At 38.8% G+C, this 72089-nt stretch overlaps 1 pseudogene; it reads right to left on the reverse strand.

Moving 5' to 3' along the window:
• Window positions 1-21153: 21153 nt before the first annotated feature.
• Window positions 21154-34196, reverse strand: LOC149265224 (GTP-binding nuclear protein Ran1B-like; annotated as a pseudogene).
• Between the last annotated feature and the right edge of the window lie 37893 nt (window positions 34197-72089).

The raw sequence follows: 72089 nt of genomic DNA on the forward strand, positions 1-72089 counted from the left end.
AATAAATGTCCATAATTGTCTCTCTAGAGACAATATAAAAAATTATTTAAAAAAATAAATGTCCATAATTCAAACTATTGTCTCTCTAGAGACAATATAAAAAATTATTTAAAAAATAAATAAATGTCCATAATTGTCTCTCTAGAGACAATATAAAAAAACTATTTAAAAAAAATAAATGACCATAATTCAAACTATTGTCTCTCTAGAGACAATATAAAAAATTATTTAAAAAAAAAAAAAATCATTTTGAATGTTCTTTCAAAGTAGTTTCACATTCAAAGTTCACAAATAGTACTCGTGTATGAGAGAAACCACCACAGAAATTGTTGTCTGATAGAAACCAACGCATATGGGTTATTACTAGCAATTGTCCCAAAAGGTACAAAGAGAGGCCGATAGGATTATTAAATTGGAATTGTTGAATTTTTCTAGAAGAGTTAATTGGTTTGTGAAAATTATGGGGAGTGTTATGGACAAAACAAGTAGTAGAATTAGCATTGAGAAAAATATAATATTCATAGATTGGAGTTTACTTTTGAATAAAATATAATTAATTACATTAATATTAGGGTCTCTAGGGTCATCCTAGATAAGAGTGCATTCATCTTAGAAGCTCCAGAGTTTAGGGGAACCCTATTTATCTAACCCAAGAATATCAGTCCTAAATACTGGGGAGATTAGAGCTAAGAAGAAGTCTAGTGATTCCATTAACAAGATTTGTGAAGCCTTTGGCCTAACAATATTGTGGGGGAGTAAATAAATATAAAATAAAACTTTGTTTCTATGATTGGAAAAGTATGTAAACCATTTAGATAACATGTAAAGTAATTGCAAATGTGAAATGAAGAAAAAAAAACAACTATAAAAATATCATAGAATACAATAGAAATATCATAGATTAAGGAAAAAAATGAGCTATAAAATATAAGCTACAAAATATTATTTTCCATGTGGAGGAAATATAAAATCAATGCTTCTTCATTATCAAATAAATATTTCAAAATACCTTCCTATTTAGACTAAGATCATGAACATACCATGAACATACCTTGTAATTATACATAGCATTAAAATAAACAAAGAAAATGCATAGTTGGGCTTTATCAAATATTAACCATAAATAACCATAAAGGGTTCGATTTGAATTCAGTATATAGTTTTCTCATAGACCCGAAGTGTATATATATATAAACATAAAGATTTTATATAATCCGACCATGCAAGACTAACCACATACAGAGAAATGCAAATACAACAAACCCAAATAAAGCTATAAAAAAACAATATTTATAAATAAATAAACATAGTTCCAAGTGGTGAGATGAATAATTATAGTGAACCGACTGATGCTAGCAATATACAATTATGGTTCTTAAGGTATTATGGGAAAATTTGCATAAAGCTGGCTAGTGCAAAGACCTCTTGAATGCATCTAAACCCTGAGCTTGGAATCCTAGAGTGGTCTCGGCCATCAAGTTTGAGAACCTGTACAATTTTATAGAAAATAAAACGTTTGTAAGAACCTGCAAATGGCATAGCTGAGATGAAAAGATTGTGTATAATTTGTCTAGAACAAGGGGGTCTCCTAGGATACCCGTGTTCATAACACACCTGCAAATAAAAAGATATGTGGACATCAATTATGGCATACAAGAAGGCCTTCGAAAAAATTATTATGAGCACTATAATGAGTTTAGACAGAGAAAGTAAGAGTTATACATGTTCATATAGCACGAAGACAAAGACATAGAACCCTGTTCCAAATGAAATTATATATATATATATATAAGCGGTGAGTGTTGCCGACAAAGAAATCCCTCTGTGCAAAGAGAAAACTAGAACTCAAACAAAATTTGCCCGGCGGGAGTCAAACGAAACCACATACGCCTTGAAGTTAGAGGCATTATTTATAGAAAACCAGTCTAGGGCTTCCCCTTTGAAACCCTAACCAAATATATAATTAGAGGCAAAAGTAACGATGGAAAAGGAATTATCACCGGAAAGAAGAATAATAAAATAGCCGAGAACCACAGTTGACAAAAGAATATTCGAGTAATTTAGACCAGAGAGTAATTACCTTGACATGTGCACTAGCAAGTTCCCTGTGGGTGAATTCGAACGAAAAACTAAGTTGAACGATACCCGTGTTCATAACACACCTGCAAACAAAAAGATACGCGGACATCAGTTAGGGTATACGAGAAGGCCTTCGAAAAAATTATTATGAGCACTATAATGAGTTTAGACAAAGAAAGTAAGAGTTATACATGTTCATATAGCACGAAGACAAAGACACAGAACCCTGTTCCAAATGAAATTATATATATATATATATATATATATATATATATATATATATATATAAGCGGTGAGTGTTGCCGACAAAGAAATCCCTCTGTGCAAAGAGAAAACTAGAACTCAAACAAAATTTGCCCGGTGAGAGTCAAACGAAACCACATACGCCTTGAAGTTAGAGGCATTATTTATAGAAAACCGGTCTAGGGATTCGCCTTTGAAACCCTAACCAAATATATAATTAGAGGCAAAAGTAACAATGGAAAATGAATTATCACCAGAAAGAAGAATAATAAAATAGCTGAGAACCACAGTTGACAAAAGAATATTCGAGTAATTTAGACCAGAGAGTAATTACCTTGACATGTGCACTAGCAAGTTCCCTATGGGTGAATTCAAATGAAAAACTAAGCTGAACGATACCCGTGTTCATAACACACCTGCAAACAAAAAGATACGCGGACATCAGTTAGGGTATACGAGAAGGCCTTCGAAAAAATTATTATGAGCACTATAATGAGTTTAGACACAGAAAGTAAGAGTTATACATGTTCATATAACACGAAGACAAAGACACAGAACCCTGTTCCAAATGAAATTATATATATATATATATATATATATATATATATATATATATATATATATATATATATATATATATATATATATATATATATATATATATATAAGCGGTGAGTGTTGCTGACAAAGAAATCCCTCTGTGCAAAGAGAAAACAAGAACTCAAACGAAATTTTCCTGGTGGTAGTCAAACGAAACCAAATACGCCTTGAAGTTAGAGGCATTATTTATAGAAAACCAGTCTAGGGCTTCCCCTTTGAAACCTTAACAAAATATATAATTAGAGGCAAAATTAATGATGGAAAAGGAATTATCACTGGAAAGACGAATAATAAAATAGCCGAGAACCACAGTTGACAAAAGAATATTCGAGTAATTTAGACCAGAGAGTAATTACCTTGACATGTGTGTTACACTAAAATTTGTCACCATGAATATTTGCAGTTAGTATGACTCCATCAATTGTCATACTGTCCTCCTTGGCAAGTCTTATACCTCTGCTCCTCATGTCAAACTCCAAGAAAGAGAGAAAGTCCTTAAAAAGTCAATTAACTCTGGTTACGCAGTTTCTCTTACCCTTACCTGCGTGTACGCACCTCAAGTTCACAATACCTGCGTACTTGTACGCTCTGTCTGTAGAGGGGTGGGTGCGTACTCCTGTAAAGGTCAAAAGGCGCGAGTTTTACTTCAAAAAAGTTACTTGTGGTCAATTATAGATTATTCTAGAAGATGGTTTGACGTGTATTGAGCGCCTCCAGATGGTTCATGCATCCCAAAGAAAGAGGAACTTATCCCATCAAGAGGGGAGCTATCCCATTGAAAGAAGGGATTATCCCATTGATGGTGGACCTGATTAACTTCCTCCAAAGAATTATAAATACAGGCATTGGGCCAGAGGGAGAGGAGGTTGAAAGCTGAACATTCCTAAGGGTAGATGCTGCTGAAATTAGGACTCCCTTATGGAGCTTAAGAGGAGAGATTCCCATCATTTCTTAGCTTCATTTGGAAGTGGGTGAGCTTATCAAAGTAAAGGAGAACTCTTGCTGGACCCTGGGAGGGACCTGCACAACACCAAGGCACTGGTTGTAATGGTTTCTTTTGTTTCCAATTAATACAATTAAGTTCATTTTTCTCAACAAGTTGTTATATATAATTTGCTTCATATACTCCTTGGTCTTTATGATGAATATGTTTTATTATATGAGTTATTCAGGTGCTATGTAATCGTTTGCTTGTTAGTGAATGTAGGTTTCAAAGAGAAGGAGGAACTCATCTGGATCGGAGAGGCTTGGCTGCTACAAACATCGTTGGACTAAAGGTATGCTTTAAACACCTGGTTGCTTTTATTTTAAATGCATATTTAGGGAAAGATAGTGCTTGATTATCTTGTTTGTCACTAGAAAGCCTTAGCTTCTAGGGAGGTCAGTTTTGTCCGCAAAATTGACTCTTTCCGGATGACAAAATGGCGACCATACTGGGGAATCCATGGATTTGATTGACTTCTATTTTGATTGATACTTTGATTTGAGAAAAGTCGATTTCTTTCAGGTTTTTGACTGATTGACTGTGCATTTGGGTGGAATAGCTTAGGGTTGAGTTAGTTTTTATTTTTCTTGGTTTTGAGAGTAGTACGCACCCTCTGCGTTAAGCACAGTGCGTACCTGTATGCACTGCAACTTTGTAAACAGAGCGTGGCCGCACCTGTGCAAAAAGGCTGCCTGCGTACCCTGTCAAAAGTTGAGGAAATTCCAATTTTTTCCTTTTTGCCTCTTAGATTTTGTTTATAGTTTGTTTTTTGCTGCCCAAATCCACTCGTTACCTGTCAAAAGTTTTCATCTAAGCTCGTTTCATTAGCATCAAGGGTTTTATTGAAGTTCATAGAAGTTCTAGCCCTAGGTTTGATTTTTGCATTGGTCTTGTAGTGACTTTGGCTTTAGAAGTTGTAAAAACCTTGGATATCCTTGGTATTTTCAGTCTTCTTAGGAGTCGAACCTTTCGTAAAATCCACCTTTGTGAGAAACCTACCTTTGTGTTGTCTCTTTGCGGAATTTCGAGAAAGCTTGTTGGTTAAGCTGTGAATTTCATTCTTAAGAAAAAGAACAAAAGATTTTTATTTTTGTTTTTGACTGGTTTATGATTCTGCATGAACTAGTCCTTGGTTGAATTGTAACTGAGTAAAACATCCTGGAATTATATTTTGTAGGCTTTTACCTCATTAGATTTGCTTTTAGGAAAATTTCTCTTAGATTTTCATAGATTTTAAAATTGATTTTGGTTAAGTAGTTTTACATGCTTTGTTAAAATAGGGAAAAATACAAAAATCTCTTTTGGGAAAAAGTTTGTTTTAGTAGCATTTGAAGTCTTTGAAAAGAGAAAGGAAGTTTTCGTGAAATAATTAGTGGTCATGTGTTGTATGCTTTGGAAAAGATAAAGAGATTGTTTCTTTGATTTTCATTGCCAAGAAAGTTGTCTTTATAAATTTTGCATTCTCCAACTCTCTTAGCTAGGGAATTCATTGAAAATGAAAAATAGTTTAAATCATCTTAGGTGCATCTTTTTAGTGGATTTGAGTCGAGTCTACACACCATCAGTTTCATCTCCACTACCTTTTGTCTTAAAGAAAAGCCATAAAAATTATCGCTTAAAGTAAAATTAACTTAGTAACTTTTTATTTACTAGGGCTCTGAAACACCAACATAGATCATGCTAGTGTCTTGGAGTAGGAGAGTAATTAACTCTCCTAGACAGCAAAACCAAACAAGTAGCTCATCTTGTGGTAGGATAAATCCAATAGTTACATTTATGCTCTGGAAAGCTCCTCTTAAAGGAGAAGCACGAGATCGTGTCCGAACCAGTGAGGGGATCAATCCTCCTTCATTGGGAACGACGCCAGATACGCACGTACTACAAACGGTAAACCTCAGATTGACCATTGTCGAGGAGCCTGGGGTCACTTGTCGGTAAACCTTGGATTATTGTCAAGGAGCCAGCAAGGGGATTGAGCTTGTTACTCTGCCCTTGCGTGCTATCGGATCGTAGACTGTTCCCCCAGGTATATTTGTTGTTGTTGGTGACCTTAGTGACCATTATATTTAGGGTTCTACCCAAGGTGACGGTGGAGGGAAGATCCCACTGTACCTGGAGCAGACGTCGGCTAGACTCACTTGGATTTTCTGGGGTGTTCACTTCACTCGAGACGGTTAAAGTGGAGGAACTTGTGCCAGTCTATTCATTAAGCAGGTTGCCGGGGTAACTGTGCCACCGCCACTTCTGTACTGAATTCTGTGATGTTGGATTTCATCACCAACTAGTGTTTTCGGTTCGGAAGGTTACTGTTTCTGTATGGTTTGACGCCCTAGATTCTTTAGGCGTGTGATTCGAATTTGTTTGGTTCTTTAGAGACTTTAGGCGGTTTGCTTTGAGATTTTACTTTATTTGCGTGTGCAGTAGTAAAAAGTTTTAACTGTGGCTGAATTACCGAGACAGTCCCGTAGACTTCGGGGCCAGTCTCCTGAGGTTGTAACCATGGCCGATTTGTTGAGGAAGTCCCGTGGACTTCGGGGCCAACCTCCTGAAGACGTCCCGGGTCATTACGAAGGTTTGAAAGTCCTTGTAACTCCTAGTGGCAATAAAGTAGGTTCACCTGAAGAAGGAGAGTCTTCGTTGGTAGTTCATCCTGATTACCAAACTCTAGAAACAGGTTATAATCCTGAAGCTATTGCAGTTTCCGAGCTTGCTGGTAGTTTTTCATCTACTAGTGATATAGGCGAAGAACCTGAGATATCTGAACCTGTTACTCCAACTTCTAGTGCTCCTGATTCACCTAGGGTAGAAAGAGTCATCACCGAAAATATTCCTTCTGGTTTGATAGCTATTGAAGAACTTGCTCCGGAAGAAGAAATAGGCGTCCCTATCCCTGAAAATCAACCTACTATTGATCTAAGGGAGCGTGAATCCATTTTTTACAGTCCACCTAGAAGTACTACTTGGTATCTTTCTTTAACTAATTATTTGGACAACTCAGGGTTAAGTTTTTCTCCACCTCGTGCTCCTTATCCACCTGGAGGTCTTTATACTCCTGTAAATATGTCTGGTCAGTCGTCCATGTTTACTCAATCGCCTGAACCTTTTTTGTACGGCGTTCCTTCTGTTCCCTCTGGGTATCAGTCACTTTCTAGTACTTTTGCGGGAGCATCTCCTCAACCCATTGAACATGGGTTATTAACTGGAAAAAATGGTAATAAACCGTTGAGCGTAGGAGACATTTACATGATGTCAGGTTCAATTCCCAGTTCTCAACCTCAAGGTGGTCAGTTAGTGCCTGGGGGGCAGCCTCAATTAATGCCTGGGGGGAAACCTCAAGGTACACAAATTGTGTCTGGGGGGCAACCTCAAGGATAGTATGTACTCGTGGTGCATTACATTCCTCAAGGTCAACCCCAGCCTCAATATGTACCCCTAGGTCAAACTCAGTATCAATTTATACCTCAAGGTCAACCCCAGTATCAGTACCTACCTCAAGGGTATCTACCCCAAGGTCAGTACTCAAGTCAAGGTTTCCAGCCACCCCAAGGTCAATCTTATGTTCAAGGTACCAGAAATGTACCTTTCAATTATCAATCCTACCCTCAATCCGGTTATGGATCTCAATATCCTCAACCTGTTATGGGTCAATACCCCGGAATGAACTTAGTGTGGCATCCATCGCAAGTTCAACAGGTATTGCAGCCAAGTGTACAGTTGTCATCTCAAACTGGGCAACCCTTAGTTTCTGGTTCACCCCAGCAACCAGTCCAGTCTAATATTCAAACTTCTGTACCTTCGGTAGTTTCTGAGTCTGGGCCTATTGCACCTAGTACTCCATCTCAAACGACTACTGCAACTACCGCAACATCTGTTCAATCTACCCCACTTACTTCTGGAGTATCGACAACTCCGATTTCTACTGTCTCTGTATCTACTCCTCAGACATCTTTATCATCGTTTGGATCCACGATTCAAACTACGGTTCAGATGCCTGTAGGACAACCTGGTTTAAGTACGGTTGTCACTAGTCAACCACAATTCACTTATCAACCGTACCGGGGACAGTACCAATATGGGCCTGCTGTCCAGCAGCCAGTTTACCAGTATCAACCGTATCCTGGGTACACTTATCAATAATCACAACAACCCCAGTACGGTCCGGTTAATCCTGGTTTTCCAGGAGGATACAATATCCCGAACGCGATTCCTATTCCTAGTTATCCTGGATATCCTCCTCCTAGGACTGGTCTTGTGACCCAGAGTTTTAGGGATCCTAATCGGCAATTACCGTTTATCGCAACTTTGGATTTACCAGACTTGTCGCGCCTAACGAATGATCCAATAAATTATCTTTCGTTTTGGCCGCCAATGCCAAATAAGTTTCCCAATGACATACCCAAGTTCGAAGGTAAGTCTGGAGAGGACCCGTCGAATCATGTGATGACTTACCACCTCTGGTGTGCCTCTAATTCCATCTCGGATGATTCGATCCGCTTACGTCTTTTCCAGTGTACTCTCATTGGTCTCGCGGCCAAGTGGTACATTGAGTTACCACGGGCCTCTTTTTACAATTTTAGCCTGTTAGCTACCTCGTTTTTAACTCATTTTCAGTTGCCGGTCAGATATGATAATGGCATGAAGTTACTAACTTCATTAAAACAATCGACGTCCACTTATATTTCCGATCATATTCATGAATGGAGACATCGAAGGCGGTTAGTGAAAGTTTTTATCCCGGACCAAATCTTAGCTGAATGGTTTTTTAAATCATTGTTACCGAAGATTACTAAAGACGTAGCTAAGGCCGGAGTAGTTACTGAGGAGCAAGTGATTGCTCAAGCGCAGTACCTTGACTTAGTTTATACTCAGTCAGGTACGTTACACGAAAAGATCCCAGATCTTCCTAAGTCAAATCAAATCATTGCTGCTCCTTCGGGGTCTCATGCCACTAATGGTATGATTGGTATGGTGAACACTAAAAGTAAGAAGAAGTCTTCCAAGAACTCTTCTCCTATTATAACCTTACCTGATTCCCCGACAGGAGATTCTTCTGCTGAAGTTTCCGTCGTTATTCACGCTGTAGAGTCATCTATGGCTAAATCAAAATCCAGTGGGAAAAAGAAAGGCAAGAAGAAGAATAAAGCAGACAAAACTCGAAAGGAGAAAACTGAAAAGTCGGAAATCAATGACGAAAAACGCAAACCTCGATATCCTTGTCTTATTTGTGAAGAGAATCATTTTACAAGAGATTGCCCTCATCGGGCAGAGTTTGTGAAAATCGTCAAAGGTTCCCCGACTCCTGCTGTTTTGAAAGATCCATTTCCAAAGCAGGAGAGTAAGATGATAGGTTCTTCCTCAAGTGCTATTGAAGAACCCATATTGATGATGTCTCATGTAAGGATTGTGACTCGATCGCAAGATTATGGTAGTACAAGTCCTGTTGATTACAAAGAAGCAGAATCTTCTCATTCTAATCCATCAACCTCAGCTCCTAGTTCCGATCCACTACAGATCGAGAAACCTAACCTGGACTTAGTAATCAAACCGCCCGCCAAGGGTATACTTCGAAAGTCTACTTTCAATCCACATGCGAGAGCGGCCCAGAATTATAACATTGTTGAGGACTTAGTTGTTTCACCCTCAGAAATGTTGGCTTTGGAAGTGCTGCAATCATGCCCAGCACAACGCAAATTAATTTTGTCAGCTATAGGAGCTGTTGATGTTCAGGACCCGAACCTAATAATATTTGATCTAGAAAATAGTACACCACGTTTGCCTCATCAAATGGCTTTCCAGATCCCAGTGATAGTAAAAAACAGGCCTATTCATCGAACTGTAATTGAAGAGGGAGCTTCCACGTGTATTATGTCGATACAGTGTTGGAGGTCGCTTGGTTCTCCTTCACTAAATCAATCCCCGACAATTCTTAAGGCCTTTGATGGCCGTGGGTTTCATCCTTTTGGAATTCTTCAGGATTTGCCTATAGGGGTTGAAGGAAAAACCGTTAGTCTAGTTGTGGAGGTGGTTGATGCCCCTCTAGACTACAACCTTCTCTTCGGTCGAAGTTGGTCTTACGCTATGACATCGGTCATTTCATCGGTCTTCCGAGTAATAAAGTTTCCACATAATGGTAAGATCGTAACAATAGACCAGCTAGCCTACTTTTCATCCGACCCATCCTCTTTAGAGAGTATTCAGCATGTCAGTAAAATGACTATCCCTTATAAGGATGTTGGAGTAGGATTAGTTAAAGATGCCGGTTTACTGGGAACTTTTCCTTTTCCTCCACTAAACGCATTGTCTTCGTTTGCATCCATTCATATGATTACATCAGACACTATTGTTTATGACGATCCTTCGATCGTTGCTTTTGAATCTGAGATAGACTCATTTGGTGATGCTATGCCTTTGAGTCCATATGAAATTGCCTATGAAGCCGTGCAGTCTTTTACCGATCCGCGTTCAACCAAAATCAACCAAATTAATGTGGTCCGTGAGGAATCACTTTTCACATCAACCTCGGAGATAATAGCGTTTCCCAAAGTTGTGTCATCTGACGAGCAACTTCGTGAAGTCCTATGTGTAGACGATTTACCATGGGAAGATCTCCATCACAAATCTTCGTTTTTACCTGAGGATGATCATTTTGAAAATGATTTCTCATCAATCTTTACAGCTGAATATGTCAAAGAAGCTCATAATCTAATGAAACATCATGATTCAGAGCTGAATTTGGGAAACATTTCTCGAACTATTCCCATTGACATTTCAGTTAAGCCTGGAATTGTTGAGAACATTCATATAGGTGCCTCGTGTATAGATGACGAAATTCAGACATACAAGGCCCTATTTCAAGAATTCCGTGACGTGTTTGCCTGGTCCTATGAGGAAATGCCATGAATTGATCCCGCGATTGTTGTTTATGAGATCAAGACTTACCCAGACGCTAAACCCGTCCGGCAACGTTTGCGTCAGATTCACCCACGAAAAGCGACTGCAATTAAAGTAGAAGTTAAGAAGCTGTTGAAAGCAGGTTTCATTTATCTGATCCCGTTAACGGATTTGGTATCGAATATTGTTCCGGTTAACAAAAAACAGGGAACAATAAGAATATGCATCGACTATAGGGACATTAATCGAGCTTGTCTAAAGGACAACTAACCAACACCCTATATCGATCAAATAATTGATGATTATGCTGACAGTGAAATATTTTCCTTTATGGACGGTTTTTCTGGTTAGAATCAAATCAATATTCTACATGCCGATCAACCAAAAACGGCTTTCATTTGTCCATGGGGGACATTTTCTTACTGCAAATTACCTTTTGGACTTAAGAATTCTGGAGCAACTTTTCAAAGGGCGATGTCTTATGCGTTTCATGACATCAAACACATTGTGCAACCATATCTCGATGATTTGCCTGCTCATTCCTTGCATCGAGCTGACCACCTTGTCCATTTACGAGAAATCTTCATGAGGTGTAGGCATTATCGTATTCGGTTGAACCCACACAAATGTGTCTTCTGTATAGAAGTGGGACAAATGCTAGGATTTGCAGTTTTGAAAGCCGGCATTCGCGTCGATCCCTCGAAGGTAGAAGCTATCATCAAATTGCCTCCTCCTTCGAGTCTTCGCCAACTCCAAAGTTTGCAGGGGAAAGAAAAGTTTTTACGACGATTCATTCCTAACTATGCCGAGGTTACAAAGGGTTTTACATGGTTGTTAAAACAAAACACTCAATTTAGTTGGGATGAGATAGCTCAGAAATCTTTTGATGCACTCAAGCACGCGTTGACCCAGCATCGTTGCTGCATCCTCCCAACTACAACCAGGATTACTTTTTGTACCTCGCCGCCGCTCATTCCACCATTGGGATGGTCTTAGTTCAGGAAGACGAATTCGGAACGGAACATGTGATATATTACCTTAGTCGGATGTTAAATCCAACTGAGCTCAAATATTCACATGTGGAGAAATTGGCATTGGCAGTCATTCAAGCTGTCCAACATTTTCATCACTACATTTTACTCCGTAAAACTACAGTCATTTCAGATTGCAACCCTATGATCTACATTTTAACTAAACAATTGCTAGGGGGCAAGTACTCTAAATGGATCGTTATCCTGCAGGAGTTCGACTTGGAGTTTGAAAAATCTAAGTCTAAGAAATCTTTAGTTTTTGCAGAGTTAATGTGTGACTTCCCGCGTGCTGACACAGAAACTGTGGTAGAGGAGCCCATTGCGGACGAAACTTTGTTTCTAATCAGCACTTTAGATCCGTGGTATGGGGATATCATCGTCTATCTCCAGACCCAATCCTTTCGGCCCAAAGTTTCAAAGTTGGAATGTCGGAAAATTCGATTCCAGTCCCAATAGTACAAAATTATTGGAGATACTCTTTATCGCCGTGGGGCGGACTTGGTTTTTCGACGTTGCTTAACTCACGAGGAAGCTGAAAGGGTTCTGAATGACTGTCACTCTGGAGCATGTGGCGGTCATATGTCTGGGTATGCCACAGCCCAAAATATATTGCACGCTGGCTACTTCTGGCTGTCCTTGTTTAAAGATTGTATTACTGCGGTCCGAAAATGCCACAACTGTCAAGTGTTTGATCGAAAGATGCGCGCTCCACCTGCTCCTCTCCACCCTATAATTGCCATTGGTCCTTTTTCCAAATGGGGTATCGATTTTATTAAATGTAACCCTCACTCGGTTGGGGGGCATGCATATATCATCCTTGCGGTAGAATATTTTACTAAGTGGGCTGAGGCGATGCCTACATTCGAGGCGGACGGCAAGAAAACTGCAATTTTGGTATTCAATCACATAATTTCTAGGTTTGGTGTCCCAAAAGCGATAATCACTGACCATGGACGCCATTTTCGAAACGTTATGACGACAGAACTTACAGGCCAGCTTGGTTTGCATCATGATAACTCAACTCCTTATTATCCACAAGTGAATGGTCTGGTTGAGTCCATCAACAAAGTTTTAGTTATCATGATCCGACGAATCATTGGTATTCATCGGTCGAATTGGCACAACATGTTATTTTCAGTGCTTTGGGCGTATCAAACCTCAGTGAAAACATCAACAGGGTTCGCTCCTTTCCAACTAGTTTATGGTTTGGAAGCTGTGCTACCCATTGAAAGCGAAATCCCGTCACTGCAAATGGCCATCGAATTACTTCCAGCTACTTCCAAAGAGGAGAATCATTTATTATACTTAGCTCAATTAGAGGAGACTCGACGTGATGCTGCATTGGCAATCGAGACTCACGCAAAACGTATGATCAAGCTAATGATAAATTAGGTGTTGGAAAATTCGTTCCTATGTGGCATGGGCACTATATTGTCAAGCGAAAGCTAGCAAAAGGGGCCTATGAGCTGGTAGAATTTGACGGGGACTCTTTGGGTAAACCCAGGAATGGACTTTACCTAAAGAGGCATTATGCTTAAATGATGGGTATGCGAGAATTTATAGTTAGGTTAGGTTTTTCTTTCTAGCTGGTGTGTTTGTTAGTTTAGACAGTGTGCTTAGCTTAGAGAGTGTGTTTTTCGTCGTTATTCTGCTTATCTTGGTTTTACTCTTGATGTTTGCAGATGTCGATGCCTCTCCAAACATACATTGGATTTGCTGATGGTGCTTGTCGTAGTACACGGAATATCTCTTCCGCAGCTTGGGTTATCTATTCGCCCTCTGACGAGTTAGTTTCTATGCATGGGGTGAGCCTCGGTCAAGCAACAAACAAAATTGATGAGTACAGTGCAGTGATTGAGTTATTGTCTGAATCTATTTCATTTGGGATTCGGAGTTTAATAGTGAGGTTAGATTCTGAACTCGTTGTATTACAGCTTAATAGAGTGTATGCCATTAGAAATCCAGTGTTATTAAGGTTATTTTTGAGAGTGCGTCTCTTGGAACGTGAATTTGATTACATTGAATATCAGCATATTCCAAGGTCTTTAAATACATTAGCAGATGCAATTGCTTCTTGAATGTTAAATAGACATTTGCAATAATCATACATGTAAATTTAAAAAAATTTCATCACACATGTTCAACAGATAAGCTGGTAATAATGATATATATAGATAGGAGTGTGTCAAAAAATACATCGTCTTCGATCATAGGTTGAAAAACACCTTATGATCGGCAAAAATGATAAGTACAAAAAACCAAAATGTCGCATGTGTCTACAAAACGACCATCTAATCACTGGTGATGCTCTTTATATGACACCACTGCACGGGCCACCCTACACAAGAACCTTCTAAAAGGTCCTGGGACTGTGACTACATAGCGCTGAAGCCTGATAGGAATATCATCTATAGTAGTCTCTGGTATATCTGCTGTAAGACGCTCTAGGTCTTGTTCCAACTCAGCTAAGGTCTCTTTGGCCTCGTCCTGTGGGGCCGGTGCCACTGCAACTAGTAGTCTCCTCTCGAAACGCCGGAGATTGGCTAGACGGCGTGGGCCTACATCTGCAATTTGAAAATTATTACTATCAATTTTGAGACGATATAAAAACAAACAAAAAAAATAGATAGTTTAAAAAACTTGTGGAAAATGAAGTTACCTGTGTCATCCCATTGTTCTCCCGGTGGAAGAACCATGTCCGGATCTCCACGAAAATCAACTCCGGCATAAGGAAAATCCTGTATAGAAAAGACCTGGTCCTCTAACCAGTGAAAGTACTCCTAAGTAAATTGGAGAACCTCCGTGCCCTCATCAGGATAACGGGCCATAACCGCAACCCATCGCATCAATTTGGGCTCTCGGGGAAGCCCAGCCTCAACAGTGAGCTGTTGTGGGATCAGCATCGGAACCCTCTCTAAGCCAAAACTCACAACTAAAGGCCCATAACAAAAAGTATTTAGCTGTCCGTTTTTGGCTCTAGTCAGTTGGCCCTTTAAATTGGCCAACACAGCATCATGCCAGTTGAAAATGGTACCTCGATAGCAATCAATCGCCATCTGCATCTGGGATCCAGTAGCAATGTGTAAAGCGGCAGCCCCGCAAAGTCTAGTAACTGTAAAAGCAATCACCATAAGTTCAGGGCGGGATATAGTTTTGATCTCTATCCCCTTCTCCTGAGTCTGAGTGTTACACCACTCTAGTCAGAGACTAGCGATGGACTGGCCACCCGGCCTAGTCCCGAACAGAGTCAAGTGTTCGCCTCTCTTAGGCAAACCAGTGAGAAAGTAAATATCTGAGGGCTCTATCTCGAGTTGGTGCCCTCCAATATAAAAACACTGGTCCTGAACGTTCCATCTTTCTACCAGGCACTCTAGAAAGTGCACTTGGGCCCTCATGCCAGGTATGGCTCAGTATTTATAAAGGCCGCATGCCTTCAAAGCATCAATGGATGGTTGATGACTAATGGTGGCCAAATCAACATCTTAGTGCTCTCTCTCGCACCAATCAAGCATGGTGAACAATCTACACACCAGAAAACATCCATTAGAATCCATGAAATCAAAAATTGTTGGTCCAATTTGGAGAATTTGGGGTTTGTAAACCCTTTGCGTGGAGTACGCACCCCGCCTTTAGGAACAGAGCATGCGTACGTAGGTTCCCTTAAGGCAAGGTGCGTACGCCCGACATTTTCCCAACTGAGAAAATGTCGGGGTACGCGGGTCCCTAGTGTGGCACCTGCGTACCCCGAAAAGCGGATCTTGAAACCCCAAAGCCTCCAAAAAATAAAATCTAGGGCCTAAAAACAAATTCTAAATGGATGAAAATGAAGAGGAGGATGTTGTAGAATACCTGAAAGAGACGGCGTTCGATTTCGACGGTCGGATTCTCCGCAATGTCCACGGGAAGTTTCTTGCCAAAAGCCCTTTTTCTCTCCTCAACAGTAAAATGGTAAAAATTAGTTGGTAAAAGCTCTTTTTATAGGTTTTTTGGATAAATAAATGGTAAATTTGTTTATTTTTCACCATGAAAAGGTATTTTTCAAAGTATTTTTATCTATCTTTAAACAGGTATGAGTAATGTGTTGGTTTTTGTGTAGGATAAAGGATTTTCAGGGAAAATTGTCAATTTTTACAAACAAAAACATCAGAGTCATCTTTAAGCCCTTTTCTGACTCCTAAAACATGAGAAGATCGCCGAGCGTTTCTTTTACACTCATTAAAAACGGAATTAAAAGACGGTCCTCTTATAGCCCTTTTCTGACCGTAAAAACATGAAAAGATTGCCAGATTTTTGTCGTTTCAAATTCGATATTGGAAATAAAACGACGTGTCCTTGATCGCTTTTTACTTTTCAGGTCAAAGACACTAATCATGAAAGTACTCCTTGGTCGTAAAGATCAAGCGGTTCTCTCAAGTATTATTTTATACTTTTTCGGGCTTGGGAGACACAAATTTACGAAAAAGGTCAACCTTGGAGTCTTCTTAAGTTTTCTCAGACTCTCTAAATTGAAAAACGCCGAGTTTCTCCTATACTGGACTCATTAAAATTTCACACTAAAGGACCTGTTCGATTACAAACAGGAGCGGACCACTCCTTCTTAGGGTTCGAATCTAAACTAAGTTGGACTCATCCGAAGGATGAGCTTATAATCAAGCATATGTTATCCTCCTCAAGCTTGTAAAAAATAAAGAGGTACTTGCCAGAAATGGTGGGGGAAGAGAGAGAAAAATGAGCCTATTTGTTATCCTTTGTCCCAGAAAAACCTTATCACCACTCTTGAACACGACACTTTTTCATTCACCTAGGCTGGGAAATCCTTTCCCTAATAGTTGATCAAACTAAATTGAAAATCTTCAGCCGGTTTCTGGGTATTAACTTTGGGTCAATTGTCACCAAGCCATCTGTTGTGTCTTTATGTGTTCAAGAGGTCACTGTAAATAAACCATTCATCTGCAAAATACCTGTCATCCATCTTGACCATCCCTGAGTCAGTCCTTACAGCTACATTTATTCAACTTGATTTATGATTTTTTGTTGTGGGCTTGCCTGCAACGGGTCGCTTTCTATCGACATCAGCACATTATCTAGAAAGATGACCTAGAAATCGTTAGTACCTTGAAATCTGCATGCATCAATGACAGGTTTCTCGCCTTTGACGACAGTTTACATCATTGACTTTCGATCGAAGGATTCCGTGACATGTTCGACACCAACACATTCATTCACATCTCATGGATTGTACTGGGTACTTTGAGAACCATTGACATCACTGGTGGTCTCTCTCACACTTGTTAACAGTATACATCATCGACTCGTAATCAAGTGGTTTCTACCATGTTCGACATCAACTCATTTATTCGCATGGATATAATCGTACTATTTCGGGAAGTAGAAATGAAGACCATGGATCTAGTTTCCACCATCCAGGCTACGAGGAGTTTTGTATTCATTATACAATAGACTAATTATAAACAGATGGATGCGTCCATACTGTGTCTACATGAGTCTATGATTATGATGTACTGCGAAATCATTCATATATCAGAGTAGTAGTTAGTTTGTTAGTTAAATTTTTCAATCTGAGTATGGGAATGCCTACCTCAGTGATGATATGATCTCATATATGTATTTTGTGTTGAATATTTGCAGGTTCCAACTGGGCTCTCCACAAGATAATCCTTGAAATGATAAAGTGCTTCACCCTTCCTAGATGATATGAAACCCTAATCTACTACAGGCTTCGCACTTTAGAGGGAAATCTGTTACACTAAAATTTGTCACCATGACTATTTGCAGTTAGTATGACTCCATCAATTGTCATACTATCCTCCTTGGCAAGTCTTATACCTCTGCTCCTCATGTCAAACTCCAAGAAAGAGAGAAAGTCCTTAAAAATTCAATTAACTCTGGTTACGTAGTTTCTCTTACCCTTACCTGCGTGTACGCACCTCAAGTTCACAATACCTGTGTACTTGTACACTCTGTCTGTAAAGGGGTGGGTGCATACTCCTGTAAAGGTCAAAAGGCGCGAGTTTTACTTCAAAAAAGTTACTTGTGGTCGATTCTAGAGCATTCTAGAAGATGGTTTGACGTGTATTGAGCGCCTCCAGATGGTTCATGCATCCCAAAGAAAGAGGAACTTATCCCATCAAGAGGGGAGCTATCCCATTGAAAGAGGGGCTTATCCCATTTATGGTGGACCTAATTAACTTCCTCCAAAGCATTATAAATACAGGCATTGGGCCAGAGGGAGAGGAGGTTGAAAGCTGAACATTCCTAAGGGTAGATGCTGCTGAAATTAGGACTACCTTATAGAGCTTGAGAGGAGAGATTCCCATCCTTTCTTAGCTTCATTTGGAAGTGGGTGAGCTGATCAAAGTAAAAGAGAACTCTTACTGGACCCTGGGAGGGACCTGCACAACACCAAGGCACTGGTTGTAATGGTTTCTTTTGTTTCCAATTAATACAATTAAGTTCATTTTTATCAACAAGTTGTTATATATAATTTGTTTCATATACTCCTTGGTCTTTATGATGAATATGTTTTATTATATGAGTTATCCAGGTGCTATGTAATCGTTTGCTTGTTAGTGAATGCAGGTTTCAAAGAGAAGGAGGAGCTCATCTGGATCGGAGAGGCTTGGCTGCTACAAATAGTGTTGGACTAAAGGTATGCTTTAAACACCTGGTTGCTTTTATTTTAAATGCATATTTAGGGAAAGATAGTGATTGATTGCCTTGTTTGTCACTAGAAAGCCTTAGCTTCTAGGGAGGTCGGTTTTGTCCGCAAAATTGACTCTTTCCGCATGACAATGTGCACTAGCAAGTTCCCTGTGGGTGAATTCGAACGAAAAACTAAGTTGAACGATACATAATTAAGCACTAAGAAGGAAGGTCCACCGATGTTTCCACATCAATAAAAAAAATTGGAGTACCATTTTCTTCGCAGTCTCCTGGCTGTTCAATGGGACGATCTTCTTCTGACCATAAGTAGGAATCCGGTATCTCATCATCCAGTAAACAATCAGAATATCATGCACAGCCAGCGCGGCTCAGAGAAAGCAAACCACAAGGAACAAAGCCTCATATTCATTTAACTAAAACAACAGAAGCCCTCTCGGGGATAACTTCACTAGAACCTGAAACCGGGCCACCTATCCGCGAGCTCTGGCAAGCAGTAGACACAAATCAGGCGCAATAGCCTGTAGACCAGGTCCAAATCCCATTCCTACAAACAAAAGCAAGTGGAATTTCATCATACCGGTGGAAGCCGGGATGGTTATCCGCTCACCACTCCGTCCAATTTCATCCACAACCTAGACAAAAGGAGTAGGGGTACCTGCGAGTGAGCAAGACAATGTGGTTAAAGAATTGTAAATACTTATCCTGTATATGATGGGTCTATCTGCAAATCAAATGATTGTAAATCAACGAACTAGGAAAGGAAACTGTCAAATAATTACCCGGTCGATAAATTCTGGTGGTGGGATTAGGTTCTGAAACCTCGCGCACATGTTCTCTGCAACCAAACCATAGAGCCGAGGTTGTCAAGCCCTCAGCTGAGGCAGGAGGCAGAACAAGTTCCAGGTCTTCCCGTGGAAGAATGGGACTACAACCCGACGCCAAGAGTAGTGTAAGTCGGCAAGCATCCATGGCAGCCGTAGGATCGCCTCTCTCGTCTCGTAGCCATCGATACATGAAGGATCCCGAGGTGGCAGCTAGAGACTGGCCACGCCACGTAGCCGTCGATACATGAAGGATCCCGAGGCGACAGCTGGAGACTGCCCACGCCACGTACCCGGGTTGGGACAGATAAGTTAATTCTCAGTTAATGTTAACCCAAATCAATGTGTATCAAACAACACAAAAACCACAACAATGCTAATTTCATAGCCCTGGGGGATTACACGAATCATCGGGTGGAGATCATGTCAATTGCTAATAGGTTCGAGTCATGGAGAACTACGTAGTCCTGTCCAACCGGTTGGGTAGTTGTACAGCTATAGGACTTGTTTCATGCAAGTTTTAAAGTGAGCCATTATGTGAGCATACATAAGAATAGGAATTGCAGACCTGTCAACCGTATAGAGAATAACTCATGTGTTGACAATTATGTACACATGATACAGGACTGTCAACCTTATAAAGCACGTCTATGTGTTGCTAATTATATAGCTGTAATAATGATTATTTTCTTATTCCAATACTGTAATTTTGCAATAAAATATATAATTTGTTTTGGATAAACTTTATTAGGTTTTCTATCTCAAAAAGGTAAAGTGATAAAAATCGAACTCTTTCTAACATTTCCAAGGGTTCCAAACTTATGGCAAAAGCATAATTTGAAAAACACTTGAAAATTTATAAATACTTGAAATTACTTACTCGTTAGGGAGGACAACAAATATCATAAAGTGTAAAAAAAAAAATATTCCATTGTAAATCAATGTCAATAAGTTATAGATGTGTGTATATGTATATATTAAAAAAAAAAAATTGCAGCGGGATATATGACATGAGCTTAACATGGCCACCCATATATAAATGCAATGTCCAGCCAGCATATTTAATTACTGTCAACTTTTCAACAGTGTGCCATCTTATAAATCTTTAATATCTACTTCAAATGGGAGTCAGAAGTTTCGATTTAAGATGCTACCTTAGCTTTGATAAGCGTTCCATCTCCTAGTTTTACTATAGTTAAAGAAGAATTTGTAGACTGTTGAATGGAAACTACTTTAGATTTAGACAATGGGAATATTTATGCAGAAATCAATCGAGAGCCCAATTAATGAAATGGCGATACCTTTATGTGTTCAACAGACAACATACCCACAAGAATACCCAGGCAGGCTTGATAGCCACAGTTATCAACTATGTAAACCAATTTCAGAGTTAAAATAAATCCTCAGACATAGCTAGAATTTTCAGAGAAAGTTTTAACAAGCCATAATATATTACAAGCAACAAGCATCGGAAGTAGCATTTCCCCCAATAGTACACAATGAAAGGCACTTGAGCATTCTTGAAATATTTGAAGAGTACAAAAATTTCTTGTGCAAAATGTGCAAGAGTGTATAACGGAAAAAACTGTCTTAGCATATAAAATAGACCTGTAATGGAGTTGAACTAAGATAGCTTAGCCAACTCCACCGATGAAAACATCTGCACAGTACCCAAATCACATATAGAGAGATGCGATAATGCTATTCTAAGCCCCAAATACAAATTAGAATTAAATGTCAGAACTCAAGAGCAAACTCCAATGATACAAAACTAATTGAATCCGCCAATCCCTAAATATGAAAAAGCATCTTAACAAAGCTATTCAAAAGAATCATCATCATCATCTGGAAGGGGTTGGGCCATAGCTGCTACAAGTTCTGCCTCGTACCTGACAACAAAAAGGGTTGTAAGCCAAAGTTTCAATCTTTTAGAAATGGAGCAAATTATTTCAATAAAAGTTAACAAAAAATTATAAGAAAATAACATTCTACTTACTGTTGCTGGGTTGCAAGGTCTATCTGAACCATAGGAGGAGCAAGAGCAAGTGACTCCACAAAATGAAGGTTTGGATCCCTATAAAAATAAGCCATTATAGAATCAATGCAAATTTTTTAATACAACATTCATATTAGGGAGCATCAGAAACTAGATTAAAGGCTCACCCTGAGAGCTTCCGTGCCAAGTACAAGAATGGCTTCTCAAAGTTGTAGTTACTTTTTGCAGATATCTCATAGTACTGAAGATTCTTCTTAGTATGAAAAGTAACTTTCTTAGCTGTCACTTGCCTATTCTTCACATCAGCCTTGTTTCCACAAAGAACAATAGGAATGTTCTCACACACCCTGAAATTCACAAAGATATTTAGCTAATCGGTTCAGGAAGTTGTGCCACCACACAATTAAGGAACCTTCATTTCTACTTAGAGATCCAACCCCTCTGTAAAATATATACCTGCAAAGATCTCTGTGCCACGTTGGGACATTCTTGTAAGTCAATCATGCAGTAACATCAAACATGATAACTTCACATTGCCCATGAATACTGCAACAAACAAAATCCCAATCAGTAAATAAGAAGGAAACAAATAAATGCTTAGGCAGACCCAAAATTAGACGAGTGAATGGAATCAACTCAAGACCAGCATTACTCAGTAATGGCTTGCAGCCTTTGGGCCGAGCCCCTTTCTTTAAGAGACATAGGTGTATATAATTAGAAAAAAATAAAATAAAACAACGTCTGCTTGCCGCAAACTGTATCGACCCTAATCTAAGGCAGAGATTATTGCAGGTTGTGTTAAGATGTGGTAGAGCATTTCCTCTGTAATAAGGAAGGCCAGAAAGCGGAGTGGCGCAGCTGGAGACCCGCTCTGTGGACATTATCTAAGCCAAATGGAACACCCAAAAAGGAAAACTGGGTTTGGAATAGAATGGAACAGCAGGTTGGTAGGGTTATTATCTTGTCCGCATTTTAACTCTTTCCAGCATACAAGTATTAATAACCTGGAAGCAATCAGGAATTAATTCAAAAGAACACTGTAATTGAGGGGCAGGGTTCGAACCCTCTCAACAAGGGAGGTTGTAAGCTTAGGGGATAAGACCCTCTTCAGTCAATTACATAAAACATCATATAAACTGTATAGGAATGTGTAGCTAAACGGAAAAAAAAACATGACATAGATAAAAGCTGTGTAATACTATGTACTCATAAAACAAAAACAAGTACAAATTCCTATACAAAAAGGTCTTGGTGCGGTAACCTTTAAACAAGCACAAACGAGGAAAAAATATTCCGTCGTTAAAAGCAGTATACCCTCACAATAAATTATAGTCCAGTAAATAAGGAGCCTAATATGATGTGAGCAAAATAAGCACAGTTGTGCGTTAAAATATATATATAGTTACAATTGTTTGAGCAGAGGAATTACAGTCGGACATCCAAATTCAAGAGTCTAAAATTACATTTATCATGTCCATGGTAACTGGAGCTTGGAGGGAACGAATAACCCTCCCCACCCTGGTTCAATCAAAAATAAAGGTGACCTAGAGGGTTACCCTCCTCTAAACACAAGAAAAACTCTGAAGCAAAACAAACATAGCCGCGGCTGGTAGGATTCCCCATACCTGGAACTCGGAACAGAACGGGGGTGGGGTTTTCCTTAGTCTTTAGGCCGTGTGAGGAACGGGTGCCTAATCTGTACAAGGAGCAACCCGAATAGCACATGTTAGACAACAATAGAAGTAATGCAAACCGCAGTAAAACAAAAACTCAAGGAATTTATCCTCGTGCTTGCCAAGACGCTTACCACTAAAGAAAACTCCGACCAACGAATGAACAACACTCATTCCAGTGTTGTAGGAGGACCCCATTGCCAAATAACCCTGCAGACACATGATGCATGAGCATAATCGATAAGTTTATCAGCAAATCGAAAAGAACGCATAGCCAAAAGGTTACAGAAGGAACAAGACATTGTGTGGCTATCTACTTGAAGGGTTTAGAAACGAATCCTCTGGCATTTGAACAGGGTCTACGAGCTAGGCTCTCTGAGATGGAACACATGTACTGAACCAGAGAAAAGCTGTAGAGAACGTTCCAAAAAAAATGATCCCATCACCCAAGGCAAGCGTTAGTTTAGGCGGAAGCCCGCAGAGACGATCTGCCACCGTTGGATTGCGAAGTGTGCCCTCCACAGTTGATGCAAGGCAAAAAGATTGGACAGCCTGCTGGCCTCGTATAGTACGAAGTAGAGCAGGAGATAATTCTCATAGTAATGGATAAGGGGTGCCACGTGATGGCTAAAGGGAAAACGTAAAGTTACCCCTGAAACCATTGCCGCGTGGTTAACATGCGTCCAAACCATATTACAGAGATTTTTATTAAAGTTAAAAAGCAGTACACCAATCCCTTAAACCATACCCGTATGACAATTGATGTGCATAAAGTGACATAAGGTAAATGAATCATAGGAAATTGTATATATAATTCCAAAGGGTAATCCCAGGTATGTAAAACCTTATGACTATATATATATATATATATATATATATATATATATATATATATATATATATATATATATATATATATATTGTTCTTGAGAAATGGGGTTATGACAGTACATCATGAGATTGTGGTCTTAACGAGATGTCTGGCGAGGCCAGGGCTCATTTGCCTCGTAACCGCTTTAGAGGCCAGAAAGGAAATCCAAATGCCTTGACTGTAGGTTTTCCAAAATCCAATGCGGATAAGGAAATGTCAACATTAAATTCTTTATCCTACTTCTATATGATATTTTCCTGGGGAGCTTACGCTTTCATAATAAATTTTATTGCAATACATGTTTTGCTATGTATCGTCACTCGTTGTTCATGTTGTCGCGTTGGGGAATTACATAATTCATATTGTGCTGACCAAGATTTTCTACATGGAAATAATCCTTATACCCTCTCTTGGAGTGTTGTGTTTATTACATTGGCGAAAACATTGGTTGCATTAGTGGCAAATATTCACTTATGAAGGCAAATCTAGTTAATCCTCCTCCATATGCTTAAAGCAATCAACGGTGAACATTGTCGCATCCTCAAGATCGAAGAAACCTCAGAAGCATCATATGCATGATGTTTATGCTAAGACATGCCCCAAAATGCAATTTAGTCAAAGTCCAGAGTACTTCCAAAAGCCGAACCAAAACCGCGTCAAAAATCCCATGAAAAGCTCGAATAAAATTTGCCAAAATTTTCAAATGAATTTTGTGTCTGAAACTCCTAAGCCTGTAAGTAAATCGAGTTAGCTCCATAAATTAAAAAAACAAATCAATTTTGAAGCTATAAATCAACTTTAAAACCCTCTTAGCCTCCTCAAAATATATTTTGATTCAAGCTTAGGCCCAAAATCCAAACAAAATATTAGACGGGTCTTAATAGAATCTCATTTTAAAATAGAGGTTGATACTTCAAACCCTAGCCATTTGTGTGAAGGAGGAAATGGCTAAAGATGAATTCAATTTTCTTAAAATATGGCTTAGATCTACCTGCAACAAATAGATTAGATGATTGAATTTGAAATCACAGCCTTTCCTCTTTAGATATGTAAAGCGAAACAAAAGATATGATGACCCATGGTGTTCCACAATTTTTTAAGGGTGACAAGGTTTTAATGTTGAGATAAAGGAGTCCTCCCCATGATACTCTCATGCCAAATGTTGATATGCTCATTATTTATTGGAAATAAAGTTAGTTAATATTAAGGAGGGAAAACAACATTGATAATCCTCTAGACTTGTGAACCTTTTCTAACTTTTATGACCTGATCAAGGAAATGACGTCACACTCCTAGATTCTTCTTATGAATGACTCGATTCCACCAATCATACATACTTGAAATAAGCTATCAAAACAATTTATATTCCATTTCTAGATAAGGGATTCTACCATGATGATATACATGAAAGTTGATAAGGGCCAACCCTAAAAAAGTCCTAACACAAAAAAATGCATATAGAACCCATTGCATAAAGGATAAACCAAAAAATTGTTGATACATGTGGATATCCAAGCAATGAATCCTATATTAAACCCAAATTTCTAAAGGAACCCAAACATGAAGCTATGCTTGACACAATTAAAGACATTTTCCATATCCAACTTAAGGATCATCTAGGTTTCCTCATAATTCATACTAAAGGGGATAACTTCATGTATAAGGATGATATTTTCCATAATTTGTCTCTTCCTCACAAAATCACCTCGGGATTCTAAGATAATCTTAGGGAGTATACTTTTTGATATATTAGCAATGATTTTAGACACAAATGGATTATTTTCATGCATAATATTTGTACTCGAGATATCTTGGCTCCTAGTTTCAATATATATGGTGGCATAGGGGTTATATGCTACTTCGTTGATCTTTTCATTTGGACTTAGTGTCTCTCCTTCATGTAGAAATTTTGAATAATATAACACTTATTCACAGAGATTATCCTGATTATACACTATTTGCGAAATGCATGCATAATACATAACCTCCTCTACGTTGATCATCAATTTGCGGAATCAAAAACAATCGCATGCGCACATTGAAACATCAATCACACATATCAACACAGTATGTAATGGGGAAAGCATACAGCTGAAAACCCCGAACTATCTGTATAGTATAATGATAGAGAACATGTAACAATACATAGTACAATACTCCTCACAAGTACTCAGTACTACCTCCACCTGCTACACACAAACTAGCTCAGGTCTGAATCAAGTCACAGGTTCAAATCTCCTCCACTGTTTGCCTACCTCTACTGCGCAATCCAATGTGAGAATAGGAATGATCCAAGCTCATTTTCCCTTGGCTTGTACTGCACAATCCTCATTGGCAATCTCAATCAATGATTGTGCAAATCTCATGCACAACTATAGTCACGACTGATAGTAGTCTCCACCTCTAACACTTGTCTTCACTGAACTGTCCATGCACTGAGTTAACTGATGTATTATTTAGTTGATTTATGAGTTAATCATTAGTGAATTAATTAATAATTAATTCACATCACTCATCACTAGCGTATTTGGCAGTTAGACTAAATACAACTAGTTCAACTAAGTCAAACTGAACACAACTCCATCAAATCCTCAATCAACTCCACCAAACTCAATCATTTGAGTTCTAACTGAAGTCCATCATGCAATAACTCAACTAACCCATAAGAAAAGAGTATTTCCTTCTGGCAGTTACATGTGCCACATCCGTAGCTTGAACTGAAGTGCTCCAAGAGGATAAGATAATTTTTATAGTCCAAATATTATTAAGAGCTAATAATATTCGACTATTCTATTTTTAGACTGGAAGTCTAAAAATAGACTTCGCCCATATGTCTAAAAATAGAAGTCCATCTATTTTTACCAACATGACCAATCATCCATAAATAGCATCCTCCAACTCATAGACCATGATCCATATGTCTAAAAATAGACATAGTCTAAAAATAAACTTTGCGCCAAAAATAGCCTGCGGGCCCACTTAGTGAAGGCGACTTCTTTTCACTAAGCTCCATCATCTTGTTGCATTTTAAACACTCCCTCTCAATAAGATATGGATTATCTGCAACCCCTATCTTGCAACTCTGGAATGTTCTGCATGCAACACATTTTCTCGATCCACTTCCTCCAACAACACTTGGAACAAAAACACTCCCAACTGACCACTCTGTTGGGCTAGGAACATACTCTGATGCTGAAGCTCTACCTCTTGCTGACAAGTGCTCCCTCTCTGACATCTGCGCTACTACAACATCTCCACGCATCTCGCACCATTGCACACCTCTCTGTGCCACCTAGCACTGTGCAAAACACTTGTGCCTCTCGCATTGCTGCAACCTGCTAGCTATGCGCTGTCTTGGGATTCCCTACATTGTCTCTCTCTCTGCTGCTCCATCTGCATCTGTCTCTACCCAATCAGTCAGTTCCTGCTACTCCACATTGGGGCTCCCATAGCAAGGTCTCATCCAAGAGGTTGGGTGCCTCAAGGATCCTGCCCCTCCTCCTTGGGACGATCACTCTATATCGCCCCACCTTCTACCTGGAGGTATGGCTGCATGTGATCCCTCAGCCCACCTGGCTCGAAGTTTTCCCCTACTGGAGGTCTCTGCATGAGTAGATGTCTCTACTCGATCTCCTCTCAGCTTCCCTTGTTGTGGCTACTCCACAACCTCCTGAAGTTGCTGCACCAATCGTGGCTCCTCCACAATCGTCTGAGACTTCTTCTGGCTCTGCATGTTGAGAGGTGATATACGCTCCCTCTCAACCACCAAGTCTCCATCAGTTACCTCGCTGCTCAAGGCTTTGCATGCATCTTGATCCTCAAGAGCATACAGGTTCTTGACCTGTGAACCAATCTGCTTCACCTGTCTAGTGATGATGTGTCTAAGGAAAACCTTTCCCTTACTAAACACTACATCATAGCCTCTGTCTTCTAGCATTGCGATAGACACCAAGTTTCTCTTCAGTCCTGGTATATACCTGACATCAGTCAAGGTAAGGCAAGCTCCATGCTCCCTCTAAAAAATAACCATGCCTACACCTAAGACACTATACTTCTCATCATTACCCATCGCTATGAGTATCTGGAGATCTTTCTCCTCTAAAGTACTGAACAAACTCTTGTCACTAGTCATGTGGAAAGAAGCTCCACTGTCAAGAAACCAACCACTTCCCACCATGGATGAAACCAGGCATGCAAAGAGTGTGAAATCCAACTCAAACTGTGAAGCAAGTGCCTCACCTTCAGATCCTTCCCCGGATCCCTTCTTGGATTTCCTCTGTGGACAATTTTCAACATAATGGCCCACCTCATGACAACGAAAGCATCGCACTTTCGATTTTTCAACCTTCTTCCCATCATTGGAAGAACTGGATTTGGAAAGAGAACCCTTCTCCTTCCCCTTCTTTGCTTTGGCAGCCAAAGCGCAATTTTCTTCATTAGATGCCTTTGATGAAGATCCATCCCTAGTATTCTGCCTGATCTCTTCTTGCACAAGATCTGACCAAAGTCTCTCCCATGTTGGCAATTTCTCCCGACCATTGACAGAGTCCTGATAGGAATGCCAACTCTTCGGAAGACCAAGGAGAGCCAAGCTCACCAAGTCCTCATCATTGACAGTCACCCACACACTTCCTAGCTCATCCCGACATTGGGTGAACTTCGTGAGATACTTGGGCATACTATCTCCTTTCTCACACTTAATGTTTCTGAGTTTATCCTTGAGCTCCAACTTCCTCTGGTTGCTCTTGCTTTCGAATAAATCTGTCAAAGCTTTCTACATCAAGTATGGAGAAGCCTTTCCATGCAGACTGGATACAATGTGATCCTTCACACCCTCCAACAGAATCCTTCGACACTTTGTTGTCTTCTTTTGCCAAGCCTCAACGTGAGCAGCATCAGTAGGCTTTGGGACCTCAACCTATACGAACTCCTTCAACCCATTTCCATCTAACACCACCACCATCCTATCTTTCCATGCAATATAATTCGAGCTGCCTTCAAGGGCATACTCCAATCGCAATCTGTTGAAATATATTTCAACTTCGACACCAAGAAAGCACTGCTACAAATTCGAATTCCACCAGCTCAAAACTCAACCACTTCTGATCTAAAATTTGTGAGAACAAAGTATTTCTCGTACAGATATTGACTGTATGGGCTTTTACCGGATATCTCACCTTCCAAAAGAAGGATGAATCCTGAGGCTACCTGGCCCGATTACAGACTTTGCCTGAAGAAATAAAATGTAATCACTTTCTGAATAATAGATCTGATGATCAACCCTACTCTGATACCATGTAGAAATTTTGAATAATATAACACTTATTCACAGAGATTATCCTGATTATACACTATTTGCAGAATTCATGCATAATACATAAACTCCTCTACGTTGATCATCAATTTGCGGAATCAAAAACAATCGCATGCGCACATTGAACATCAATCACACATATCAACACAGTATGTAATGGTGAAAGCATACAGCTGAAAACCCTGAACTATCTGTATATTATAATGATAGATAACATGTAACAATACATAGTAAAATACTCTTCAAAAGTACTCAGTACTATCTCCACCTGCTACACACAATCTAGCTCAGATCTGAATCAAGTCACAGGTTCAAATCTCCTCCACTATTTGCCTGCCTCTACTACGCAATCCAATGTGAGAATAGGAATGATCCAAGCTCGTTTTCCCTTGGCTTGTACTGCGCAATCCTCATTGGCAATCTCAATCAATGATTGTGCAAATCTCATGCACAGCTATAGTCACAACTGATAGTAGTCTCCACCTCTAACACCTGTCTCCACTGAACTGTCCATGCACTGAGTTAACTGATGTATTCTTTACTTGATTTATGAGTTAATAATTAGTGAATTAATTAATAATTAATTCACATCACTCATCACTAGTGTATTTTGCAGTTAAACTAAATACAACTAGTTCAACTAAGTCAAACTGAACACAACTCCATCAACTCCTCAATCAACTCCACCAAATTCAATCACTTGAGTTCTAACTGAAGTCCATCATGCAATAGCTCAACTAACCCATAAGAAAAGCGTATTTCCTTCTGGCAGTTGCATGTGCCACATCCGTAGCTTGAACTAAAGTTCTCCAAGAGGATAAGATAATGTTTATAGTCCAAATATTATTAAGAGCTAATAATATTCGACTGTTCTATTTTTAGACTGGCAGTCTAAAAATAGAATCCGCCCATATGTCTAAAAATAGAAGTCCATCTATTTTTACCAACATGACCAGTCATCCATAAATAGCATCTTGCAACTCATAGACCATGATCCATATGTCTAAAAATATACATAGTCTAAAAATAGACTTTGCGCCAAAAATAGCCTGCGGGCCCACTTAGTGAAGGCGACTCCTTTTCACTAAGCTCCATCATCTTGTTGCATTTTCAACACTTCATTGGTGCTGATTTCCTAGAGTTTCTTTTTCTTCAATCATTAAAGAAGGAGTGACTTATTCCTTCTCCATGAGAAATTGATTTCCCCATAGTTTATATTTGAGGTAGTTGATCTCTTTACTCACTAATTGATATGAACCAACCAAACCACCAATGAACCAACCACCCACTTGCTCTAAACTGAAGAAACAAGGTGAAGAAGGAGGGATCTTAGAGCTAAAAATTATTGAAATGAATAAAAAAGAAGAGTACCATAACCATATTGTTTAATCATATAAAAAGTGATTTTTTAGTGATCTAATTCAACATAAGAAATAATGATGTCACATACTCATGTGTCTATATGTCATGTCTTGAACCTATTGTATACATATTAAAGGTGGCCATACTGATGTAAAATGATGTCATAAGTATCCACAAGATTCGTAGAACTAGTGGTATAGTGTTTGGTAATGAATGAATAAGCAAGAAAAGGGGGAAAGTATCTAAAAAATATGGTTAGAGTACGCATCAAATTCCCCATCCTTCAATGAAATGGTGGTTTACACAGGGCTCATTAGAGAATATGGGATGGACGGTAGATTGGCATGGTCAGAAAATGAGAGAAGGGTTTTATCTACTAAAGGAATATGGGATGGAGGTTATGTCTAAGTTCAGGGAGGCTTTTAGCTTTTTTGACAAGGATGGAGGTGGATGTATCACAACAAAGGAGCTCAAGACAATAATGCATTCTTTGGGTTGAAACCCCAATGTATATTGGAAGTGGTCCAAATGTTTTATATTCAATAATCCAGTCTCGAATACAATCAACCACAAAAGAGTAGTTATAATCTGCCTATAAATGCAACATATTAAATACACCATTCCAAAATGATTTTTCTGAGGAGAATCAAAGAAATAGATGAGTCTGGCTATCCATCACCTCCATACATAGTAAACAACAACCAGGCCCACTCTGTCCTTTATGACACATTGTCTCATGCCAAGATGAAGCCAAAAATATACATTTACTGATATTCTTAAGCAAAGCGAAAATATGAAGCCAATATACAGAGATTCTCTGAAGGACTGCTTGAACTAGAGTCAACTTTCCTCCTAGGGAGAGCCACCTCTGTGCCCATGATAAAAGTTTACAATGGATTTTCTCTAAGTAAACTCCAATCCTTAATTCCATAACAATTAGGTTGGAGCATAAATCTAATATTTTCAAAATCTGCATCCAATGCAGTGGAGATAACACCAAAATTATGATAAATCTCCAGTACTAATGCATCATCTCGGTAAGAAGAAATCATATGAGATTTATTATTATTCATAAGGAGTGCAAATACTGATCAAAAGAGGTCAATCTACCAAATAGTAACACATCATTGACAAATATCAAAGGAGTAGTTGTGACTTGTCTACTACACAATTACATTTAATCCATCTACCTCCACACTTGCAACCAAAATTATTGCCCTTGTGAATTTTGTGACTAATTCTTCCACAATCCAATATTTTATCCTCAACGTCTTCTTCTCGCAAAAGTTGTCATAGATACTTTTAAGTAGGGATATTGTCTACTAACAAATATTCTGTAATTTGCCTCCACCATCCTTGTAGAAATTATGGTGTAGAGTTGCAACTACTTATGAAGTTTTAATCAAAATCACAAGACACAAACCTACTCTATTTCTCTCTCGAAGTTAATTCACACAAGTTAACATCATCCAAGTTGTTTGTTGATGTGGAAATTTGAATTTTTTCAATTTAATCAAGGAAAAATCAAATTGAGAATTTCTTGCTGCATTTTTCAACACATAGTTCATTGGAATTTATTACTTTCACTATGAACTTGGCATAGTTCACATGTTAAGTTCATAAGGTTTTGGGCTGATGTGGTTCTATGTGTTGTGTATATAGATAATAGGTGTCCAACTCTTTCTATTAGAAACAAGATTCCCTATGAAATGTGGTATGGCCACATTCCTTTGGTGAGGCATCTCAAGTGTTTTGGTTCCTCATATTATGCCTTCATACCTAAGGAACAGATAAAAAAACTTAGTGCAAGGAATCACAAATGTATCTTCTTTGGGTACTCATACCTCCAAAGCATACCATCTCTATGATGAAGTGAATAAGAAGTTTATAATATCTAGAGATGTGATCTTTCTTGAGTCTTCCAAGATTGACAATGTTGTTGAGTGGTAGCTTAATTGTTTGGATATATTCGAACATGCAAAGTATTTTCAAGAGTTTGATAGTGAGATTCCACATCTCCTTCTCTTAGCTCTATAATTTCTATGAAGAGCCTTGAAGAAATCAGGTTGAAGGAAATTCTTTCACCTGCTTCGTTAGGAAAGAGCTAAGAGACAATTGGCAGTAGGTAGCCAAATCTAACAAGCGGTGAGGGTACATGCAAGATACAAAGCAAGGATTAATGCAAAGGTGTAATGTAGAAGAGCGTACTGACTACATACATATCATCAAACATCTTTCATCCCACTTAGGATGCCTTGCATCGTGCCTGGTTAGTCATAAGATCATGTTGGTCACAACCTTAGTAGCTTAAATAAACAAGTGGTAATACTCTTCATATTCTAAGCTATGTAACAAACAAGTGAAAGGGAGCAAGACACGCAAATCAAACACATGGAATGACTTTTGGTTCTTGCAACCATGAATGTCATTGAAGACGGAATGATACGAAAATCATAAGAAAACTTTTAAGCTACATTAAGAGGTATATTTCAAAAGACGTGCTTTGTTTTCCATACCTAGCCTCCAAAGGGTTATGCATCAGATGGAGTCTTCATGCGGTCCTAATATTCTATCATACCTTGGGTTTCTTGGTCTTCATGCAGTCCTAATATTCTATCATACCTTCCAGTGGCGCCAACTTTGCATGGGGTAGCTGATGTTGCAAATATAATGGTGAGCAGCTTGGATGGTGTAAGAGGATCCGGATGGGTCCCAACGAAACACATCAAGATCATTCTTTTGGACAGAGGCTATACTGTGCAAAAGGGATTGAACGACAGAAAGACTTGCGTTAAGACTATTGGGTATGGCTGGGAAGGCCCAACCTGACCAAAGAAGGGTGTGAGGATCCTATTGGGAGATCTAGTCCAAGTAATGAATGCCTGTTCTTTCAAAAAAGGAAAGGGTAGGGTGGACTCCCCCATGTCTATTTATTGGCTGTTGACCCATGATTCTGTTTGCTCAAATATTGATGCTTGCACCTCCCTTGGGGATTTTTGAAGTATTTTGAGCAATTAGTGGAATTGCTCTCTTGCATAATCGGCAAATTTTGGAGGATTATCTATTGGGAATATCTCGATCAAGAAGTTGCTGTCTAGGAAAATTGAGGTATTTAATTTCCAGAACTTTTTTCCACCATGCTGGGAGTCCAATAATGAGTCTCTAGACAATTTTGCCTCCAAAGGCTAAGTTGAGAAATTTAGGAGATCTAATTCCAATACCTCCATGGTCTTGGGGCTGGATCACCTGCTTCCAATTAATCAAGTTTAATTTCTTTTTATCATTCCCCCCCCCCCCGCCATAGGAATTGGCGAAGGAAAATTTCCATTTTGTTGTGGAAGGAGGCCGGAGCTTGAAGAAGAGAAAAATGATATAGGGGGAGAGAAGATATACCTGACTTAAGAAGAGTGAGGCGACCAGCATTATTGAGCCAAACAGATCCCCACTGCTGCACTTTTCTTTTCATTTTGTCGACTACTGTGTCCCAGACTTCTGCTCTCAAAGGTCCAACACTTACAGGCATGCCCAAGTAAGAGAAGTGAGTCCAATCATACTTGCATGTGACTCCAAATATGATGGCGATATTGTGAAGCACCTGTACTCTTGTGTTCCAACCATATATGCATCTTTTCAAATTATTTACCATTCCGCCAGAGTAGCTCATGTATTTGTCAAGGAGAGATTTGAAGTGCTTGGCTATTGTGGTTGAGGCCCCTCCAATCTACAGGGTGTCATCGGAAAATTGTGAATGATTTATGTTCTTGACCCTATCCCCAAATTTTATTCTTGTGATTAAGCCAACCCTCCGGTTGAAGTCCAATGCTCTGCTAAAGGATTCAGCCATTAGAATGAAGAGATAAGGTGAGAGGGGGCAACCTTGTCGAAGGCCTCTATAGGATTGGAAAACTTCTCCAGGTCTGCCATTTACAAGAGGGGAGATCCATGGCCCCGAAATGCAGGATCGAATGAGGTTGAGAAAGCGGTCATCAAATCACATCTTCTTCAAAGCTTCCAAGAGGAAGGAGTGTCTCACTCTGTCAAATGCATTGGCCAGATCAAGCTTGAGGATAAACCCTTTCTCATTTCTGGTTTGACTCGAATGGATGGCTTCTTGCACAAGTAAAATGGAATCAGTTATTTGTCTGTTGGCTAAGAATCCCCCTTGATTTTTGGAAATGAGAGAAGGGAGCAAAGGCTTTAGGTGAGTAGCAATGATTTTTGTCAATATTTTATAGGAGGAGTTACAGAGTGATATGGGCTTGAAACGAGCAAAGGAAGATGGCTTGTTTTCTTTGGGGATGAGTGCTAGATGAGTAGCATTGGTATATCCTCCTATTTTGCCTTTTCGTTGGATCCAATTGAGCATTTTTGTCAAGTCCTTTTTAATAATTCCCCAAAATGCTCATTAAAATCAAATGGGAAAGCCATCCGGTCCCGGGGCTTTATTAGGTTGAAGATTCTAGATTGATCTCCTGATTTCCTCCTCATCTATCTCCTTGCTTAAAATGTCATTCATTTCCCTGCTTATCCCTATTGGGAGATGCTGCAATAAATCTGTATAATCCTCTGCTTCCTTTGTTTCCGTTAGCAGGTCCCGATAGTGATCTGTAGTAGCTCTTTGAATGGCTTCCTAAGTGCTTTGTCTATCACCTTCTACATCTAGGATGGAGCTAACATTATTCCTTATCTTTTTGGCTGTCGTTTGCTTGTGAAAAAAACTGAGTTCTTTTCACCCCCTTGTAACCATAATTGTCTCGACTTGAGCCTCCATTTTGTTTCCTTTTCTTTGTTAACTCAGTATAGCTGTAAGTAGAGTTCATTTTCCTGCTGTTTGTTCTCTTGGGAAAGGCCATTATCCTCTATTGCTCTTTGGATACTCTCGAGATTGTTCTTAATTTCTCTTTTTACCTTCTCTGGTTGTTGATACTTTGTTTTAGCCCATTCTTTGATGGCTTATTTTGTTTTCCGTAGTTTTGTTTCCCAAATGAAACTGGGAGAGCCTTCCATGTGTTGGATCCAAGAGCTATAAACAATTCCTGTAACTATTGGTATATCATTCCAGAGAGAACTGTATCTGAATGGAATGGGCCCAAGTGGCCTATGATTTTCCAGCGTTAGAGTTATTGGGAAGTGGTCGGAGGCAGAGCACGTTAGAATGTTAGCATATCCGATGGAGAAAGCAGAGAGAAGTGTAATATTGATGAGAATTCTATCCAACCGCTCCATGATGTTACCAACACCCATCCTGCAGTTTTTCTGGGTGTATCTACAATTTTTTGGAGGGACATCCATAAGATCACGCTCTTGCATGATATTTTCCAACTGTATTCTATATGGATAAGGCATAAAACTGCCTCCCCTTTTCTCATTGGCATGGAGAATTAAATTAAAGTCACCTCCTAGAATAATGTTAGTGTTCTCTTCTGCATCCAAACTGTCTTTTAGATCATGCCAACAACTATCCTTATCTTTGTAGTGATTTGGCACATAGATGTTGTAGATGATAATGGCTTGCTGATTTTCTTTATTTTCTAGAGTTGTTTTGAACCAGTGTTGATTTATTATTTCCGAAATACAGTTCCATATACCTTAATTCCAAATTGTTGCTATTCCTCTTGAGGCTCATCTTGGCTCACTAATGCTTCCTCTATATTGTCTCTGCTTCTCAACGACTTTATTCATTTCCTTGTGGTTTTGTTTTGTTTCTTGTAACATAATAAATCTTGGCTTCTTAGAAATTATAAGATCCCTTAGGACTGCTACCTTAGAGGGGTGCCCAAATCCCCTGACGTTTTAAGATAATATTTTCATCATTGGATATGCAGTATGCGGCGAGGTTCTCGCCCCCCTTGGTCCTTGTTGATTTCTTTTTTGTCATGCTACCCTAGGATATAAGTTTCTATGGGTGTCTGCATTCCCATTGCTATGTCCTTTTGCACGTTCTCATCCTTGTGCTGCTTAGCAGATTTCCTGCTTGGGCCAGGTTTCTTGGAGGGTTCACTAGAACCCCCGTGATCTTTAAATGAACTTCTGGTGATTTTGTTGAGGGGAGGATCAAGAAGAGGCTGAGAGGAAATAGTAAGAGGCAATGAGGATTCGATAGTGTCTTGGCATTGGCTTTCAGGGAGAGGGGGCTCCTGGGGATCAGGAGGAGAGTGGGTGGATGAGGGGTCTTCTTCCTCCAAAGATTCGAAGGGGTTTGATGTAGAGGGTAATGGTTGAGTCAAGATGGGAGTGGGGAGAAGGATGCAGCTTGAATTTCTGGGGGAGGCTTTGGTTTTGGGCCAGACTGTTTGGGGTTTGCTTTCTTTTTTTTGACTTGTTCCCATGTGTGTTCAGTGGCTTCAGCATTTTCATTCATTTCATTTTCTTTTAGTTTACTACACCTATTAGAAAAATGGCCATATTCATGGCATACCTTACATTTGAACGGGATTTTTTTGTAGTCCAGCTGCTGAATATGGGTCCATTGGTCCACTTTGATCTTGATTGCTTCTGGAAGGCCCTTTCCTAAGTCAACTTCAACACAGATCCATGCGCATGCGTGCATGTTGTCCTTTGGTTTGCATCTGTCGATGTATTTTCTGACAGTGTTCCCAATGGCTTTGACCGATTCATCTCCCCAGCAATGAAGAGGGAGATGGGGCAAGCGGACCCAAACCAGGACTGCATTAGGTATATCCATTTCTGGGTCGAAGTCAGGGGACTATCTGTTCAGATAGAGACCTCTCGAATCCATGAAGTAGGGGCCATTTCTAAAGATGAGATTCCGGTCCTCTTTGGTTTCAAAGAGGAATGTGTAGTAACCCCTTCCACATAATCTTATTGCAATTTTTCCTTGGATGTTCGCATTCCTATTGCACTCCACCCATTTCTGTATAGCTCTGGGAGAGGGCCACAGGTGAGTAAATTGTCCAAGCAGACCTCTCTCTGCTAGAGATATCGCTACCTTCCTTGGGAGACTAGGGGGAAGGGAGATTTCTGGGATGTCAGCCAGTTTCTTGACAAACTTTTAAGCTGTGGGGTTGTTTTGGATGGTAGCATTTTCATAAATGAGAGAGGCGAAGATCTCAGCCTAGTCTTCATTGTCTTGCATCTGGTATGGATCAATCCCAGCCATAGAAAGGCCAGAAGGGAGCCAGTCGTAGCACTGGTCGGAGGAGGAGGGCAGAGCTCGACTGCGGGGGTGCCGAGGAGGAAGACTGGAGGCCCAGTAGCAGGGGCTGCTAGGTGGGAGGCCTGCGGAGGGCCACAAGAGGTGAGGTTGCAGGGGTGCGGGAGCTCTGGTTCAAAATCTCGCACACGATCAAAAGGTCGACATTGGAGCTTGTACACTTTTGTGCCTTCTGGTGGTGTGAATTTCTCCATGTCTGTGTTATCAGGTTATGAAAATTGGGGTGATTCAGCCAAAAGGCTTCAAAGCGAAAGGGCCCGTGAACATTGTCTCCCAGTCTTTGCCAATGAAGCCTAATAGGCCAATGGTCCGAGCCAGAGAATGACAATATAGAGGCCAAGAAATCCCCACCAAGATGTATTGCATTATCAGAGATCAGGAATCTGTCTAACCGTGATGCAATTTGGTGGGCATCTGCATGCTTGTTGTTCCAAGTATAAACTCCATTGTTGAATTCCATATCTATAAGCCTGTTGTTATGAATGCAATTTTTGAAGTGCGTGCTTTCACAGTCTAGCTTGATCCGTCCTCCTCTTTTTTCCTCGAATCTTGTAATCATGTTGAAGTCCCCTCCTATGATCCAAAGTGGGTGGGATCTTTCTGAGTTGATCTGAGTTAGGGTGTTAAGTGTGTCTACTTTGTTTGTTGCCTCCTGGGCGAAGTAGACATTAGTTAAGTGTCCATGAACATTTGTCCCTGTTAAATGAAACTTGGCCTGAATAAAGTGCTTACTGGCATGTATGTTGGTAAGTGTTATAGCTCTATCATCCCAAACGATGGCTAGCCCTCCTGAGTCTCCCATGGCTTCCACGAACACTTCTTTGCTTCCTGGCCACACTTTGGCAAGGATCTGATCCAACGTTGTGGAATTACACTTGGTCTCCTACAAGAAGAGAATTTGAGGCTTTTCCTCTTGTAGCATGTTCTTTATTAATCGTCCCTTCCCCGGGCTGTTGAGCCGTTTGATGTTCCATGAGATCAGCTTCATGATTCATGATTGGGAAGGGGATTATAGTATTTGGTGAGCTTGGAGTATCTCGGAAATTCGACCAGCATCTCCCCTATGCGGATGGTTCTTTGAAGATCAGTTTTTCGTCCTCATTTCTTGTTGTCTTTGAAGATATTTCTTCCATCCCACTGACTACCAGTTTGGACGCCTAATGATCTTTGCTTCTGTGCTCTTGAGAGAATTACTTCTAAGTTCTCTAGCTGTTGCTTAGGAATTTTGTCATATTCCTTTTTCTTACAAGCCTGTTCAAGTCCGAGTATATCTAGATCTCCGATGTCGAAGCTCTTCGGTTCCTCTTCCATGTGCTATACTATTTCCTGCTCTACCTCTGAATCATCTACAATCGTGAGCTGCATCTGAGTGCTATCTACCTCCATAACTTTAGCAGTCCTTTTCTGCATGTTACTGGGAGAGGGTGTTTTGGTGTCCGCAGGTTTCTTAGAAGTGAGGGCTTTCTTTGAGCTTGATGGAGCAGAATGGGAGGAAGTCTTAGGAAAGGCTTTAGGTTGTTTCTAATTATCTAAAATATGAACCTTTGGCTGGAGCAGGATTTCAAAGCTGTTGCTTGTTGAAGGCAAGGAGGTGCTAGTGCCATGTTTTTTGCCTGAGGTAGAGGGATTTTTATGGGTATTTTTGCGATTGGGAACTTTTGTGAACCCATCTGGGTCGGATTTGTCCATCGAAGGGGTGGTCATGGATTTCATATTGGAGGGACAGTCTCAGAATAAATGGCCCAGGGCGGGGCATTTTCGACAGCGGAATGGTACATGCTCATAATCTATTGTTTGTAACCATTCATAATCATCATGGTAGAGGCTTGCCGCGTCCGGGAGAGCTTTGTTGAGGTGCATGTATACATAGATCTGTGCATAGGAGGTGTATCGCTTCAGCTTTGTCTCCTCTGCCACATTGATGAATTAAGCTAAACCATTCCCAATGTCTCGCAAAGAGTCTTTGTCCCAGTACTCCAGAGGGAGAGAATAAAGGCGCAACCACACCGGGGCCCAACTTAGATCTTCTTTGTCTGGGTTAAAGCATTCGATCCATCCTCTTAGGTACAACCCTGCTGCATTGAAGAAATATGGTCCTCCATCCAATACCCTGTTTCGGTCCTCCAGGCAATTGAAAATGGTAGTAAAGAAGCCCTTAGGCTTTAACTACTGTGTTATATGCCCTTTTGGCTTCCATTTGGCTGTGATCCAGCCGTGTAAAGCTTTCTCTGTTGGCCAAAGGCCTATGAACTTTCCTATCAAAGCATGATCCCTCATAAACTAGATCTGAGTGTTGATGTGCTGACTTGGGAGCTCGATTTTGGGTCTGTCAACTGCTATCGGCTCGCAGGTGTTTGACATCACTCGTGGTTCTTCATTTGTGTTGTTATTCATTGGAGTATTTTAATTCTCTATTGATGTATCTTTTGGATGGTCCATCCTGACATTTTCAGTCTATCGCAGGTCATTTTCTGTATCAAAGGGGGGAGGCATCATGTCCTCCCCCTGAGGGGATCCCATTACGCGATAGCTGTTCCTTATTGTGCTGTAGCTACCTTATGGTTGAAGGTTAATGGAAGAACGACGTAGTCTGTGAAGGTTTTCCAGTTGCAGAGCAGAATCAAACCCTAAGCGCTCTGCTCTCCATTTTTTTTTTTGAAATAAATGGTTAGTCTTTATTTAAAATTCGACAAATCAGCTGTTGAGGAATTTAACACTGAAACCCTGTATTTCCTTGTTACAGTCGACGGGGAAAGAGGATCTTGCTTTTGAATAGTCCGTTGAATGAGTTACACTATGAATGCAGATAGAGGCTTAAAAAAGAACTTGATTTGGTTTCAGAATGGTGCCTTGAAATTCCGCTGCTTTTTCTTTCCGTGACGTAGCTCTGCTTCCTAGCTTGCAGAGAGGAGATCCAACACGCCGGAGTGCCGGATCATCCCAAGAATCACTGCGTTTTCTTTTTGAAATGTCTGACGAAGTGTTATATAGCATTCAAGAATGCCAAGAGCGGTAAATTGGCCTTGAAGAGGCCCTCATGAACTCCCCAGCACCTACCCAAATGCAGTAGTGAGTTCCAACGATGAACAGAGATCGAAAATACCATGGTTGCATTCTGAATTTTCCCTTGTGGATGAGTCTACGTTTCCTAACAGCAGCCAGCTCAAAATGGTTTGATCCCGAAGTCTGGAGAATCTGAATCAGTGAAATGCTCAAAGGAACAGAGGCCCAAACAACTCCAAAATTAAGGAATTCTGCAGTCTGATTCAACATCATTTACTAACAGAGATCTCCTGCTCCTGAGAGAGCCTAGGTTGGCTGCCAAGTCTGCTTGTGAGTTTAACTTCCTCAGAACATGATAGAAGGATATTTTGTGGAACTTGGGCAACAGTAGTCTGATTTTTTTGAGGATGGGGGCTAACTGCACATGAGAAGGGATCTTTTGAGAGTTCATATCCTGTAAAATTAGTCTAGAGTCTCCAAAGACTGAGATGGAGAGAAGATTCCTCTTGATAGCCAGATTTAGACCCTGCCACAGAGCAAGAGCCTTTGCTCTATTGTTTGTTTCATGCCCCAGACCCCAAGCAAAGCATAACTCAGTTGAGCCACCTAGGCTTAAGATAACTCCCCCGCCACCCACCTTTCCTGGGTTACCTTTAGAGGCCCCATCGAAGAATAGGCAATGATCATCCAAAGCAGATCTCCATTTGATGAATTCTTGTTCTTCCAGATGAATTTCCCAATGAGAAGGGGCTTTAGCAGGAGGAATGGATCTATTCTGATGATTTGGAACAAGCTCTTTTAACCATTGATCTTCCTCACTATCCAGAATCATGCCATTTCTTATGGTGGGTTTGGTTTCTAAGGCCTCCCCCAACAGAGCTTTGATCTTAGTGATAATTCTGACCGGGTTACAACTCTCCTCCCTAAATATTCTGTTGTTCCTCTCCAACCACAGTTTCCAGCATGTGAATTTGGGGATCCACATCCAGCCAGTCTTGAGAAGGCTTTTTTTGGAGAGACAGAACGGGGATAACTTGGCCCAGTTTCTTAGCAGGTCCTGAATATTTCCTGGAAGCTCTATTTTGTCAGGTCCTAACATTAGGACACCCTTCCAAACTTCTTGAGCAAAGGGGCACAATAAGAACAGGTGGTTAGTTGTTTCTTCATTCGATGCATAAAGAGGGCACCTGGAGGGACCTTCCATTCCACGCTTCCTCAGGTTATCTCTAGTGAGGATACTTTTATGTGCCAGAGTCCAGCAAAAGAAGTCAATTTTGAGGAGAGCAGGAAAAGACTAAATAAATTTCCATTGAGTTGGCTCTGGGGGGATGCCAGGGAAAACCATCATACTTTTGTAACCTTCTGCTACTGAGTAAGAGCCTGAAAGAGAACCCCACCCTCTTTTGTCCTTAGAAGAGGCCTTTAAGGGAGATTTTCCTTGGAGCAAATCCAACAATAAATTGGCTTCACCATCCAGCCAATGAGGGACCTCCCCCAAATTCCAACCATCCCATAGACTTTCTGCATCATTTGTCCAATTGGAGATGTCCCAAAGGGTTTCTAGATTGCTGGCCTGAAGCCAAGCTCTGATATTTTCCAGTTCTGCCATCTAATTCAAGGGCTGATCTCCAAGAATCGAATCTTCCCAAATTTTTATTTTTTTCCCATTACCTGGGATCCAATAAAGCTTATGACTGAAAAGTTTCAAAGCTGTGAGATAGAGTTTGAAAACTGGTGATCCTTTGGAAATTCTAGGAGGCTGGTCCAAGCACCTCAAATGCTGCCCATGAAAATATTTTTTCCACAGAACTCTCTTGCTCCAACTAGGATTCCTAAAAAAAATGTTCCAAAGGAGCTTGGAGCCCAGAGAAAGGTTTTGGGCTGCCAGATCCCGCATTTGGAGACCTCCTTCCAAGAATGGCTTCTTAATAGTGTCCCAATTAACTAAATGGAGCCTTCTTTCATTATTTTTCCCTCCCTCCCAAAAAAATCTTCTCAAGAGACCATCCACTTTACTAATAAAGGTTTTAGGGTCTAGTAGAATGGAGTTTTGATAAACTGGGAGGCTTATGAAAACAGATTTCATAAGGATTACCTTCCCAACATTATTCAACCATGAGTATCCCCAAGCTTGTACTCTGAGTTTTAGCTTGTCTAGCAGGGGCATCCAGTGAGCTACCTTAGGATTTGATTTGAAGAGTGGGATCCCAAGATACTTAAATGACTCCCAGGTCAGGGTTCTTTTCCATTTATAATAGCCTTGTTATGTCTGTCAAATCTTTGATCGAGCGATTCCAGCCATAGATCATGCCTTTTAGATACTTAATCTTGTTGCCTGAAACCTCCCTATAAATGTCCAGCTCCTTCTTGAAGGTTCTAGCAGAATTTATGCTAGCTCCTCCAAGAAATAATGTATCATCAACAAACTGGGCATGATTTATGTCTTTAACATTGTGAGCCATTCTTAGGCCTGACAGAGTTTGGATCTGTTGACAGTAGTCTAGCTGGAAGCTGAGCACCTAAGCTTGAATGGCGTAAAGAAGCGGGGACAAAGGGCAACCTTGTCTTAGCCCCCTCGAGGCCTGGAAAAATTCCGTTGAATGACCATTAACCAAAGGTGCTATCCAACGGGAGGCAATGTAGGCTTTCACCCAAGTTATGAGAACTTTTGAGAAGCCAAATTTCTCCATCACAGAAAACAGGAAATCATGTCTCACCCTATCAAAGGCATTTGTCAAATATAGGTTAATCACCATGCCTTTCTCTTTTCGATGACAACTTGAATGAATTGCTTCTTGCACCAGCACAATATTGTCAAGAATCTTTCTCCCTTTTATGAATCCTCCTTGGTTTTCAGGGATGATGATCGGTAGAATTTTCTTAATACGGTTGGCTATTATTTTTGTAATTAGCTTATAACTTGTATTACACAAAGAGATGGGCCTAAATCTACTGAAATCGGTGGCGCCTTTATCTTTCAGAATCAAGGCAAGGAAGGCTGAGTTGGTACTACCTCCAATCTTGGTGCAGGTTTGAGATTTACGGATCATTCTCAGAAGGTCTTTTTTAATTGTAGGCCAGCAAGTCAGGTAGAACCTTGTAGTGAACCCACTAGGGCCCAAGGCTTTATCTGGATCCATGTAATCCAAAGCTTCTTTAATATCATTCATACTGATCAGAGTAGTCAGCATAATATTGTCAGAATATTGAACACAATGAGGAATAAGATCAATCAAATAGGCTTGAGAATTGATAGGAGGGTCTTCCGGGGCAGAGTAAAGATCTTTGAAGAAGGAGTGGGATGCTTGCTTTATGCCTTTAGAATATTTAACCACAGTGTTTTGATAGTGAATTTAATTTACTGTTTTGAAGTGCTTGCGTGCTTCCACTTGCTTATGGAAGTAGCTTGTATTTTTGTCTCTAGCCTGTAACCAAATATTTCTGGATTTCTGTCTCCAAAACTCTTCTTCATCCCTACTTGCTCTATGGAGATCTCTTTGCAACTCTACTTCTTTTTGAAGAAGGATTTGAGTTACATCGGAATTCTCCATTGTTAATTGATGGCCTGCTAAATTGTCATGCATCTCCTTTCTTTTGGCGGTGGGCATTTTCAACCTTTTAGCCCACTCCTTGAGCTCCCTTTTAAGTCTCCTCATTTTTTATTCCTACACAAAGAAAGGGGATCCTTCATGAACTTGCCAGTTCCAAGCCTTGGAGACCACCTCCTGGAATCCTTCTTGATGAATCCATAGAGAACTGAATCTAAAGGGAATGGGGCCAAGATTTCCATCCAAGGAGAGCTCAAGCAGAATGGGTTTATGGTCAGAGGTGTAGTTTGGCAGAATTTTAGAGGTGGCCATTAGACGATAAGTCAAGAAGGAGGATTGGACTAGAAATCTGTCCAGACGAGCAACAATGTGGCCGAGGCCTATCCTTTTGTTTGACCAGGTGAATTTCCTAGATGTGGGCTTGATATCCTCCAATTCCCAATCTAAAATGAGGTCTTCAACCCATTCTCTAGCTGGGTCCCTGACCAGCGAGCCCCCCTTTTTCTCTTCTGCAGCTAGCGTAACATTTAGATCACCTACAATACTAATAGTTTCTGGGTTGTGCAAGAAAAGATAGGACTAGAGCGAGTCCCAACAAATTTTTTTCTCAGATGGTAAGACCAGAGCATAAAGATTGAACATACTTACTTGGTGGCTATATTCTTTATGGAGGAGCTTAGTGAGTAGCCAATGGGGGCAACATTCTTCGTGAATTAGATCATATTTGGAGCTGTCCCAAAAGGAGGCAATCCCTCCAGAGGCACTTCTAGCGCTAACTGCTCTCCCTTGGCCTTTATGCCAGAATGCTTTGCTTGCTTGGAGGAGTAGAAGGTCCTCCAATTTTGTCTCCTGGATGAGAAGGATTTCAGGCGAGTACATCCTTACAATGTCTTTCAGAGTTTCTTCTTTCAACCTATTGACTAACCCTCTACAATTCTAGGAAACTTATTTCATTATTTACTAGCTTGGAAGGTTGCGGCTCCTTTTGGAGCCTGACCATGCTTATGCCTAGATCTGGTATTCATCATTCCTTTGAGAGTTTTCTAAGAGCCTTGGAGAACATCCAGATAAGTTTGTTCCTCTCTCTGTTTCTTCTTGGACTTTCGACCCTTGGCCGACTTGATAGGAGTGACTTGCGAGCTGTCTGAATTTGAGACTCCATATTCTGAATCTCCCTCAGAATCGGAGCCCAGACTGATGCGCTCCTCGTTTTCTTCTTTTGCCCCTTGTTCATCCTCTGATGGAGAAAGAGTTGACTTTGCCTTTGCTTCTTTCACTTTCTTCGACGGGTCTTCTGGTTCCTCTTGGGTTCCAATGGCATTTGTCTTTACTCCAGAGGAAGAACCCTCTTTTAGAACTTCGTTGGCTTTTGGTTTAGGCTAGGGCTTCACCAGTGGCCCTGAATTTTTCTTCTCAGTTGGTTTTGGGAATGCCTTGCCCTTTTTGATTTCTTTCCATCCTTCTTCGTCCACTTTTCCCCAGTTGGAGCTTTTGGGCAATTTCATTGGAAGTGTCCATGTTCGTGACAAGTTCTCCATTTGAAAGGCAGTTGCTCGTAATCCAATTTTTGATAGTGATGCCATTCTTTGACTGTAAGTTTTACCGCTTCGGGCAGTCTAGCTTCTAGATCGACTTCCACATAGATTCTTATGCAGGTATATTGGCCCTTGTTATCTGCTTTGTCAATGAAATGGCCTAGGCCATTTCTAATCTTCTGCAAGGTGTGATAGCTCCAGCAATGGATCGGAAGATTGGGAAGCCAGACCCAGACTGGGACCTCTTTAGGGGTATCGATTGAGGGATAGAAGTTAGGGGTCCACTTATTAAGATACAGACCCTGATTTCCCATAAAATACAGACCGTTTCGGAAAACCAAATCTCGATCTTCTTTGGAGGTGAACTAGAAAATAAAATACCCTCTTCCAAAAACATAGCAGATCACATTGTTTTCTAGCTGGGGCCTCTAGTTGCGTTGGATCCAGTCATTTGTTGTTTTTGTAGAGGGCTAGCATCCCATAAATTGTCCTACCAACCCTCTGTCAGCTAGGGCTAGGGCGATTTTTATCGGTTGGTCTTCTGGCAGGGAAATCTTAGGAATTTCCTCGAGTTTTTTGATGAATTTCAGGACTTTTGGAACCAAATGTTTCTTCCCTTTCTGCAAGAGAAATCTTCTGAATGCTTCTTCTAAAGAGATTGGTGGGGTGGGAGAAGGCTCCCCACCCTCGAGCGCACTCATGGCGGCGGCTACGCTCCTCTGCGATCGCAAAATCCAGACGCAGACGCTGTGCCAGCGGCAGCACTGGCCGGAGGAGGGAGGCAGAGCCCGATTGCAGGGATGCTGGGAAGGATTAGAGCCTAGCAGCAGGGGCTGCCAGGCAGGGGGCCTGTGGAGGGCTGTAGGGGCCGAGGAAACAGGGGTGTGGGAGCTCCAATTCAGAACGCGCGTGCAGATCACCCTGAAACTCAGCTTTTCCCTCCATTTTCATTTGAAGTGAAATATCCTATTAAACATAGGTTTGATCTAAAGTTGTCATTGTATTAAATATAAAGTTTTGTCTTAAAATATTTTTGTCTCAGAATGCTTTTGTCTTAAATATAAAGTTTTGTCTTAAAAATAATTGTCTTAAATTGTTTTTGTCTTAAACTATTTTTGTCTTAAATATAAAGTTTTGTCTTTAAATTTTTGTCTCAAACTACTTTTGTCTTAAATAAAAAGTTTTGTCTTAAAATAATTTTGTCTTAAATTGTTTTTGTCTTAAAATAATTTTGTCTTAAACTATTTTTGTCTTAAATATAAAGTTTTGTCTTTAAATTTTTGTCTCAAACTACTTTTGTCTTAAATATAGAGTTTTGTCTCAAAATATTTTCGTCCTAAATTATTTTTGTCTTAAAATATTTTTGTTTCAAACTACTTTTGTCTGAAAATATTTTTGTCTTAAACTATTTTTGTCTTAAATATAAAGTTTTGTCTTAAAATGTTTTTGTCTCAACCTATTTTTTTCTTAAAGTCTATATTTAAGACAAATCAATTGATATTAATTTTTAATGTAAAATAACTAAAAAAAAAAATGAGCTTTTGAGACAAAAGATTTCTTTTTCTTAAAAAAATGTCTCAAAAGTGCCCTTGGTGTAGTAGTGGAAAAACCAAAATCGACAACATGAGCATTCATATCTTCATCTAATAGAATGTTAGTGGCTTTAATGTCTCTGTGATAAATTGCAGGCTCAATTCTGTCGTGGAGATACGCCAGCCCCTTAGAAGAACCCAATCACGATATTCTTGCACTACAGCCAGCTCAAAGGTTGGGCCATGGACTTTCCCCCACATATATGGTCATCCAAATTTCCATTGGGCATGTAATCATATATCAAAAATTGTTGATGCCCTTCCATTTCGACGTTGGCTATGCAACAGCCTCTCAAAACGACGAGATTCATGTGCCTCGTGTTGTTGATGATCTCCACCTTGTTCAAGAATTCGGAATCTCATTCCGAACCGCAGTTTCTAATTCTCTTCACCATGATCTGTTGACGTTCATCAAGCGTTCCTCTGTACACTGTACTGAAGCCCCCTTGGCTGATGAGATTTTCGACACTTAAATTATCGGTGGCGATCTTGATCTCCTGATTTCTGAAACACATTGTTTCGGTGTTGGGTTTCACGACGGACTTCAAAAGTTTTTCATTCTGCGTCACGAATCCCCTGTACAAAGACTTACAATTCCTCCTCCTCACCCACAAACCGTAGAGAAGCCCAAAAGTGAAAATCAGGAGGGCTGCGGAAACACCGAGGATTGCAGGCTAAAACTAGTTGTTGCGACAAGGTTTGGACGAAGGGCAGACAAAGAATACACTAAATAATATTTGGGCTCTTGGGACCAAATTCATTGACCACTCCAGTGACATACAACATCGTGAAATAGTAGCATTTATCGCTGGTTGCTGTACTTGTCAAATTTTTGTACATGTCAACCAGAATCTTATGAACGAGGTCTCCACTATCTTTGCATAGCTGACAAGAAGCCAGGTCTGAGAGGTCGCCTTTGCAGGCCAAGTCTAGGTTAGTAGTTCCCATTTTTTGAATCCAGTCCTACTTCGTTTTTATGCGTACGCGGAGTAGAGGGCTTGATACAAACGTAGACAAACTATTCTCCAAACATATCACTACCAAGTATGGCAACAGACCTAGAGAGCTCAGATTTTGTTGAAATTGCTTGAGACAAGCAATGACAGAGTCATTTGTAGGAAGCTCAAAAAGGGATGTGTCTCTCAAGTACTTAGCTAATCCTACTCCAAACAAACCAAGCAATGTCTTGCAGCATGGGTTATCATTCTCACCACTAATACGTGATTCATAGGAAGACTTATCGAAAGGAAATTTACTAGAATATTGTAAGTCCATTGGACATTTTGCATCAGCGAACATCCAATATTGTAATGAGAGCAACTGTAGGAGGAAGATAATTTCCATTTTCATTTTCGTTATCCCACATGATCGACAAAAAAAAGGGCCAGAGAATCTCAATCTAATGCAGGGAATGAGGAGGCTAAAGCAGAGAACTAATTCACCTACGAGTACCTGAAAATAGGTCACACACAACCATGTATGCCAAAATTTAGACATGTGAAAATATTCAACTAAAACTCTTCGTCGCATTTTCTTTCGTGGTGATGGAAACTCTTATAGCCTTCCATAGGATATTGTGAAAATCTCTAACCCAAAATTCTACTGCAGCAACTAATTCATTTCACCTACTTATTATTCACCATAAGTTATTTACAAAATCTCTTTAGGTAACATTAAAATAAATAATACTGCAGTTATCACATAATTACATAGAGAAAATAACATGCACAAGAGCCAATCACATCAACACAATTGTTTTTGGATAATTGTCCCCGGAAAAACCCAATGTGGGAAAATCGGTGCAGCAGATGAGGGTTTTATTAATATTCAGCAACAATCTCTTTACAAGGAATGATTTTCCAGAGAAACTAAGAGAAAACACTTGAGACTTTCCCCTAGAAAGTTTTTGACACCTTGGAGACCCTTCTCCATGTTTTGCATCACTCTGCGTGGTTTTGCGTCCCTCTGCGTCAGCCTACGTGAAAGTTGTGTCTTCCTCTATGTTGTCTCTCAATGCCCCTGCGTCACCTCCTACTCGGTCACTTACTATTGCTGATGCCCTCCTCTTCCTCAACCCTGCAACTCTCCCTCTGAAATCGATCTTCTTCTCTTTGAGAATAGATTTTCCTTGGGATACTGAGTATCTTTCAATGTGTCTCCATATGATCTTCAAGTCTTCTCTTATACTTTTCCTGCTGATGAATCAAAAAATGAGATTACGTCTCTAATCCACGGCTAAGATTAAAGCAGACTTGATCATTTTCTCTTAGAAGCTTCTCACCCTTATCTTTATTAATACCCATTAATATTTTTATTTTCCTAAGTTTAGACTTAGGAACCCATTAAAAATATTAATTATTTTAATAATTCCCCATCTGGGTGGAATTTCTCCAAACGATTTATGGGTCTTGGAGATCTCATGTGCCTTAGCCTCTCCACCAAATTTCAAGTCTAGATCACATCCGATGCTACCAAAAATGAACACTCCATCTTAGGAAGGAATGTGCTCTGGCAATGCTTTACCACAGAAGCATCACACCGATCCTTCACATCAGTCCTATGTGCCGATGCTTGGCCTGCTATCCCACATCCACTGCACCACTGCTTTCTATACTACTGCCCTTGACATTGTCACTTCCACTTCCACATCTCTGTTGCAGCTCCCTCTCAACATGGTGCATCATGCTACCCATAGCACTGCCATTGCTAACTGTTGCACTACAACTCCCGATACTTATCCATTTCTGCTATTGAAATGGATTGTTCACCATCCCCATCTTCCTCGTAGAACCTTGGTGAGGATGTCTACCACCTATTCTCCTATAGGAGTGAACCTCAACTGTACTGTCCCTTATTGGACACAATCTTTGACAAAGTGACACTTGATATCAATGTGCTTCGATCAATCATGAAATATTGGATTCTAAGAGAGCTTGATGCAACTCTAATTATCACACAAAATCATGGTCGCTTCCATCCTTCTCTTGAATATATTCACAAGTAGTTTCCTAAGCCATATGGCTTCACATGAAGTTGTGCTAGCTACCATATATTCTGCTTCAGCTGAGCTCAGAGCCACAGATTTATGTTTTCTACTACACTAGGAGGTCATTTCTGATGCAATTTTGAAACAATACTCAGTTGTACTTTTCCGATCTACTGAACTTCTATACCAATCTGCGTTAGTGAACCCATTCAGCCTTATGTCATTGCCTTGGGTGTAAAATAGTCCATGCTTGACTGTTCCTTATATATATCTAAGAACATGTTTCACTAATGCCTAGTGCGCCCTCTTGGGTTCCACCATGAATTGACTGAGGGCGTTGACAGTATAACAAATGTTTGTCCTGGTATTGACCAGATATTTTAGGGACACTATAAGCTACTTGTACAAGGTGGGATCAACATATTTATCTTTGATGCATCAATCTTCTTCCAGTTGGTGATCATTGGAGTAGCAATAGGTCTACAATTCTACATCCTGAATCTCTTCAAGGTGTATGTAGCATATCTCCCTTGTCCAAGGAAGATCTCACCCTTCTGCTGTCAAACTTCCAACCCCAAGAAATAATGCATGTGTCCCAAATCCTTCATGTCGAATTATTTGGCTAGGTTCTTCCTATAGTCTTTGATGAGTTTAGATGATCTTGTTAGGAAAACATCTTCCACATATAACACCATAATTAGAGGCTCATTATCTACAAAAATATAGTAGAGATTAGGATTTTCGTCACTCTTAACGAACCCCATCTTCTGCAAGTCGCCATTAATTGGATCGTACCATGCTCTAGGTTCCTGTTTAATCCCATACAAGGCTTTCTTTAATATGCATACATGATATTTCTTCTCATGTGTCTCAAAACCCTCTAGTTTTTCAATGTATACTTATTCTTCTATCACCCCATTCAAGAATGTTGTTTTGACATCCATTTGGTGAATCTACCACCGCATCCGTGCTACAAAGGATATAACATTTCTAATAGAAGTATACCTGGCTACTGGGGTGAATGTTTCTTCGTATTCTATCCCTTCCTTCTGAGCATAACCCTTAGCGACAAACCTGCCTTTGTATTTCTCCATACCACTGTCTACAGCATATTTGACTTTTAGATCCATCTCGAACCTACCAATGACCTATCTTGAGGCCTAGGTACCACTTCCCATACATCATTGACCATTATAGAATTGTATTCCTCCACCATAGAATCTACCCATACTTGATGCTGAATGGACTCCTAAAAACTAGAGGGTTCCCCAACCTAAGCTGTTAGGGCCTGGTATCTATCTGGGTTTCTTCACTCCCATTTATCATTCCTGGATGCACCAATGAAGTCCTCTACATCCCATAGAATCTATCACAGTTCCCAACTCATTCTTCCACCAGTAGTGGGTACATCTATCAGCTCTTCCTCTTCTTTAGATTCCTCCTATTCTGAAGCTTTTCCTTTAGGATAATTGTTGGTACTAGTTTTTGCTGGTTGAAGTGCTTGGACCAACGGATCATATTTTAACTGCTCCTTGGAAGGCATTTCTCAATATTTCCTTAAAGCTCTGTCCTCCATGAAATTTACATCCCACCGAACTATTACCTTCATACAACCTGGAAGATAGACTCTATATGCCTTAGAATTCTCACTATATCCCACAAGATATCCTTTCTCAGCAGTTTGATTTAATTTTTTTCTCTTTTCTTCAGGTATAGGACAATACACGAAACTCCCAAATATCCTGAAATGACTGACTTCGGGTGTCTTCTTGGTGAAGACCCTTTCCGGAGTGATTTTTCCAAATTCCCTCTGCAGAGTTCTGTTCAGAACATAAATTGTTGTGCTACATGCTTGTGCCGATAGGAATTTGGGCATATCGTGATCATACGACATTGCCCTAGCTTCTTCCATAATAGTCCTTTTTTCATTTCTACTACTCCATTCTGCTCCAGACTGTAGGGAGATGTCCACTCTCTTTTTATGCCTTCCCCAGTGAAACAATCGGTGAAGTCCTTGTCAACGTACTCTCCACCATTATCTGAGTGCAACACTTTTATCTTCTTTCCTGTCAGATTCTATTAGGTCCCTATAATACTAGCTATTCCCCCATTACTATTTTCATCATATCCCTTATTGTTATTGTTGCACCCCTATTGTCCCCATATTTTTATTATTGTGCCCCATAGAAGCCCACTATTATTATTTTTGTGCCCTTATATTATCATTGTTATGTCGACTTTGATTATATTGTGACCCCTTAGACTCCAATATAGAAAGGAGGTTTTCTCATTTGTATCATCCAAGAATTGTTCATTTGTGTAATGTACAGGAGGCTTCCCCCTTGAAGAGGCTGATTTTTAAGGTGTTGATCTATATTTTCTTCCATTTTGTGAGTTGGTTTCATAACATTTGGTATCAGAACTTTGGATTCTAGGTTTTTGCTGCTCCAAATAGGTCATCGTGGAATTTTCGCTATAATTTATTTTCGGAGACGTTTCAAAATATAAGAAAAAAATCATTTGAGAAGAAATCCCTCTGAACCTCGGGTCTAAATTTCAGACCTTGTCTCGCTATATTTTTAGAGGTATGATCCAAGGAAGTTAGGGTTTTTGCAGGATCCTGAATTATATCTCAAACAGGTGACCTGGGGAAAATCGCCATAACTTTCTTTCTGTGCATGTGATTGAAATTTCGTAAGAATTTACAGAAAGATGACATCCTGTAGTTTTGTTTTTATCGTTTTCAAGTCCTAAGGTCAAAACAGTGACACGTGGCACTTCGTACAATTTAACTCTACTGAACACGTATATAATGAGGTCATCATGGAAGATTTGGCATAACTCTTCCTTGGAGAATCCAATCTTGATCAGACTTACGAGGTTGGAAAGAGGACTCAGAGGGCTACCACAAGATGCAATTTCAGACCTTGGAGCACCAAATTTACAGAGATACAATAGATTCAATATTGAGCTCCTACAAAGTGAAAAAAGGTCTGTATTATAAATTTTGCATAAGTTTAGTTTGAAAAAATTAGTTTGAAGGAATTCAAAGGGCATAGTGAAGCATTATTATCATTAATTTATGCCTCAAAGAAAGAAAATGGAAACACCTAGTAAGAAAACTGAAATATCTAGCATGAATCATGAAGAAGAGGAAGAAATGCAACATGATATATCAAAATTACGAGACCAAGTGCAACAAAATTCACTCTCACAAAAAGTAACAGAGGCTAAGATGGATAGTTTAAAGAAAGTCATGGAAGCTAAGATGGATGGTGTGGAAGCTAAGATGGATGGTTTAAAGAAAGGCATGGAAGCTAAGATCGATGGTCTACAAGAAAAACTTAAAGGCAACATGGAAGATTTGAAGATAGGCATGGAACCTAAGATGGATGGTATAGAAGAAAATCTTAAAGGCAACATGGAAGATTTGAAAAATGTTCTACAAGAAATCATTACTAATGGTGAAAGGGTAGTAAAGGAAACTAATGAGGACAAAAAAAGAAATGTTAATCACGATTTCATAGACTCTAACTGTGGATTGAAGACCCACCATGTTCCAAAGATTGATATTAGGAATTTTTATGGCAAGGATCCCATAACATGGATACTACAGATGGAGCAATATTTCGATCTACATAATGTGCAAAACACACAAAAATTACGCATTGCAACTTTATATTTGGAACCAAATTAGTTTGTATGGTATCGATGGCTTTTCTCTCATAAATAAATTGTCACATGGGCAATTTTTACAGAAGAAATGATAGCACATTATGAGGATACAAAAAGAAACACTTCTTTTAGCCAATTGATAAATCTCAAACAAAAGGGTTCAATGATGGAGCAGATTGAGGACTTCCAAAAATTGAATATAAGGGTAAAAGATATTCCAGAGGAGCATAGGATTGATGTGTTCATAGTGACTTTAAAGGATAACATCCAACATGAGGTTCGAATTTGGGAACCTGATTCATTGGAGAATGAATTTAGGTTGGCAAGAAAAATGGAAAACACAATTATGGCCATAGGAAGCCTACCACTTATAGCTATAAAGATGGAAGTGTTGTTGCCCCTAACCTTCCACAACCTATAAGGTTGACACCACAACAATTCAAAGAAAAAAGAGAAAAATGGCTTTGTTACAGTTGTGATAAAAAATATATTAAAGGTCATAAGTGTGATGAGAAGAAATTATTTTACATAGATTGTGAAGAGGAGGAAGAAAAGGAACAAGAAACATCAAAAGAAGAGGATATACACCATGAACAAACCCTAGAGAAAGAAGAAATCAATCTGACCATATCTTGTAATGCATTGGCCAAAATTACCACTCCTCAAACTAGCAAGATAGAAGGACATATCAAGAAGAAAAAGGTAATAGTGTTGATTGATTCGGGAAGTACCCATAATTTTATTCATTGTAAGATAGCCAAGGAATTGAATTACTTCCTATATCCAGCACCAGAGTGTCAAGTGATGGTTGCAAGTGGAGGAACCATAAATTTCTCTAGGAAGTGCCATAATATCAAGTTATCCATGGGAGAATATGCATTGAATAGTCCAATTCTTTCCATTCCAATGGGTGGTGTTGATTTTGTACTAGGAGTCCAATGGCTAAATCCTTGGGTATAATAGCTTTTAATTTTCAAGAACTTTTCATGAAATTTTCTTCGGAAGGAAAGGAAGTTGAATTAAGGGGTATCACACAGGAAACAAGGAAATATAATTAGCTCCAATGGAATGACAAAGCTTCTAAAGAAATAACAATGAGGCGTAATTGCACAATTATGTTAACTAGAGGTTCCCACATCAAAATCATCTATTTCTCCAGATCTCCAAAAAGTCTTGGAAAATCATTCCAAGGTATTTGAGACTCCCAAAATCCTCCCACCTATTCAAGATCATGATCATGCTATTCATTTGATTCTAGGAAGTGTTCCTCCAAACATCAAGCCTTAAAATATCCCTATGCCCAAAAGAGTGAAATTGAGTGTATGGTTGGAGAAATGCTAGAGGCTGGTATAATTCAACCTAGTCATAGTTATTTCTCTGCTCCAGTAGTATTGGTGCACAAGAAGGATGGCTCATGGCACATGTGTCCAGGTTATAGGGAGCTCAACAAGCTCACTATTAAAGATAAATTTCCCATTCCTATCATTGATGAATTATTGGATGAATTGCATGAATCAATTTACTTCACCAAGTTGGATCTTCATTTAGGATATCATCAAATCATAATGAAGACTGAAGACATTCCAAAAAAAACATTTAGAGCTCATGAGGGTCATTATGAATTTTTTGTCATGCCTTTTGGCCTTATTAATACACCTTCTACATTTCAAGGTTTGATGAATTCCATTTTCAAACCCTTCCTCAAAAGATTTGTGTTAGTATTTTTTGATGATATACTAATCTATAGCAAGTCTTGGAAGGATCATGTTCAGCATGTTGATAGGGTTCTCAAACTATTGGAGGAAAAATAATCATATGCAAAAAGCTCCAAATGTTTCTTTGGAGTACAAGAGGTGGAATATATGGGTCATATTGTATCTCATGAAGGTGTGAAGGTAGACCCTAGCAAGATTAAAGCCATTAAGGAATGGAAAATCCCTACATCCATAAAGCATATGCGAGGATTTATCGAGTTGATAGGGTATTATCGCAAGTTTGTTAAAAATTATGAGTGAATTGCAACACCTTTAACAACATTACTGAATAAAGATTCATTTTCATGGACTATAGAAGCAACGAATGCCTTTGAACATCTTAAAGAGGAAATGTGCCAAGCACCGGTCTTAGCTATGTTAGACTTCAGAAAAACCTTTATTGTGGAATGTGATGCCTCAAGAAATGGAATCTGTGCTGTTTTAATTCAAGAAGAAATATCCATTTCTTTCAAAAATCATCCAGTCAAAGAAAAGTATTTACACAAATCTATTTATGAGAAGGAAATGTTGGCAATACTACATGCACTTAAGAAATGGTGACCCTACCTAATGGGAAGACACTTCAAGGTAAAAACGGATCATGATAGTCTTAAATACTTTTTATAACAACGATTATCTTTAGAAGAGTAGCAAAAATGGGTCACAAAGATGTTGGGTTATGACTTTGAAATCATCTACAAAAAGGGGAAGCAAAATGTTGCGGTAGATGCACTCTCAAGAAAGGATGAGGATGTGGAAGCATTTCTTTGCGCCATTTCTATTATCCAACCATATTGGATAAACAAAGCAAGGGATGAATGAAAGAATAATGAAGAAGTGTGGGCACTCATTCAAAAGTTACAACAAGATCCCAGTACATCTAATACATTTAGCTGGAAAAATGATTCATTATGGTACAAAGATCCCTTATACTTATGTAAGACTTTCCATCTCAAGCAAAAGATTCTTATGGAATTTGACACCGCTCCCTTAAGAGGGCACTCGGGATTTTTAAAAACTTACCACAAGGTTAAGGAGGATTTTTTTTGGGATGGACTTAAATTGGATATTCAAAAGTTTGTGGCAGAATGTTTGGTTTGCCAACAAAATAAAGTTAAAACAATTAATACCCCTGGTCTATTACAAACTTTATCCATTCCAAGGCAATGTTGGGATGAGGTTTCAATGGATTTTATCACAGACTTACCCATGTCCGAAGTAAAGAGTGTCATCATGGTGGTAGTTGATAGACTTACCAAGTATGCACACTTTTCTGCACTATTGCATCCATTTAAAGCCAATACAATTTCTACTGCATTTATGGAAACAATTCAAAAGCTACATGGAAACCCAAAGATTATTGTAAGTGAAAGAGGTCCCATTTTCATGGGAAATTTTTGGACAAAATTATTTTCTTGTCTTGGAACTCAGTTAGTTCATAGCTCATCTTATCATCCTCAATTTGATGGGAAAACTAAGATAGTAAACAAATGTTTGGAAGGATATCTTCGTTGCTTTGTATCTAATAAACAGAAACAATGGGTCAAATGGTTGCCTCTGGTTGAATGGTGGTATAACACTTCCTTCCATACTGCAGCAAAAATGACCCCATTTATGGCACTTTGTGGATATAATCCATCATCCATCACATCATATTTAAGAGAAAATTCTAAGGTTCAAGCAGTGGAATATCACATTGAGCATCATCAACAAGTTCTACAACTCTTAAAGGATAACCTCACTTTAGCATAGAATATAATGAAGCAATGGGAAGATCAACATCGCAGTGAAAGAAGTTTTGATGTAGGTGACTGGGCATTTCTATGGCTACAACAATATAAAAAATTTCCCTCAAGCAAGCTAAGAAGGATAATAAATTATAACCAAAGTATTATGGTCCGTACAAGGTATTGCAAAAGATTGGTACTATGGCATACAAATTGGAGCTTCTTGCGGCTTCCTGAGTGCACCTAGTTTTCCATATTTCATGCTTAAAGACGGTTATAGGTGACAAACTCTGAGTTCAAACAATATTGCCAGAACTTGACGAGGAAGGAAAATTCATATTGGAACCAGAAGTAGTCACAGAAGTGAGAACTCGACAGCTATGAAATCGATCAATTTCGGAGTATCTCATTAATTGGAAGAACTTACCCGCTGAAGATTCCACATGGGAGGGTGAGAATTTTATACAGGAGCATCCATAACTACTCGAGTGTTGAGGAAAACACTTTTTTGAAGGAGAGGGGCATGTTAGGTCCCTATAATACTAGTGATTTCCCCATTACTATTGTCATTGTAGCCCTTATTGTTATTTTTGTGCCTGTATTTTCCCCATATTGTTATTATTGTGCCCCATAGAAGCCCACTATTGTTGTTTCTGTGTCCTTGTATTATTATTATTATGTCGGCTTTGATTATATTGTGACCCCTTAGACTCCTATATATATAAAGGAGGTTTTTTCATTTGTATCATCCATGAATTATTCATTTGTGTAATGTAAAGGAGGTTTCCCCCTCAAAGAGGCTGATTTTTAAGGCGTTGATTTATCTTTTCTTCTATTTTGTGATTTGGTTGCATAACATATTCTCTACTAGAGCCTTGAACTCTTTGAATCAACCAAAAACCTCATCCTTGGTTGTCAGAAAGTAGATCCAAGTCTTCCTGTAATGGTCATCGATGAAAGTGAGGAAGTATTCGACACAGTTAAGAGCTTTTGTGGACATAGGTCTACAGATGTCTGAGTGTATCAATCCTAGAACAATCTGAGATCTATTTTTACTTCTTGAAAATGGTGCTTTGGCATACTTTCCTAGAGCACACCCTCTGCATACATCATCTTGTTTGGTATTTAATTCTAGAACTCCTGATACTGATTTCCTGAGAATTCTCAGAGCCCCATGGTGTAGGTGTCCCATCCTCCTATTCCATAGTTCATTCAAATCTTTAACTCCATTGCTACCTATCAATGCCATTGGAAAATTTTCTAGCTATACTTTGAACAGCCTGTTATTTCTGGTTCCAATCTGGGCCTTCCTTTTCCAACTCAAGTGTTTGACATATACTTTCTCCTTAATGAAGAAAATGTCATAGCCCTTGTTTTGAAGTTGAGATATGAAGAGTAAGTTCATCCCCAATCCTAGCACATGTAGCACATTGGTTGCTTGAAGATGCTCTCCTACTTCGGTTTGAAAGACTATAGTACCTCTTCCTACAGGGGTACACTTTGTCTTATTTCCCATGGTGATTTTAAAATTCATCCTTTCTTCCTGATAATTTGAAAAACATTCTCGAATTCCTACCATATGCCAGGAAGATCAACTATCTATATACCAAACCTCAGAGGAGGTAGAGCTTGCTAGGCAAGCAACTTCTTTTTCTAGTCTAGAAGATAACATAGAATAATCGTGATCCATGTCCCTCGTGCGTTCTTCTGGAAATCTGCGTGAGTCCCTTTGAGTTGATGCCTCTACATCATGCTCGTGACCCATAGCCGATTCTCTTCTCTTATTGCCGGATCTCTTCTACGATACCATGTGAAAATTTCTAACCCAAAATTCTACTGCAACAACTGATTTATTTCACCTACTTATTCTTTACCATAAGTTATTTACGAAATCTCTTGAGTAATGATTAAAATAAATTCTACTGCAGTTATCACATAATTACACAAGGAAAATAGCATGCATAAGAACCAATCACATCAACACAATTGTTTGGACAATTGTCCCTGGAAAAACCCAATCCGGGAAAATCAGTGCAATAGATGAGGGTTTTATTAATCCTCAACAACAATCGTTTTACAAGCAATGATTTTACAGACAAACTGAGAGAAAACACATGAGACGTTCCCTTGGAAAATTTCTGACACCTTGGAGACCCTTCTACCACATCTGCGTCACTCTTGCATTACTCTGCGTGGTTCTGTGTCCCTCTACTTCAAGCTACGTGAGAGTTGCGTCTCCCCTGGACTGCGTCTTCCTCTGTGTTGTCTCTCAATGCCCCTACATAACCTCCTCCTTAACACTAACTGTTGTTGATTCCCTCATCCTCCTCCACCCTGCAACTCTCCCTCTAAAATTGATCTCCTTCTCTTTGAGAACCGATTTTCCTTGGGATACTAAGTATCTGTGAGTGTGTCTTCAAATGATCCTCAAGTCTTCTCTTATAATTTTCTTGTTGATGAATCAACGGACGATATTAAGTCTCTAGTCAACAGCTAAGATTAAAACAGACTTGATCCTCATCTCTTAGAAGCTTCTCACTCTTATCTTTATTAATACCCATTAATATTTTTATTTTCCTAAGTTTAGACTTAGGACCCCATTAAAAATATTATTTATTTTAATAATTCCTCATTCGGGTGGAATTTCTCCAAACAGTTTCTGGGTCTTGGAGATCTCATGTGCCTTAGCCTCTCCACCAAATTTCAAGGCTAGATCACATCCGATGCTACCAAAAATCAACAATTATGACAATGGTGCGCCTTTCAGTCCTCTACTAGTTTCCACTGCATTCACACTACGCAATCACCATTTCTTAGCATCTCCACGTCTTTGGTTCACGTTGCAACAAGAAATTTAATTACGCTAAATGGTGAGACACTGTAGCTAGATTACGTGGTGGTCGACGAATTTAGCTACAGTGTCGTGAGGCAAAGCCTCACCATAAAAAATCCTTCGGCTTAATTATGGAGTTGATGTGTGCTAAAAATATATATTAAAAATAAAAAATAATATTATTTGTTTTCAATAAATGTATTTGTTTTAAAAACATAATTCTCTAAATCAATTAAGAAAAATAAATGATAAAAAGTTAGAAATTCCAAAATAGCAAAACTATAAATAGAAAAGCAATCTCATATACTTAAAGCCTTTCCAATGTATTAGATTCATAGCAAGGTCTATCTTGGTAAATTTAGGACTATGTGAAAGTGTTATAATGGGAGATGGGAAAATTTACATGAAGAAAGGAAATCTTATATTAAAAAAAAAATGGCAACTTTTACATGGGTACTATATAAATGTGAATAGGAAGGGTAGATTATATATATATATATATAATTGAAACATTAACTTGATTTGATTAAGAAACTCTCCACCTCTTCAATTTAATTAGCAACAAATAATGAGCATATATATTTCGATTACAATAAGATTTTAAATATTATAGGATAAGGAGAATTATGAATGTTTGATTCATTGAGTATATTTGGTTGATGTCATTTTCATTCTTTTTCCTCAATTATTTACACAAAATTATTATGGTAGTAAACATAATTCAGTAGTTGGGATTACCATAATTAGAATCAAGTGTTATTGCAAAGGAAATACATCTGCATTTCCCTTATAAGTTATTGAGTATATCAAATATGAGGTTAAAATATTCCTGATAATCCTCATTGATTCCTTGATAAGTTGAGTAGAATTGTAAGCAGGTGTGATTTCATGTTGGAAATGTATGGTGGAAGTGCAACATTGTCCAGTTTAGATAGGATTTTGGGATTTCTTTCATGTGTTATAGAAGGCCCTAAAACTATTGTTTCTTTTGATTCTACTAAGGAAACTTAATGTTGACTTAAAACAGGTGCCATGGCTAAAAGAGACACTAGAAGGGGTAGGACTGCTAGAGGATGCAAGATGGCACCACCACAACAACCAGCTTTTGTCACCAATATGCCTAATGATGGGGAACACATCACAACACAAGATCAAATTCCTACCAGAGAATTATTGAACTTAATGATGTCATTTCAGCTTATGCATGAGGTATTGATAAGCCTTTTATAATGGGAGCATGGAGGACCTGTCATTCATAATGAAGCACCCAAAAACACCGCAAGAAATGATGTATGTCAAGATTTGGAAAAGGTGAAAAATCCATAATTTTGGGGGTCCATAGATGGTCAGACCGCAAAGGCATGACTTGAAAACGTGGCTATGTGCTTCACACTAAGGGACTACATCTCAAACCTAAATGCCAATATGGGGATATTTTAGGTAAATGGAAATGCCCTATTTTGGTGGAAGACATTATTACACCAGTTGGGTATGGATATCTCGGAATTAACTTGGGAATTATTTGAAGAGAAGTTTAGAGAACACTACCTGTCAGAGGAATTCCTTGAGAGACAATTGAATGAATTCAATGCAATAAATGATGGGAATCTCTCAATACCAAAGTATGAGGATTTTTTCATGGAACTGCTCTCTTATGCCCCTCACTTAAGCAAAGAAAAGTTCAAAGTGAACAAATTTTTTTATGGACTAAATTTTAATATCTGGGGCCAAGGTTAGGATCTTAATGCCTTGCACCTTGTACGAGGCAGTTCAAAAAATGATCACCACAGAGGAGGTGATCATGAATAGTCAACCTAGTATGACAATAAGGCCCGGTGGATCAGGAATGTTCAGAGGAAACAATATGGAACGAAGAAATTTTCAAAGGGAGCCAATGCTCAATCATCAAAAGTGGTCAACAGGAAATAAAAGAGTATCTTATATGCATCTAGATTAGAAACTTCACATAGTACCTCAGTAGACTCTTCAACCACAACAACACCATCGTATGTGACAACACCAAGTCGCACCACCTCAGCACCGATCCCAATAATCTGGCTCTTACCAACAGAGTTCCAGGCCAGCTCTTGGTTCAGTCGATAGTAGGATCCAAGCTCCTAAGAGGGGGTGTTGGACTTGTGGAGGTCCACACTATGAGCTAAAAAGACAGTTAATACCAATTCAACTTAAAAAGAAGCTACAATTGAGGATTTGGGGAAATCTCATCACATCCATGCAGTGGTGAACAATAGCCAGGTCAAACACCAGTCCACTATGTTGGAAACATCATTTAATATTGATGGTATGAGATTTTTCATTTTAGTAGATGCACAGGCTACTGATTCTTTTATTTCTCTAAATGTATTATCAAATATTAACCATGAAACAATTTCTTACCATGATTTTAGATGTGTAGAAATGGCATGTGGTACGAAAAAAAATGTAGGAAAGATTGTAAAGGATTATGAGGTGGACCTGGGCATATGTAAGACCAAGGTATCCTTGTCCTCTATGATCCTATGAGTCTATGACGTAGTTATAGGAATGGATTGGTTGGGACGACATAAGGCATTTCTAAACTGCAAGGACAAGATACTACATTTCACAGATGATGACGACCAAACAAAATCCTTGAGGGGAAAGAAACGAGGGGTGTCGCTAAGTTTCACCTCCTCAATGCAACTGATGAAATGTCATGAAAGGGGTGTCAAATGTTCATGGTGTTAGCTCTAAATGATAAGGGAGATTATGAAAAACCTTGATAAACATCCAATTATTATTGAGTTTAAGGATGAATTACTGAAGAACTACTTGGGATACCCCAAAAAGGGAAATTGATTTCACCTCAACCTTAAACGAAGCACAGATCCTATTGAAAAGGAAACCTATCATATGTTAGCACCAGAGCTAAAGGAATTTCAAATTAAATTAAAGAGCTTATTGGACTTGAGGTTCACATGACCCAACATATCTCTGTGGGAAGCCTCATTCATTTTTGTTAAGAAGAAGGATGGGTCTTGGCGACTGTGCATTGACTACCGCCAGTTGAACAAGGTGATGATCAAAAATCAATATCCTCTACCGAGGATAGATGAATTATTTGATCAAATGAGGGGAGTGATAATGTTCTCAAAGATCCATCTTAGGTTAGGATATCATCAGCTGGGAATCAAGGAAGAAGATATCCCAAAGACAAACTTGAAGACAAGATTCTAACATTATGAATTTGTAGTTTTACCATTTGGAATGAAAAATGCCCTAGGTGTTTACATGAGTTTGATGAATCGAATATTTCAAGATTACCTAGAAAAGTTTGTATAAGTCTTTATTGATGACATATTGATCTACCCAAAGACCCCAAAAGATCATGGCAAGGACTTGAGGCTTTTTATACAATGCCTTTGAAAGAACCAATTATATGGGAAGTTGTTAAAGTGTTCCTTTTACCAAACTAAGATTCATTATCTTGGGAACATTATATCTAGGGATGGTATCGCGGTAGACCAGAGGAATATTGAAGTTATCATGGAATTTCCAAGACCAACCATTGTTCATGAAATAAAAGGATTCATGGGCATGGCAAGATATTTTCAAAAAAAAGTTGAGGGGTTTTCTAAGATAGCAAGCCCCATTACCTAGCTCTAAACAAAGAACAAGAAGTTTGTTTGGACTGGAAATTTTGAAGAGGCATTTGAAAGGTTAAATTTAATGCTAACAATGATGCCAATTTTGAAAGTATAGATATCGAACAAGAAATTTTGGTTTTCACTGATGCCTCCAAGGAAGGATTGGGTTGTGTATTGATGCAAGAAGGAAGAATAATAGCATATGCAACAAGGAAACTTAGAAATCATGAATATAAGTACACAACCCATGATGTATAAATGGAAGCAATTGTTTATGCCCTAAAGATTTGGAGACACTACCTTCTAGGAAGGAAGTTTGAGCTTAAGACTGAACATTATGGGCTACAACACATATTCGCTCAACACCTCTTAAATGCAATACAAAGACGATGATCTGAGCTAAATAGTGAATATGATTTTGATATTACCTACATAAAAGGAATGGCAAATATGGTGGTTGATGCATTAAGTAGGATCCCTTGAATATTTTTGCTAATTCCCTTAAAGAAAAACATGAGGGAAAAGTTTCTTGACTTACAAATTGAGGACACCTGGTACCAGGAGGTTAGCAAGAGTTTAAGGGAAGATGAAATGATGATCCCAAAGTATGAAGGATACTCCCTTGATAGTGATGGACTATTATGATTTCACGGGAGGATATATGTGCCACCAAATGATGATATATGACAATTTATCTTGAGTGAGGCACATTGAGCAATATACATGGCACACCCTGGTGTTAGGAAGATGAGTACGAACATGAAACCACTCTTCTTTTGGAAAGGGATGAAGAAGGACATTGTAAACATTGTAGAAATATGATTATAATATCAGTGAGTGAGGTTTTAACACAAAATACCAATAAGGTTACTACAACCCCATGAGATACAAGAATCTAAATGGGAAGTTATATCAATGGAATTCACCACAAGACTACTAATGACCTCAAGGAGACATGATTCCATATTCGTTATGGTGGAAATAATGACCAAAATCACCAATTTTATACTCGTTAATGCTACATATAAGGCAACAGAGATAGCCATAGTTTTTATTGAAGATATTGTGAGATTACATGGAGTACCTAGGAAAATCATATATGATAGGGGAGCAATGCTTACATGAAGGTTTTTGACCAAATTCCAAGAATCCTTGGGAACCCGATTAAACTTCAAAAATGCTTATAACCATGAGACAAATGATCACACAGAGAGGACTAATCAAATACTTGAGGACATGTTATGGATGTATGTGATGGACTATCAATAGAGATGGGAGGATTTTTTACCACTAGTGGAATTTTCGTATAACAACAGTTATGGAAGCTCCATCAAGATCGCACCATTTCAGTTCTTATATGGGAGACCTTGTAGAACACCTCTAAGTTGGGACTACTTAGAGGATGTTGTACTTATATGATTATAAGTAGTGCAAGAGATGGAGGAACATATGACCATGATTAAGGGGAGGCTTAAGGAAGCACAAGATCGATATAAGTGCTATGCTGACGCTCACCGAAGTTATGAAGTGGGAGATAGGGTGTTTTTGTGAGTAAGGCCTCAAAAGAGATTTATAATATTTGGAAAGGGAGCAAAATTGTCTACAGGGTTTGTAGGAACTTTTGAAATTTAAAGAAAAAAAGGGTTGGTGGCATATAGGATTTCCTTACCTCCATATCCAGTATATATGCATGATGTATTTCATGTTTCTATATTAAATCATTATATTTCAAATCATTCACATGTTATTAACTTGGGTAATTTGCAGGTTTTAGACAAGGGCATGATGATGGTTGAACCAGTTTGCATACTAGACCAATGAACTCTGTAGCTTGTACAATGGCTAGTGGATCGAGTTAAGGCCCAATGGGTAAATTATAGTTCCAGTTCAGCCACTTTAGAGGATGCCAAGGGTTTACGTCACTGTATTCCTTACCTATTCTAGGGAATTCAGGACAAGATCTATTATTAAGAGGAGGTGTATGGAGTGCCCCACTCTAGTTGACTGACATTGATATGGCATTAGCACTTATTTATCCCTAAGGGTCACACTTTATTCTTTAAGGACCTAATTTTGAGGATCCAGACAGGTTACCCTATTATTAGTGGATATGATGGTTATTTTTGTTTCATTGTTGATATTATGATGATGATAGCATTGATGGACATGTATGTTCTCTAGTGATATTATGATGATGATAATATTGATGGATATGTATGTTCTCTATTGATATTATGATGATGATATCATTGATGGATATGTATGTTCTGTATTGATATCATGATTATGATAGCATTGATGGATATGTATGTTCTTTATTGATAATATTGTGATGATAACTTTGATGGATATGTATGTTTCATATTGATGTTATGGAGATGACATATTTGATGGATGTCTATGTTTTCTACCGATGTTATGATAATGATGCTATGATGGATGTTTTCATTATGTTAGTTACTTACATTAGTTCTGGTTCATGATGAACAATGATGTGAATGACTAAGTCATGTTGGTGATGCTATTATGACAATGAATAACACTAAGAAACTTTTTTACTGATGATTATCAAGTAATTATAGGAAACCACCAGAGGCACTCACATGTAATGACTCGACGACATTTGGTTTTTTTTTTTATGGAAATGAATATGTTGTCTCCGAATGTCTAAGTTTAGTTTGAAACTATTATATACTATAATCATATGTTAGTGGTTTTAGGAACATGTTGGTTTCTTGGTTGAATGACTCACACATAAGTGACGAGGTTGTACAAATGGATGGAACTACATGGGAGGGGTGGGACAATTTCCTTGATTTCACTCGCTAGCACTCCCACCATGACTTAGGCTAGAAGGGTTGGGACACCTTCACCTTGAAGATCACAATGTCGTGGGGAAAGTTCCCCAATTTGGGTTGCTCGCGAGGATTTTATTGGGGGGCACGTATCAAGATGGATTCCTTGATCCCCAACACCATTAGCCTCAGTATAGCAGGAAACACAAGAGATGACATCGGTCTCTATCGTTGCAGCTAGACTTTCCCCTCATAGCCACTAGACATTTGAAGGGAAAGAAACGTGGCACCCTTAGAAATTCAATCGAAGTTCTTGAAGGGCACGAACAACTTGGCACCCTTGACATAACAAATAAATTGTTAGGCATGGCACCCTTGGAACGTCAAGGGTGTTGGAATAAGGAATTACTAAGAGGGTGGTGAATCAGTAATAGTGAGGCTCTTAAGATTTAAGGTCAATTCTTAAATTTCCTTTTACATTTTCTAGCTACTTGTGATAGCATTCATTCAACAATACATACATACATCAAAGTAAACCATTCACCTTAGCACATAGTCTATCAATTGAGTGACACACACATATTGACATAGACATTTTTACATGGAAACCCAAAGAGAGAAATTCATCAATCGTTTTGTTATTATGATGTAAATTAAGCACCCACTTAATTACATCAAGTTGTTTGTGAGCACCGACTCACAACAGGCTCCAACCCCCTTAAGAAAGAAAGCCATGACTTATCTCTCATGCCCATAAAATCTCGGCTCCCTAGTTCCTTCCCTAATAAAAGGCCCACCTAATCCATGCTTTCAAAGCTATTTGCTACTCGACCTCTCAAATTAATAAGGCATTCCTTGCCACTTCTCATCCTAAATCCTACCCCTCTGACCCCACCCTGCATGTAAACCAAGTCTCTCTCCCTTACATAAAAGGAACCACTGGTGTCATTATCAAGATTCTATCCAAAAAGAACATCAAGATTCTCTTCAAACCCCATAGAACCCTTAGGCAGTTATTCCGATCATCCAAAGATAAATTAAACCCCATTCAAATATCAGGTGTCTACTAAATCCCTTGTTCATGTGGGAAGTCTTACATGGGCCAAACTAGTCGTTCAATCTCTACCCGCCTCAAGAAGCACATTGCAAAAAACATGCACTAAAGAGTTGCAAAATATTCCATACCTGAGCACTCTCATAATTCCAAGCACTTCATTTTCTTTGATCAAGCACATCCCCTAGAATGTATCCCTTTTCGTAACTCTCATATCATCAAGGAAGCCTTAGAAATTGAAAATCATCCCAATAATTTCAATAGGGAAGATGAATGTATTCTTAGCCACTCCTAGAAGCCTATAATCCATCAATTTTATTGTTCTTAAACCCACTGCCTCCCTCACCCCCCCTTCCCTCCCTCCCTCCTTTCTTTTCCTTAGTTTTCCCCCTCTTTCTTTAAACCCCCTTCAAAATTTTATTATTTCATTTATCAGGGGAATTTTTTTTTAACCTTATTTCCATCTCCAAATAAAAAAATATTCCTAAATAATGTTAGCTATTAATCATATAAATAATATTTATTAGAAATTCTTCTTATATTAAAATCATTCTGAGCCTTGACTCAATACTTATTAAATGATTAATAGTTTAGCTAAATTATAATAAATGGAATCAATGGTAGGGGACAAAGGAGAAAGTTTTATAAATAAATTTATTTATAATAACCTCAAAATATACATTTAGATTAATTATATATATAGGCTATTAATCTAAATGTATATTTTGAGGTTATTATAAATAAATTTATTTATAAAACTTTCTCCTTATGTCCCCTACCATTGATTCCATTTATTATAATTTAGCTAAACTATTAACCATTTAATAATATTTATTTTTTTCAGAAATTATTTTATTTATCAAAAATGAAATTATATATATATATATATATATATATATATATATATATATATATATATATATATATATTAGGTTATTAATCTAAATACATATATTTTTAGGTTATTATAAATAAATTTATTTATAAAACTTTCTCCTTTGCCCCCTACCATTTAGTCTATTTATTATAATTTACCTAAACTATTAACCAATTAATCATAAAAAATAAATAAATGGAAATTTATTTATTTATTAAAAATGAAATTAATGATTATATATATATATATATATATATATATATATATATATATATATATATATATATATATCTTCAAACTTTTACTTAATTTAAAATTTAAATTTCTATACCAAGTTTCATAATCTTTTAACGGTCAATAATAATTGTCAATGGAATTTTCCTTTTTTTTTTTGTGAAAGTTCCCATTTATTTATTAATTTATTCTGGTATGCATTTCTTTGACCTTTAAATTTGTTGACCATCCATCTTTTAACCGCTCATTTTTTATTTTTTATTTTTTTAAGTATTAATATTTTTAATATTTTCACTCCGATGATCGTTATGCCAGTCTTTCATTATTTAATAGGTTGATCAGCTATCACGCTTAATATCTATCTGCTTTCTATTCCCTAAATATGGTTGGATTTTCCACTCAAAACGTCGAATAGGGAAAACCACTACACATTTCATATCCAAAAGTCTCAAGCAATATGAATAACTATGGAAATCTCCACTCTCAAATGTAGTCCTTGTCAGCCATTACTATGCCCTCCATGCTACCCAAGAACTTACTTTTGCAAGGCACTCCATGTTGTTGTTACACCAAACTACAAGGCCACTGCAGGTGCATTAAACATTAGGATAATCACTTGATCATTCTTCATACTGAGAATTAAATCTTAGTTAACCTGTACACTCCACAAGCTCCTCCATTGAATTCAACTTGTATTGTCAATATGGCTCTTCATGTTTATTAATTACACACAGATCTCTAAGAGTACCGCAGGCATGGCCTTCCGATATGTGATTAGAGCCTCTGCACCTAGCCATCTATTCCATTTAATTATTCATTAGCATGTAAGAAATATTAAGATGGATAACTCTGTTTCAAGACAAGCTTTATTGATTATTTTTTACATTGTGGTCCTCTCTGTCTTTAATGCATAACACTTTTACCATTTCCATTAATCCAAACACCAACTCTTTTATGCACATTTACCTGGGAATATTGGGATTCTTCTTATCTAGTTATGTCCATGGACAATGATGACATAACCACCGAATATGAAGGACTTCTCCCCAAAGTTGTCGACTCATCCATGCCTTTAAAAATATGGCCACTACTGAATTGGAGGCCCGGATGTCGTATTCTTTTATTAAATGAAATTTATTAATACTTATGAACTTGAGGGCTTCCATCCTTACCCTACCTGAATTTAAGACCTTTCCCTTGGTTCCTTTACCTATCTTCCATCAGAGGACCGAGTGTTGTGACCTTTGGCTAGGCCAGTAGGCGCTACACTTTTCTACTAGCCCACATGGGTTTAATTTCCTTTATAGGTCTCTATGCCCTAGGTTCTCTGTTGTCCGTAAAACCATGTTTCAATTTCTCAGAAGTTGATAAGGTCGCACTTATATACACATTCCAACATAGAGATGGAGTCTATATGCCCATATATGGAGTTTAGATGCTTTAAGTCCCTTACTTTGACTGGCCATAAATTTTTATCAAGGGGGCCATTTTCTAACTTTAGCATACTGTTGGTAAGATGTCTCCAATCAATTTCAAACTATGCTACTTCTAAGGTAATTTGAGCTAAACACATAAGGCATAATATCCTCCAATATTTGAGGCTCCCAACCATCATAGTCATCTTTTTATGGCTTCTCCACTAAGCTTTCTACTATGATGATTCTCTACAACATACTGCAGAAACCATGGGAGTCCCCATGAGCTTGGAACATCAATGCCAACATTTTCTACCACTAACTACAATGTTAATCTAGTTGACGCTAATGCCAACATACTGAATGCCACCAGCCATTCAGAAAAATACAACTGCCCAACAATCTCCCCCTTTGGCATTGATGGAAACAAACCAAGCTCCCCTTGAAACTAGGAATGGTTTTCTTCATCGTTGTTCTTCCCCTTAGCATTACTAATCTTAACAATCTTCTCCCCCTTTGACATCAATGGTAAAGGATGCTCTTGAACTCTTCCCCTAAAACAACGTAGCCTACTCTTCACTTTATCCAACAAACTGAGTAGTTACCAATACTCATTGTAATTTTGGGTGGAAGAGTAAAAATTTCTATCTGTTGTCGAAGATACTCAAGGAGTTCTCTCACCAGCAGTTTAGTGAAAATTTCTGCAAACTACTCTTTATTGGCCATATATTCAATTCAAACAACATTAGGAGAAACTTGTTCTCTCAAGAAATGAAACTTGATATGAATGTGCCTGGTATTTGAGTGCATTACGATATTCTTAGAAATGTGGATAGAACTAGAGTTTTCACACATTATTGGAATTGGATCAATTACCTCTACTTTAATGTCCTTCAAGGTCCACTTCATCCACTGAACTTGTGAGAAGTAAGTGGTAGTTGCAATATACTCTACTTCAGTAGTTGATAGAGAGATGGAGTCTTGTTTCTTGTTGACCCAAGATACTAAGCAATCTCCTAAGAAGAATGTTGCACCAAAGGTGCTCTTCCTATCATCAATACTTCCTGCTCAATAATAATCGGTATAGGCCTTTAATTTAAATTCTCTTCTCTTAGCATATGAAATCCCATAGTCTGTTCTGCCTTGCAAGTATTCAAAAATCATTTTTACAACAACGACATGGCTTTCACAGGGATGGGCTTGAAATCTGGAAACCAAACCTATTGCTTGCATGATGTCTGGTCTAAATGCTGTGAGGTAAATCTAGCTTCCAATCAATAATTTGTATATTGTATGATTTATAGGAGGTGTCTCATCTTCTTTACATAACTTACAGCTAGTGACCATAGGAGTATTAGCCAACTTGCATTCTTCTAGTAAAAATTTCTTTAGTGTTTCTTGCAAGTACTTAGATTGAGAGATGAAGATGTTGTCCTTTGATTGATAAATTTGTAGCCCTAAGAAAAATGATAATTCTCCTATCATGGACATCTCAAACTCTGTCTGCATACATTTTCCAAATTGATGTCCCAATCTCTTCAGGTCATTGCCAAAGTTTATGTCATCTACATACACTACCACAATCAATAGGTGGTCATCTTGTTACTAAAGGTATCTCTCCAATATGGCATACTAGGATCTGGGGGTCTGTTTGATCCCATATAAGGCCTTTTCATTTTGCAAACAAACCCTTCATTTTTCATGAGCATGA

Source organism: Pinus tabuliformis, chromosome 6, assembly GCF_031772625.1.
Source record: "Pinus tabuliformis cultivar Carrire ecotype Pingquan chromosome 6, CPIR1, whole genome shotgun sequence".
Classification (NCBI taxonomy): Eukaryota; Viridiplantae; Streptophyta; class Pinopsida; order Pinales; family Pinaceae; genus Pinus; species Pinus tabuliformis.